General features: G+C 39.2%; 1 pseudogene; it reads left to right on the top strand.

The window, feature by feature from the left end:
• Window positions 1-22,533: 22,533 nt before the first annotated feature.
• Window positions 22,534-65,024, top strand: LOC131912829 (large ribosomal subunit protein eL39-like; annotated as a pseudogene).
• The last annotated feature ends 7,065 nt before the right edge of the window (window positions 65,025-72,089 follow it).

Below are 72,089 nucleotides of genomic sequence, written 5' to 3'. Positions count from 1 at the left end.
GAATAGATCATTTGAGTGCAAAGTAAATGATACGTTTTGAGGGTAAAATAATATCATGAGTGTGTAATTAATTTAATCAAATCTGCAGGATTTAGCTAGTACACAGGCTTACACCTGCAACCTCAACACTCATTTTGAAGCGACAGGATTGCCTTGAGTTTAAGGCCAACCTGAGCTACAGTGTAAGTGCCTTTCTAAACATTAAAAAACAAAACAATCGTAGAATGTTAGTGCTGAGTACTTCCAAAGGTCAGAAGAAACTACAGTTTACATGGCGACTTTTAAAGGCTATACTGCTGAGTATATCCTGAGGTCTCTAATAACTCAGTCAGTACTCCACTGCCTCTAAAAGGTCTAAAAGATAATAGACATTGGACCCAAAAAGGAGTGTTATTCTTGTGAATTAGTTCTTAAGAGCATAAGAATATAATGGTTGTAACCAAACTATTACTTCTGATGTAATCTTATGCCTTATAGAAGATACATAATATTGTTGAGGCATAAATTAAATTTTATACATCTAGTAATGAAAATTTGGTGTATATTGAATATATCATACATAAATATGTATGTGTAGTATTTGTGTCTATTTATATGTATGTATGTATGTGTATAAAATTTTAAGGGACCTTCCATTTTTTAGGAAATCTTATTAAAGATATTCAACTGAAAATTCCATATTTTTATGTTCTGGTCATGCCAGAGGAGTACATGCTGGAATGTTGTAAGAATTAAATGAGTTCATCTATGTTCAGAACTTGGAACTATTTCCTCATGTAACATAATATGCATTCTGAAACTCCTAGAGTTTATTATGATGCTGTTGCCATAATGAATGTTATAATAGAAAAGCATTCAACTCTATTAATATCATCATTATTATTAGAAAGTTGACTAGTCTCTGGAGTAACTATGCACTGGAACATGGTGGACCTCCAAAGGTCCATATCCTTAAAGTAAACTAGGTATCCCTTCCTGAGAAAACATCAGATATCAATACTTCATCAGCTAATGGCAAGGGCTCATGAGACTCTTCCTGCTCCATACTGGAATACTGACTCCCTTGATGCTATGCAGATCTTGTGCGGGCAACTGAAGCTACTATAGGTTTATGAATTCAGTGATTTTTGTCATGTCCAGAAAATTCTGTTTCACTTTGGTCTTCCCCAATTTCACTTTATACAGTCTTTCTGCCTCATCTTCAGCAATGGTCCTTGAGCCTTGGTGGTGGTGGGAGGGAGCTGTGGTGCTTTGAATGAGATGTTCCCCATAAGTCTGTAATATTTGTTTGAATATAAGCACTTGAATACTTGTTCCCTAGTTGGTGTCTATTTTTAAAGGATGAGGAGGTTTGGTTTTGTTGGAGGAGGTGTGTCACTAGGGGCAGGCTTTGAGGTTTCAAAAGACTCGCGCCATTCCCAGTGTGCTCTCTGCTTCCTATTTGTGGATCATGATCAGCTATTGCTCTAGTGCCAGGCCTGCCTGGCTATTCCCATACTTCCCATCATGTATAGTCATAAGTTGCCTTGGTCATGGTATTTTGTCAAGAAAATAGAAAAGTAACTAAGACAGCAAGTAACCATGTCAGTTCTGAAAGGTCAAAGAATAACTGGGGGCTGATGAAGTGACTCACCAGTAAACTTTTTAGTGCTTCAAGATGTGAGCTCTCAGCTGCTGCTCCAGTGCCATGCTTGGCTGACTTCTGCAATTCTCCCTCTACCATAATCATGAGAGCCCAATCACTATGGAATTGTAAGCCCCAAACAAACCCTTCCTAATAATAACTTGCCTTATACATGTTGTTTTACCATAGTAGTGGAAAAAGTTATAATCCAGGGTTTAATATAAATGTTTCATTTGTGACAGAGCACTGCATATGCATATTCTCTGTACTTTGATAAGTTCTAAGTTTCTGCACTGACCATCATGTACTGAGCAAAGAAAGTTCTCTGATTATTGGCGGAAGTATTAAGGCAACTCCACATAGTTAAAAGGGAGGTTTATTTTGTGGGGTAACTTACAAGTAAAGGGATAGGTTACAGGGTCCAGGAAAGGTGAAGTGCAGTCCAGTGGTGCTCTCTGGAGAACTCTGCTCAGTCTACCTCCAGCATCCAGGATCCAGGAACCAAGAGAGCCAGCACATCAGGATCTTGGGACTTAAGGGCTCCTCTCTCAGCCCTGCCACATAGGTGTGACAGTTAGCAGAAGCCTCAATGGGGGTAGTACTTCCAGGACAAAGCTGGAAGAGCTGCCCACTATATCTGATGATACCTGAAAGCTGCACTAATCAGTGGGTGAAGAGCTAGAAATTTAGAGGGCAATTTGAAACTGTATACATTTAGAAAATTAATAGTAGCTAAGTTCACTTTGGGGTCTGTGAGCTCCTCAACCACAGGGTCCTGGCCTTTTCTACAGTATTAGGCATAGGTTTCCACCTATGGAGTGGGCCTTAGCTTCACTTATAAAGCTGGATTACACCCATAAAATTCATGCCACTATTGCACCCTTGAGCATAACTTGCTGTCCTGGCTACTACTATAGCTCACAGATGAGTAAGACTATTTTAACTTTTCCCCTCCCCACAGCCTAAATACCACCTTCTGGTGTTATAAAAGTTTTTCAGAGGAGATGAAGCTTCCTTGTCAGCAGCAATTTGATTTCTCCACGTCATAACATGTGCGGTATCTTCTCCAATAGTGTTTTACCATCATGTTGTGGTGGGAAACCTAGACCAATGACAATCAATAGTCTGTGTTGTTTGAGGAGTTGCCAAGACACCCCTGACGAACAACTTGAAGGCAGATTTTCTACATCATGCATTGGTACTTTTATTTGAAAACATATAGTTTCTGGGATGAGCATAATTCCCACTGTAGGATAACTCTAATTGAACTCTATCATGTGAATATTTAGGATAGCAATTCTTATTTCATTGATGTTCTGTAGCAGAGCATATTCTAGACCTAAAAGGACACGTTAAACTTTCCACAAATGCATGGGATGATTTGAATTTCGAAAACAAATCATGCAAAATCAAATATAAAGGCACTGCATTTAGGATGAAGACACATTTTACCTAGCAGCTAGATAAACAGAAGAACACAGAACTGGAGTGATGAACAAAAGTTGTTTTAAACAATAGAATAAGCACATCAACCAAGATCCTACTATTCAAATCCCTTGAACTATTTCATACAAAGTACTGAGGAGACTGTCTAGAAATGGAACAAAAACAGTATGAGCTCACAGATAACTGTTACCAATGCATACTTTAGAAATATGAATAGAACTTCAAGTTTAAGACATTCTTTATTATTACTCAGGTTATATGTGCATAAAACACAAGGATTATGGAGTGTGTCCTTTGTAGTACATGCCAACATTGTCATTATCTGGCTATTTACTTTACTCTTAGTCACCATAACACTTAAGATAACCGAGCATTATTTGGTATGTTTCATGGGGAGTTTAAGGATATGTTTGCATTTAGGCAAACTTTTCTGTTAAATACTAAACAATAGATATCATAGACTTTGTTAGCCAGGGGTGCCCTATTACAACCATTTAGTTTTTGTAGCATCAGTGGACAAAGCAGCCACATTTGGCATAAAAGCCAATGAGGGTTTTTTTGTTTCATTAAGACTTTACAGGAAATGGAAAGAAAGGAAGCATGAAAGAATGAATGAATAAAGGAAGGAGGGAAGGAAAGGAGTGAATGAGGGTGGAAGGAAGGAAGGAAGGAAGGAAGGAAGGAAGGAAGGGAGGAAGGAAGGATGGAAGGAAGGAAGGAAGGAAGGAAGGAAGGAAGGAAGGAAGGAAGGAAGGAAGGAAGAAAAAAGCACATGATTGGCTGGCTTGAGAAGGCAAGCAGTTGATTGACTGGTTTGAGGAAAGCAAGCAGGTGACTGACTGGTTTTGATTTCTTGGACAAAGTTTGCCAACTTTTGCATTAGATTTGAACTAATTTTCCCTGTGATTGTCACTTCCAATGTTTAAAAGCTACCTGATAGAAACTGCAAAATTGTTTATTCCCTAATGGCTGATAGAACAGGAAAATCCTCACCACAAAGAAAATTCCTAAGTAATTATACATCTTGGATTCAGATTTTGACTCTGTTATGTATAAGCTCTATTATAAAGTTGCTTTTACTCCTCAATAAATTATTTACTGTATCTATCTTCAGTTGAACTGTTAGTTACCTTTCTTGTGGATCTGACAAGAAGCCTGACAAAAGCAACTTAAGTAAGGGTGAGTTTATTTTGACTTATGGTCTAAGGAGTTAGAGTGCATCTTGGTGAGGAGCATGGAGGCAGTTGGTCACATTGTATCCACAACCAGGAAGCAGAGGGTGATTAATTCTGATACTCAGCTCACATATGTTCTTCAAATATTAAATGATTTTTTAATAAAAAATCTCAGGACCAGATATCAGAGTAAAAGCTGAAAGATTAGACAAGCAGAACAGGCAGCTACCAGTTCTTACCTCTACAATTCCTCAGCCTAAAGAGAGTGAGTTCCTGTTTCATCATGCCTTATATACCTTTCTCTGCTCTGCCATATTACTTCCCAGGATTAAAGGCATGTGTGCTTCTCAAGCAAAGCTATGGGATCTCAAGTGCTGAGATTAAAGGTTTGTGCCATCACTGCCTGACCTCTATGTCTAATCTAGTTGCAGGCTCTGTCCTCTGATCCTCAGGCAAGTTTATTAGGAAACACAATATATCACTGCATTTCCCTTTTTGTCTAAAATAATAAAAGGTTATACCTAATATAAGAAAACTATATACAATAAGTACATTAAGTATATACAATATATACAGTCAAGTATTACATTAATAATGTCCAGTCTATTAATATTTGACAGATTCAGAGAAAACACTCCATTATTTATCCTATTTTGGTGAGTCCAAAATGTAGTACCTAATTCACTTTCTATCCTAACTTGTATTACCAACTGAAAACTATCTTTTGGTGTCTTTCAAACTTACACACTTTACACATCTTTAGCAAATTTCTTTTCTGGATTTGTTAATAAGGAAAACTATAGCTATCTAATCTTCAACTCCCTCTGGGACCTGAGAAGGAAACAATATTACCTAAGTAAGCAGAAAGTCCAAACAAGCAACTTCCAAAAAATGTGAGAAATGAGAGAAACAGCTGGCTCCCTAGACAGTCACCCAAGATTTCTCTACAATGTTTGGGCATCCATCTTTGGCCTACAGGCATAGACAGACTCATTTGTGAAGCAGGATTTTCTAAAAGGCCTTCCTCCTTTGTCTTGGCAAGGTTCAGCAGTCCTTTCTTTTGCATCCTGCTGGTCCATTTCAGACAACATACTGTCAGGAGACAAGGCAAAGGTATTTTCTTGCCCAGTGGTGAACCTTTGCCACAAAGAAAGTAAACTTTATATGAAGTTTCTTCAGTGTTCATCATCTGCTCTGGAGTAGATTGGTGCTGCCAGGAGCAGATATGTCTCATTGTAATAATGAAAAAAAAAGAATCTCTGTTACTAAATCATCTTAACTGCCATATTTTGTAGATCTCTGAAATGTTTAAGATGACCTGTTTATCTAAAATATATTTCTGTTGGACCTTGAAAATATACCTAATATGACTACAAGTTCAATTGTAATAGGTGACTAAATACTAACTTATATTTCTTTATATACAATTAGTTCATAATAATAAGTTTCAATGACTAGTAATTTGCATTACATTGTTAAATTAACTGTATAGGTTCAGTATCTTGAACCAGATTAGAAATGTATATACAGAATGTTCTAACAAAACTAATCTCAAATTTGTATCAATATATAAAATTTGTGTGCAATATACAAAACTCCAATTCAATATAGAATATTTAAAACTAGTAGTTACCTTTTAAAAGTAGATTCAATAATCTACCTTTTTTATCTTATTATATCCATATTCTCTTTCTTTTATTCTGAGTAGATTCAATAATCTACCTTTTATCATATATATATATATATATATATATATATATATATATATATATATATCCTCTTTTTTGTCTTTTCCTTTTTTGTTGGTTTTTTTCAAACAAGAATCCTAAATCCAATCTCCTTTGTTTTGTCTTTTTTCCTGACTATTAACAATAACTTATAACCAACCATCCTAAACAATGACAATTATCCATAACTCATTGAATGACCAAAAACCACCCATCCCACCTCTTGAGAATGTGGGCATAATGTTCTTAAAATTACTTCCTACTATCTGGGGGTGAAGGCATCTTTAGGGAATCTTGAAAAGAAAAATATTTTGTTAATCGTCAAGTCCTAGGAGATGTAGCTGTATCATTTGTGCAGTCTCTGCATAATGGGAAAGTGCAGGGCTGTCTCAAGTCCTTGCTTGAGTAGTCTGTGAGGCTAGATCATTTCAGCTAGCCATCTCAAAATTGTCCTGAGCAGTTTGTAGTCCAAAGCTGGTCTTTGGGTGGTGTTTGTCAACTTAGTGGTATTATCCTGATGGAATCTTGATTGTGGGGCTCCATCATCTTTTTGGAGACTTCTAAGTCACTGTTAGGCATGTTCATGGTTCACTGCAGGAAATCTTTTACTTGGGACAAGTTTTCTGGATGATTCATCCTTTTTATTCAGATGTCGCGTTTGTCCATGTTCTTCAAATTCCTTAGCTTTCATTCTCCTGAAAGACAAAAACAAAACCCTTCCCCAGTCCTAACTTTGGGGAGGTTCCCCATCTAATCTTTATCAATTTTGATTTATATTTTCTATTTAAAATTTTGTTTTACTTTCTAAATGTGTTCTATCATTCAGACAAGTATGGTTTCTTACAATGATCATTAGGCTCTTTAATTGCTCTGGGAAGGAGTTTCTTCCACAATGACAGGAAAGGACTGAAGAGAATTTGACTGCAAGAGGTCCCTCAGGGTGTTTCCTGGTGGCAAAGGCAAGGGATTACCTTGTCTGTCCCTTGTTGATCTACATTTGTTAGTCCAAAATTTCTGACTTTGCCACTCCTTCTGCATAATCCAGAAGGAAAGGGTGTTCTATTGCCATTGTTCCTTGGGAAAAAAAATGTCTCTAGGAATGCCCTGTTTACAGTCCCTTTTTAGGTGACCTTGTTTACCACAATTGAAATATCTGACATTACTATCTTTTTTTCCAAACCTCTGGAAATCACCTCTCCTATCCATGTACCACCATGATCATGAGATTCAATATTTATTGTATCTCTGATCTATTCCTCCAAGGGTGCTGATCTTGCATTTAATGGCCTAATTACCCTTATGAATTGTGCATTAGCATTTTCAAAAGCCAGCAATTCAATTATTATCTGTTTAGTTTCTGAATTTGGTATCATTCTATTTAGTACTGAAGACAGCCTTTGTAAGTCATCAGTAAAGGTTTCTTTTGAGCCCTGTATAACTTATGTAAATGATTAAGTTTTCTTTCCTACTTCTCCAGTTCTGTCTCAAGCATTCAAGGCTGCCATTTGTCATAAAGCCAGGGTATGGCCATCATACAGAGATTGCCTTTCTACATTAGCATAATTTCCCTCTCCAAAAAGTTGATCTTGGGAGATTTCCATATCTCTGGCCCTACTTCATTGTTCAATGGTCTTAGCCTCATCCTTCCACCGGGTCCTCCATTGTAATTTGGTAACAGCTTCTAAGACAGCTGTAAACAAAGTTCTCAAGTCTTGAGGGATAATTCTATTACAAGTTGATAATGAATTTAACATCTCCTTCACAAATGGGGAATGCATACCACATGATAATATACCTTCTTTGAATCTCCTCAAGTTTAACATTTGCACAGGAGTCCAGTCAGCTCTTATACAGCCTTGAGAATTTGGTAGTTACTGTAAGGTTATGAGATAGATTAGGGTTGGCTGTTTGAAAGCCTTAGGCTGTTTTTCTATAATCATATAATGCAATGCTGACGTTGCCTTACCTTTAAATTCTTCTGTCTGGGTCTGAATTTCTCTATGATCTGTTTTAACAATTTTTTTCTAAAATTTTCATCTTGGTCCTCACATAAACCAACTTTTTTAATGATAAAACAAAAATGAACAAACAATATTTATAACTGACATTACATAAATCCTATCTACATTAGTGATAATTAATTAATTAATCTTATTTAATTGTTCCATTTTCAGACTGTCAATTATATTATAAAACAGAGACAAAATTTCCTCATTGTAAAAAAGTTTCCCATTTTTTAATGTGGAAAAAAATCTCTTTTAACTAATTTCTTCCTTTAAGAAATCCCAATTCTCTCACCAAATCTGCAGACAGTGATGACTCAGATGTGAGGCTCACTGCTTCTGCATAGGACAGTAGAAGCTTGAGTGGGTTTTCTAGGCAGCTACATAGTGTGGTAACAGCCCAAGATGAGGATCCAGGGACAGGCCACAACTCACCAGGAGAGAAGAAGTCAAAGAGGCAGCCATCTGCCATCTGCATTAGGAAACAGGAGAAAAAGGCTAACTCCTACAGTTTTGGGAGCCCCCAAAACCTACAGAGTTTACTGAAGAGAGGCTGCAACAGAAATTTAGCTAGCAGGTTAAGGACTTCGGCCCCTGTTGGGTGGAGACTCTGGCCGTGTGGAGCTCAGGCCTGAGCTGGGTCCTACAAGGCCACAGGCAAGCAGCTTTTTTTTTAATTCATGCCACACAAGTTGAACACCAGATGTTGTATGAATTTCTAAAGGTCTTTCAATAAAAAAAACCCAGAGCCAGATATCATGGTGAAAGCTGAAAGATCAGAGAAGCAGAAGAGCCAGCCACTAGTGCTTACCTCTACAAAATCCTCAGCCTAAAGAGAGTGAGTTCCTGTTTCCTTGTGCCTTATATACTTTCTCTGCCCTGCCATATTACTTACTGGAATTAAAGGCATGTGTGATTCTCAAGCAGAGGCATGAGATCTCAAGTGTTGAGATTAAAGGTGTGTTCCCCCACTGCCTGACCTCTATGTCTAATCTAGTGGCAGGCTCTGTCCTCTGATCCTCAGGCAAGTTAATTAGGGTACACAATATATCATCACACACATATATCCTTTTTTTCTTTTACACAGTATAGGATCACCAGTCCATAAGAGGGTGATGCTCATATTCAGAGTTAATTTCATCCCCTCACTTAAAATTCTCTGGAAATACCCTCATAGTTATGCCCAGAGATATGTTCTAATGTATTTAAGATTTAAGGTAATTCTAATATATATATATATATATATATATATATATATATATATATATATATATATATATATATATATATATATATAGAGAGAGAGAGAGAGAGAGAGAGAGAGAGAGAGAGAGATATAGATATAGATATTACATGTGATGGTATTTTGGCTGCATGTATGTGTATATACCATGTATGTGCATGGTGCCCTTAATGGCCATAAGAGAATATTGGATCTCCTGGGATTGGAGTTACACATGGTTGTAAGCCATTATGTGAGTGCTAAGAATCATACCTAGGTCTTCTGTCAGAGCAGCAAGTAGTCTTATGCACTGAGCCATCCCTTGTAGCCCTCCCCAGGTGATTCTAAAGCCCTTCAAGTAGAAAATGAAAATTGGTCATCACAATTGACTCCTAGGAGTGATGTGAAGACTTAGTAACAAAGTATGCAGAGATCTCTTGAACTTTGTAGCTTTTGCTGAAGGTGATTTTTCAGTACAAATAAAGAGCTTCCAGAAAGTCAGAAATTAATAAATGGATTTGGGTACATACTTAATGGCTCTCACATTATTAGATAGACTAACAAGATTCCAGCATGAAGAAAGCTAAATGAGCTCCAGCAGTGTAGGCAGGAACACATCTTCTTTCCAAGATAATCTTTTGCAGAATCAGCAACTTTTCTCTGATAGCTTTTTCCTGAAGCCAATATATGAACCAAACATAAACTAGTCATTCTTAGAGGGTATATCATAAAGAGAAGAACCCTAGGCTTGTTTTTGTTTCAATATGAACTTCTGGAGAGGTCCAAACAATACCAAGTTGTCCCAATCATCAGCATATCATTGGATTCATCAAATAAAAATTTATTTTGTGGGATATTCTGGAGTATCCAATCCCTTCTGCAATTCCAAGGAGGCCAAGCTGAAATAAAATAGAGAAAATCTAAGTATAGAGAGGGTATACTCAGTCTCTTATGCTTTCCTGACCATGGGGCATCAGACAGAATACATTTTCATCAGAGAAAATATTTATTTCATTACCAAGTAGTTAGTCAAAGAAAATAACTTTAGTAAATGAGAGACACCAATTGCTTTTAAAGGGAAATTAAGGACAGAACTCAAGTGTTGGAAAATCTTGTCACAAAGGATACTTTATGGATATATTAATAGCTCTAGATTTTGGATCATTTGCATTCTCAACTGCACTGAATTAAACATTTCATATATGCATTAATGGTTGTTGAAATTTGCATGAAAACCATAGATACAGTAAGATAGAAAATACAGGATAGCCTCGAGAGGGCCTGGAACCTATTCCAATGGGCTCTGACTGTCTCTGACCTAGAGTATTTATAGAAACACCAAGGAATGGAGTAAAAGACCTCCCATCAGCACAGCAAAGTGCAGACCATCTCAGACACCTGTGTGGTCCAATCATCCTCTCTATGCGGACCTGCTGGGTAAAGCCACAAGGAACCTGAAAAGGGACTCCCACAGGTCTGTGGATTGAAGCATGGTTACATGCTACACGTTTGTCTTTCTGGGTCTGGGTTACATTGCTCAGACTGATATTTTCTCGTTCCATCCATTTGCCTTCAAATTTTATAATGTTTTTGTTTTTAACAGCTGAGTAATACTCCATTGTGTAAACGTACCACATTTTCTTAATCCATTCTTCAGTTGAAGGTATCTAGGTTGTTTCCAGGTTCTGGCTATTATGAATAACATTACTATGAACAGAGTTGAGCAAGTGTCCTTGTGGTATGATTGAGGACCCTTTGGGTATATGCCCAAAATTGGTATTGCTGGGTATTGCCAATTTTCTGAGAAACCACCATATTGATTTGTGACTCTACAAGTTTGTACTCCCACCAGTAGTGGAAGAATGTTCCTCTTGCTCCACATACTCTCCAGCATAATTTATTGCTGTAGGATGGTCTGTATGTCAAGTGTGTTGCTGATTGGTCAATAAATAAATCACTGATTGGCCAGTGGCCAGGCAGGAAGTGTAGGCAGGATAAAGAGGAGAATAAAGCTGGGAAGTATCAGAGAGACACTGCCAGCTGCCACCAGGACAAGCAGCATGTGAAGATGCCGGTAAGCCACGAGCCACGTGGCAAGGTATAGATTTATAGAAATGGATTAATTTAAGCTGTAAGAACAGTTAGCAAGAAGCCTGCCACAGCCATACAGTTTGTAACCAATATAAGTCTCTGGGTTTACTTGGTTGGGTCTGAGCGGCTGTGGGACTGGCAGGTGAGAGAGATTTGTCCTGACTGTGGGCCAGGCAGGAAAACTCTAGCTACAATTTATCATTAGTGTTTTTTATCTTAGCCATTCTGACAAGTGTAAGATGGAATTTCAGAGTTATTTTGATTTGCAATTCCCTGAGGGCAAAGGATGTTGAACAATTCTTTAAGTATCTTTTGGCCATTTGAGATTCTTCTGTTGAGAATTCTCTGTTTAGATCTGTACCCTATTTTTAATTGGTTTATTTGGGTTTTTGCTGTCTAGTTTCTTGAGTTCTTTGTATATTTTGGAGATCAACCCTCTGTCACATATGAAAATATTTTCTCATTCTGTAGGCTGCCATTTTGTCTTATGGATGGTGTCCTTTGCCTTACAGAAGCTTTTCAGTTTCATGAGGTCCCATTTATTAATTGTCAGTCTCAGTGTCTGTGCTACTGGTGTTCTATTCAGGAAGTTATCTCCTGTGTCAATATGTGTGAGGCTCTTTCCCATTTTCGCTTCTATCTGGTTCAGTGTAACTTGATTTATGATGAGGACTTTGATCCACTTGGACTTGAATTTTGTGTAGGGCAATAGGTATGAATCTATTTGCAATCTTCTACATGTCTCAATCCAGTTATACCAGCACCATTTGTTAAAGATGCTCTTTTTTCCTTTGTATAATTCTGACTTCTTTGTCAAAAATTAGATGTTCTTAGGTATCTGGATTTATGTCAGGGTCTTTGATTCAATTTCATTGATCCACCTATCTGTTTTTATGCCAATACCATACTGTTTTTATTACTGTATCTCTGTAATAGAGCTTGAAATCAGGGGTGGTGATACCTCTGGAAGTTCTTTTATTATACAGGATTGTTTTAACTATCCTGAGTTTTTTGGTTTTCCATATGAAGTTGACTATTGTTATTTTTTTTGTTGTTTTTGGTTTTTGGTTTTTTTTGAGACAGGGTTTCCCTGTGTAGCTTTGCGCCTTTCCTGGAACTCACTTGGTAGACCAGGCTGGCCTCGAACTCACAGAGATCCTCCTGGCTCTGCCTCCCGAGTGCTGGGATTAAAGGCGTGTGCCACCACCGCCCAGCGACTATTGTTATTTTGAGATCTGTAAAGAATTGTCTTGGGGTTTTGATGGGGATTGCAGAGAATCTGTAGATTACTTTTGGTAAGATGGCCATTTTTACTATGTTAATCCTACCAATCCATGAGCATGGGAGATCTTTCCATTTTCTGATATCTTCTCTAATTTCTTTCTTCAAACTCTTAAAGTTCTTATCATACAGGTCTTTCACTTGCTTGGTTAAAGCTACCCCAAGAAACTTTATATTATTTGTGGCTATTGTTAAGGGTAACAGCAAATATTTTAACAGCATTTCTGGAGGCACTGTAGTACAGTAACACCTAGACTATGTCCCTGTACCCATTCTTGGCTACATCATAGAGTGGTGAGTAATTCTGATAGCCAGTAATGTTCAACACAGCATTATGCTGTAGCAGCAATTCCACTAACTTCAGGTCCCTGTGACTGTAGGCTTCATGCAATGGTGTCCATCTAGCATGGTCTTTAACATTTGGGTAATTTTCACTTAGCTCTTGTAGAGTTCAACAGAAGGTATGTCAACCTTTATAGAAGCAATATAAAGCAAAGTCTCTCCTCTGTGATTTCTTTTTTTCCCAATTGTAATACTGGTGTTGGGCCCTGGGCCCTGTTTTTGGGGAGCTGTTGCCTTGCTTGCTGACTTTGATACCTTGATCAGATGTCCTCCCTATGCTAATTCCCTACTGGTTTCCTTCCTCCTAAACAGCTTACCAAAGGTTCCTTGTTTGTGTATCTTGCATATTGGTGTAATGCTAGAATTTAAAACACCTGTAGCTTACTTTTGCCCTCCCAGGTTCTTCCACTGTACTGTGAGTCTGTATTTAAGGCCTCCCCCTTCCTTCAATAAAGGGCATTCTACTGAGATGAATGACCCACTATCTTGTCTCTCTTTTTAATTCTCAGCCCCTCGCTCGGACATGGTGAATGGGTAGTAATGCAGGTGTTCCTACATACTGGGTGACAGCTTCACTATAGAGAGGCTTGACATCATTTGTCTGTGTGTAGAATTACTCAGCAAAGGTGGTAGAATAAAAGTAGAATACTCATAATTCTGTTTCTAATACAGGTATATAAAAGTTACCCAAAGAAAGGGTCTAACTGTAGTGACAGTGAATTATTAGTTGGATTGGGCCAATCATGGCTAAGAGAACTGACAATGATGAGCTGTAAGGAATTATTTTAAGAAGAAAACATCCTTGCAGTGGTGGCACATGCCTTTAATCCCAGCACTCAGGAGGAAGAGCCAGATGGATCTCTTGAGTTCGAGGTCAGCCTGGTCTACAGAGTGAGATCCAGGACAGGCACTAAAATTACACAAAGAAACCTTGTCTTGAAAAAAAAAAAGAAAAGAAAGAAAACATCCTAACATCTTCTCATCCTCACTTCCCTCCCACCCCCTTTGTGTGTGTGTGTGTGTGTGTGTGTGTGTGTGTGTGTGTGTGTGTGTGTTGACCCGTCCCGCAGGCCAGGTTATTTGAGGGTCTCTAGGAGGGTCCACCTGTAAACCAAAGGGGGGAGAGGGAAAGGAGACCAGGCGCATAAAGAAAGACAGAGTCAGTCTGAGTTGCGTCGAGGTCTCGTTTATTGACTGGGTATTGAGGCTTATCAGCAGGGCTTCAGGCAGGGAGGGGAAGCAGGGGAAGCAAGGATAGAAAATTTCTAAGGGAGGGTGAGGTCGCTTTGGTCCCAGGCCCCTGCAGCTGGCTGATTAGCACGTACTCCAGGAAGTTGTATAGCCCGAGGTTAGGCCAGGAACTTCCTGCTTTTGTAAAGTTTGATAAAGCAAGGAAGGTCAACAAAAGTCCAAGACACAGCTGTCCGGAGTCGGTCCCCAACAGTTCCCCCTCTTTTCTCAAAAATGGACCAAGTCCATGTGATCGGGGTGGCTAGGGTCCAAGAGAGCCCCTGTCTTAGGGTATACAGGGGGCTTCCCACGCTCAGCAGCGTGTCATGTTGAGCCAGTCTGGACGATCTCTGTAGGCTGTTGTCTCCGGCGTGGGCCCTATACTATTATTCCCGTCATTGAGTACCCTCTAGCAGGACCGTGGGGATGTTAGGGCCTTAGGACACTGAATCTGAGTCCCTGATGGGGCTCCTGGTCGGCCTCCTTGGAATCTACTCTGTGATAATGAATCGAGACGTGTCGTGGTAAGGCTGAATCAATCTGATTTTTGATAAACTGAGTCAACCGCTGAAAGGCCCAGGGACCAAAGGTAATGAGAAGGAGAAAAACAATTAAGGGGGCTAGAATGGTAGGTAGCAAGGTGGAGAGCCAGGGGGACCCTTGCAGCCAATTTTAAAACCACCCATGCTGATCTTCAAACTCCCTTTTTCTTTGAGCCAGCCTTTCCCTTAATTTTTCCATCGATTCCCTGACAATACCAGTATGGTCAGCATAAAAGCAGCATTCTTCCTTCAAGGTGGCACATAGGCCCCCTTCCCTCAGGAACAACAGATCCAGGCCTCTTCTATTTTGCAGCACTACTTCTGATAGTGAGGTAAGTGACTTCTCAAGAGCGGAAATAGATCTTCCTATTGCCTCCAGATCGGTGGTCATGGCCATCTGTAACTGCATCAAGTGATTATTTTGTACAAGGGCGGTGGTCCCTGTACCAATTCCCGCAGCAATGCCTCCAACACCCAACAAGAAGGCTATGATCAATGACACAGGTTCTCAAGTGTATCTACTCCTTTGCTCGAAGAATTCCATAACCGAGCTTTCTTCATGATAGGTGACACGAGGCCACAACTGAACCAGTACACAGAATTCATGGGAACCATTAAATATCTGAGCAGACACACAGGAAGTTAACCCGGTGTTGCAGGCCCAGTAGGACCCATTGGGTGCCTCAAGATAATATCCTCCTTTATAGGGTGTCGAGGTTTCATTACAGAGATGCCTATGGGTCAGTGGGACTTTGCCCAAACAGGAACCTTGTCCAGAAACCTCAGAGAGTGTCAGTCTATGAGGCTTAGTCTGACACCTACTGCTTGGGGAAGTGAGGTTGCTGGCAGCAGACTGGAAGGCGATTCCCTCATAGTAAGGAGGGCTGGAGGTAAGGCAAAGCCAGCAGTCCAAGGTCTTATCTGGGCTTGTGGCATTTAGGGCCATATAAGCTCCCTGTACTAAACTGAATAACCTGTTACCTGTACTTTGCAGAATGACGGGGGAAGTACTATGCAGGGAGGGGGTGGAAGCGCTACCAGGTGTGGGTCCTGGTGTGATTGCTCATTTGGCTAGGGCCAGGATTTTGCTTTGAGAATCAGGGAGGACCGGATTGGGTCCAATGGAGACAGCATTAACGGGTTCGATTTTCAGTAGTATCTTAAAGCTGACTCCTTTATCCTTGCCATCAAGATGCCATCTAAGTCCCCATGTCTTTCCCGAAGTCCAGCCTGTATTGGACTTGCCCTGTGCGGTAAAGGTGATAGTGAGGGGCAGCGACAACCCAGGGGCCTGGGGCTTCCACATCGCTGAAGAATAGCAGGGGTGGCCAGAGGGCTTTAAGTCGCCCCTGGTGACTGTAATGAGGTCCCAGGAGGAGGACGGGTGCCAGTAAGCTGCACTGGTAGTCTCACAGCCCCATTGAGCGCAAAAGAATTCCTCATAACCCCGCATCTGGCCGCTACGGCCCGACTTCTACCGTCTTTGGGGCAAACATAAAAATCGGATTGGGCCAACCTGCACCGAGCGGTGGGGCTAACACACCTGGGGGCGGTCATGGTGGCAGGATTTGTACCATGGAAAGTTCCACAAGGGCTCGTCCAAGTAACGGGGCCCCTGTTGGATCCAGGGAAGGTTTTGCAGTTAGAATAATTATTTATCTTGGTCCCATTTAGGGCACTCAACTCTATGGTGGGGATATCCCAAGAGTTGAGCCCTGCAGCCAGCTGGCAGAAATCGGGGGTAAGAGATGGCCACCATGAAAAGGGGGCATGATTGGCAGCTGTCTGCCAGACCGTTTCCCCAGTTTGTGAGATGACTTGCCAAGTGAGTTTCTTAATAGCGTGGGGACTGGCCCGGGCCATAGAGATGGCAGGCAAAATTAAAAGAAAAGGAATAGCATAGAGACGGGTTTTCCAGATACCGGGACGCCCTGGAAGAGTGATTAGGGCACTCATGGTTCTTTTCCTTCCTCAGGCCACGGGGGCACCTGCAAAAGAAAGAATCCATGTCTCAGGGCTAATCCCTGGACCCAAAATTATTATTTACTGCTGTGGGGCATTTCCTGCAGAGTAGGGTTTAATTAACCTTGCTGGTAACCAGCGGGCCCCATTTTCCTTGGAGTCATAGATGCATGAGGACCCTTTTCCCCAGATTAATACTGGGTCCAGGCCGCCCCATTTTCCAGTGATGGGATCTTTCCAAAGGACCTGGGCATGTCCCTGGCTGGTCTCTGGGTGCCAGTGCCGTTCGGCTGCAGATTTTCCTGAGCCATCCAAAGTTAAGAAGTTTAACACAAAGAGGGCATGGGCAAGCAACATCTTTTGGTTTCCCTTGATAGGGAACAAGGTTTCCTGTGAGCTGAGTTTGTTAATGGTATTTTTTAGGGTTTGGTGAGCCCGTTCCACAATGCCTTGTCCCTGCGGATTATAGGGTATTCCAGTGACATGCTTTATCCCTAATTGCAAGCAGAATTGTTTAAACCTATTGCTGATGTACCCCGGGCCGTTATCAGTTTTTATGCATTTTGGCTGTCCCAGCACAGTGAAGACATGTAGCATATGATTGATGACATCCTTAGCGGCCTCCCCGCTGTGAGCGGAGGCGCTGATAAACCCGCTGAAGGTATCGATGGTGACATGTACATATTTTAATTTTCCAAAGGAAGTGACATGGGTGACATCCATCTGCCAAATCTGTCCTGGAACAAGCCCCCTAGGATTTACCCCATAATGGGGCTCGGGCAAAAATATCAGGCAATTTTTACAGCTTTTGACAATTTCCCTCGCCTGTTCTCTAGTGAGTGAGTACCTTTGTCTCAAGGTCTGGGCATTAAGGTGGTGTAATCGGTGGGCCTTGCGGACGGCCGCGATCTGATCTTGTTCTAGAAGCAAAATCAGGGGAGCCTGTGTAGCGGCGTCCGCAAGTTCATTCCCCAGTGCTAGGGGTCCAGGCAGGACAGTGTGGGCACGAATGTGGCCAATAAAAAAGGGGAGCGACCTCTGACGGATCAGCTTTTGTATCTTTGAAAACATTTTGAAGGTTGGAGTGTGGGGCTGGATCACCGGCACCATTTCTAAAACTTGCAAAGTCCCACCACATATCGGCTGCCGAATATAAGTTAAGGGGACGTGCCTCAAATGCTTCAAACACTGCCAGGGCGGCGTAAAGCTCCACCAATTGGGCCGAGTTAAAGGGTGTTTTCATGACTCTTTTTTGCTGGTTATAGACATAAGCAGCCTGGCCATTCTTTGACCCATCTATAAACACCGTGCGGGCATTGGAGATTGGCTTTAGCTTCGTATTTTTAAGAAAAAGAAAAGGGGTAAAGGAAAAATACTGTAATAACTTATCACTAGGCATCTGGGTATCGAATTTTCCTGCATAGGAACAAGCAAGCGTAGCCCATTCCGGGTGATGGGTGGACAGCCATTCCAGGTTTTCTTTATCATATGGGATAATGGTAACATCAGGCTCCCTCCCAAAATATCTAGTGGAGGTTCTTATCCCCAGCATCACCAATTGGCACACTAACAGGGGATATAAAGGAAGGACTTTCCTTTTAGCAACCTGGAGGTGTACCCAAAGCAAGGGTACAGACTCTTGCCACAACAGGCCAGTAGGGGCAAACTCGGTGGAGAAGATCACTAAATGCAGGGGTAAGGCAGGAGAGAAAAACCCAATGTGTTGCCGGGTGATGGCTAATTCTACTTTATCAAGTACCCTTTCTGCCTCTGCGGTGAGGTGTCGGGGAGAGAGGGGGTCGGGATCTCCTTTAAGGATATATTCGAGAGGACGTATGTCCCCTTTTGTCATTTTGAGGTAAGGCCGTAGCCATTGGATGTCCCCCAAAAGCTTTTGAAAATCATTGAGGCAGAGAGGGTATATCTTCTGATCTGAATCTTTTGAGAATAGAGGAGCTCAGGGTGAAGTTCAAACCCCAGGAACAGAAAAGGAAATTGCGTTTGAATTTTTTCCGGGGCGATATGAAACCCTATATCTTGTAAGGCCCGTACCAAGTTTTGCGCTACTAGATGTGTCCTTTCCACTGTCTCAGCAGCAATCAACAAATCATCCATGTAGTGGATAATATAGGCCTCAGGAAACTGCATTCTAATTGGGTCAATGGACTGGGCCACATATTTCTGACAAAGAGTGGGTGAATTGGCCATTCCTTGGGGCAGAACCTTCCACTGGAAGCGTGGATTTGGTCCAATCTGATTAGTAATAGGAATAGAAAAGGCAAATCTTTTACAATCAGTAGTGTGAAGGGGAATAGAAAAAAAGCAATCTTTAATATCAATAACTATTTTGGTGTACCCTCTGGGGATGGCTACAGGTGAGGGTAGCCCTGGTTGCAGTGCCCCCATGGGCATAATGGTTTTGTTAACTTCTCTAAGATCCTGTAATAATCTCCATTTGCCAGTCCTTTTTTTAATGACAAAGATAGGAGTATTCCATGGGGAGGTGGAGGGTTCGAGGTGCCCTTGGTCTAACTGTTCCTGCACTAACTGAAGGGCAGCCTGGACCTTCTCTTGAGGCAAGGACCACTGGTCTATCCACACCGGGTCATCTGACTTCCATGTTATTTTGTCGGCGTGGCGTGCAGGGAGAGCAGTGGTCTTTAGGAAAAAAGGTCCATAGACCCGGCGCCTAGTCCTCTCCTATCCAATTTTGGCTTGGCCATAATAGGTTGTGTGGGTCCTTGCTCGCGCCTCCCCAGACCTTTTCCTGGTAAGAAGCCTGTTTTTAACATCATTTGGGTCACTTTGTCATTGGGACTCATCATGATGACCCCCATCTGAGTCATAATGTCACGGCCCCACAGATTGACTGGCAGTCCCTCAACTACAAAAGGTTTCACGGTCCCTGAATTCCCCTCAGGATCCTTCCATTGTAATATTTTTGAACTTTGAAGGGTATTTTGTGTCTGTCCTATCCCTTTCAAATGGGTGGCTGTGGGCTCCAAAGGTCACACGGCGGGCCAGTGTCCTCTCGAGATAACAGTAGCATCAGCACCACTATCCAGAAGGCCAAGGAAGGGTTTCCCATCTAACAAAAGTTTTATAGTGGGTCGGCTTTCAGTCAGTCAGTTGCTGCACCCAGAATACATCAGAGGAGCCAGGATGGGAGGAGCCACGGGAGTAATTTTTATATTGAAATTTCCCGGTTAATGGGAGTGGTAGGGCCTGAGCTATTCGTTGACCCATGGGGATAGTGACTGGGCCTCGAGAGGCTGAAGCCAGGAATTTTATTTCTCCATGGTAGTCACCATCGACTATGGATGGGGTGATTGTGAGCCCCTGTATCGAACTGGAAGCTCGGCCGATAACAAGGAAGAACATGCCGGGTGGGGGAGGACCAAAAACCCGGTTTCTATCACTACTGTTCCTTCCTCTGGAGTTACAATCCGGGTGGTGGAGGAACAGAGGTCCAGTCCTGCACTGCCTGGGGTGGCTCTAGATAGGCTTGAGCAAGGTGAGCTAGACTGCCCTGGGGGCGTGTAGTCCCCTGTTGCTGATGGCTGGTAAACGAGTTGTTGGTCCTTGACTGGAGCGGGGATGACTGCTGCGGAGGAGGGCCCCGGACTGGGGCCCTCAGCCCATTTCCTGGGACCGCAGTCAAAGGTTGGCCAGCACTATCATATCTGGAGCGACAGTCTCTTGCCCAGTGTTGTCCCCGCTTGCACCGGGGGCATAATCCTGGGACTGGATCGTGGGGATCAGGGCTGGGGGAAGGAGTCCCAGGATTGGAGCCAGTGGGACAATTACGAGCGAAGTGCCCTGGAGCTCCACATCTAAAACAATTTCTAGCTCCCCCTGATCTACCAGCCATGGGCTGAAGAACTGTACCTATGGCAAGACTAATGGACTTTGAAATCTTGTGCTCAAAGGAGTCTACTTCACTGCACAGCTTGATCATACCATTAAGATCCATTGTTTTAGTTTTGCCTCTTAAGGTGGCCCTGCAGGCTGCATTGGCATTTTCCAAGGCCAGTTGTTTGACCATAATGTTTTTGGCACCGTCCTCCCCCAAGATCCGCTCAGCGGCCTCTAGTAATCTAGCCACAAATTGAGCGTAAGGCTCATTGGCTCCCTGTATTATCTTTGACAGTGAAGTGCTGGCCGACCCCATGGAGGGGATGGCCCGCCAGGCCGCTAGAGCTGCCTGGGAAGTTTGTGCCAAGAGTCCCGCTGGCAAACCCCTTTGTTTATTTTCTGCGGCAAAATTGCCTCCCCCTGTCAATTTATCTATGGACCAGGAAGCCATCTGCGGGCTTCGTTTGTTTAAAACAGCCTGTGTTTCCGCTCTGTTTATGAATTCAGCCTTCCAGGTCAAAAACTGACTGCGAGTCAAGACTGATTGGACAATTTTATTCCATCCATGGGGGAGGAGACTGCCTCCTTGCCCAAGTCCTTCCAGGACAGAAATTGTAAACGGGGCATTAATACCGTAATTTTTAACAGCTGAATGTAGGTCCTTCAAATGTTTAAGCTTTAATTTTTTAAAAATATGAGAGCCCTGAGTGCCGCGGCCATTGCGTTCCCCTGGTTTGTTCCCTGGTTCCTCCCCACCACCGGCTGGTTCGTCCAGGGGGCCCTCGGCTTCCTCCTCAGAACCTGAGGCCACATCCTCTTCCATGTCCCCACCCCCATGGTCTTGGGACGAGTCTGGCTGCCCCTCTGCTTCCTCTGTTCCTTCTGTCTGTTCTATCTCCCCTGTTTCCCGAGGCCCATTAGCCAAGCGGGTCATCACAGGGAAGGAGAGGGACACTGCGGGCGCCCGCCTTTGTATGCTCTGTTTCTTTGTGCCTATCTTAGGGGTTAAGGATATTTCAGTGAGATCAGCCTGCAAGGTTTGGATCTGCTGAGTGAGTTCCTTAAGTTCTTTTTTTAATGAGAGGACCTCCTTCAGGCTATCGATTTGGCCTAAGAGGGATTCCTTAGTGGCAAGCAAATCCTGGAGCCTGGGTAATAGGGAAGGGGAGCCTAACGGGGCAGAAGGTGCAAATTCTGGTGGGGAAAGAGCATAGGGGGGTGGGAAGTACCATCGTAAAACATTTGGTCTCCCGGCAGCCGGGAGGCGCCTTGCAAGGGTTGTTGGAGCCTGAGACCTAGGTGGATCATATTTCTCCCTGTCATAGCGGGCTGCCTCCTCCTTTAAGCTGGCCTCCGAGGCGGGGTCCAGCCAATCATCACCCCTATGTCTGTGGATAACAGGATACAGAGACCTAACTGGGGGAGGAGGTCTGATTAAAGGGGGTCCAAGTCCTTTTCTAACACGGGCTCATCTATTAAAGAAGGAGTATGGGAGCCAGCCTCCCCTGTTGCCTCGTTGACGAGAACACTTTCACTTTTGCCATCGGTTCTGCCCTGTCTGTCCGTGTTGGCTACCGCGCTAATTTCCTTATTCTCTTGACCTGCCTTATTTGAAGCTATTTCACCCTTTTTTTCTTCTGGATAGGACACATCATTTAATAGATCCTCTGCGAGTGCCAGTAAATGTGACACCCTGTCATCCTTTTCTGAATCTTTTAGGATATCTCTTATTACTCCATAGAAACTAAAAAATGCGTTGGGGATGTTTTCCCCATCTTTAAGCATGCTATTGATGTCCTTTCCAACTTTGTTCCATGTCAGGGGGTGAATGCCCAGGCCATTGATGACCAACCAAGGACATTTCTCCTCCACAAAACAAAAAAATTCTATTAAGTCTTTCTTTTTTACTCTTATTCCCCTCTCCCTAAGATTGTCCTTCATTTCCTTTATGAAGAGAGCTTCTTTAGAGAGAAACTTGCCCATGGTTATGGGACGACAAGTCTTAACTCAAGGTCGCCCGCGGTGCACAAGTGATGCTGTCCGAGCGCCTCTACCCGAATTTTGTCCGGACCTCTATCTTGGCTGTTGTCCGGTGGGTCACCTTGCCTCGAGCCCCACGTGTGGGCGCCACTTGACCCGTCCTGCAGGCCAGGTTATTCGAGAGTCTCTAGGAGGGTCCACCTGTAAACCAAAGGGGGGAGAGGGAAAGGAGACCAGGCGCATAAAGAAAGACAGAGTCAGTCTGAGTCAAGTGGAGGTCTCGTTTATTGACTGGGTATTGAGGCTTATAAGCAGGGCTTCAGGCAGGGAGGGGAAGCAGGGGAAGCAAGGATGGAAAATTCCTAAGGGAGGGTGAGGTGGCTTTGGTCCCAGGCCCCTGCAGCTAGCTGATTAGCACGTACTCCAGGAAGTTGTACAGCCCGAGGTTAGGCCAGGAACTTCCTGCTTTTGTAAGGTTTGATAAAGCAAGGAAGGTCACACAAAAGTTCAAGACACAGCTGTCTGGAGTCAGTCCCCAACAGTGTGTGTGTGTGTGTGTGTGTGTGTGTGTGTGTGTGTGTGTGTGTTGTCAAATTATGGAACCCAAGACCTTGCTCATGCCTGGCAAATTCTCTACCACTGAACTATGCTCATATCGTCAGTCATATACTCCTCCAATGTTGAATACCATATATTCACTATGACTAACTTCTCATTAATTTGTTATAAAATATTAAGAGTTTGTCATGTGACAGACAGTATATTCAGCATACTAGAGAATCCAGCAATGAAAACCCAAGATACAGCCTCTGCCCCTATAGAACTTTTAGTCATCTGGTAACTTCTTTATTTTCCATGGTCTCTTGGGCTTTCTAGCTTGCTTACCAACTTTTACTTACATAACATGTTGTATACTCTGCATTTGTGTGCTCAAATATTGTAGTTCTTTTCAAAGTAAAATTTAAATGCTTGGAGACACAGTGAATTTTCCCTGTGCTTGAAGTCCTTTTAGTTTAGTCTCTGCTCTCAGATTAAATTATTTGCTTTTCTAATGGTATTGGTATAGTATTCCTTGCATTATTATTGAAATATCCCATCTGACTAGACTCCAGACTCTTTAAGTAAAAGGAACTTGTCTTACTAACCCTTTTATAGACTGCAGTATTCAGAAAAAGTGTCTGTATCATAGGAAGCAGGCATTTATTAATTAAATGACTACACAAATGTGTCATTGTAGTATTGGTAAAATTATTCTCTATGTTTTAATATTTTTTACCAAACAATTCACTAGACTATTTGCTTCTAATAGCAGACTTTGAGCCAGCTAAAGCCTTCCACATCTAATTCTAGCTTGTGGCCTCTATGGTAATCTTTGCTCACAAACCTTATATTCAAGCTTATTAAAGACCACATATTAAATAAAAGCAGTTAGGCTGTTAGGGAGAGTGTAATGCCTGTTCACATGGGAAAACATAGCTGGAAAGTTTGAGATTTAAATATTATTGCTCAGAAGATTTAATCCACAGTTTCCAGAAATCTAACTTCCATAAAAACTGGGTATTGTATTCTAGGAAAAAAAAAATCAAACTTTCTTCAGATAATGGCCACAATACCAAATATATGTCCTCTCTGATGAATGAGTTTTGGTGTTCAGAACTCAGAAGCAGACAGCTGTCACAGTGCCACTAAAGAGTCCTATCATTTGGAGCAGATGGCACTACTTATTTGACCATCAGATGCTGTTCTGAAGTATCAGTTGGCCAACTGCTTCGAAGAGGTATGAAAATAGAAGATTTATTTAGGGCCTGAGGATTCAAGCACAAATGTTTGTTGACACAGAGTTTAAACTGATATGGAAAAATTACAATCAACCAATATCCAGGGCAGTTCCAGTAGAGGGTGTGGTGTAAAGCCCTATTCTGCATATGAAGGCATAGCTGGAAAGCATTTCGGTGGCCAGCTGGCTTATAATCTCTTCTATGTAAGCTTCCCCTGAGATATGTAGTAGCCACAGGCATACTCACACATTCACACACCCCAGCAAATGCATTCCTACAAGTACAGTTGCTAATTAGTCTGAAATTTAAATAGAATATCACTTAGAAAACAGCTGGGTCAACTGTGGCAGGTCTGTGAAAATATTCACAGCATGTGTTGGTGGTCTACATCAGAAATAACAGCCTTTTCTGGCTCATCTTTAAGATAGCAGCTGCAGTTCTGTGTACCTTTTACCAATACACAACAATCTGGGCCTGCTGCACAGTTACATGGAGTATAATGGTCAGATCACAGTTATGACTCAATCCTCATTAGAATTAAATCTAATTAATTAACACTCTGCTCACCACTGCTCATAATACAATTTTAAGTACTTTCATAATAATGATATATCGTTAAGTACATATAGAATTTAAAGACAGTTCATACTGCTTATTCAGCAGAATGCTAGGGCATTGTAAGCTCTTTGTGTAAAATAAACAGGTTCCCTTTGTGTTCACACTAAATGTATACAGGAGAACAATGAATCAAATTCTTTAACTGAGCATCACATTCTATTCCATATCTCTAGAGTAGTGCCAGCATAGAATCCCCTAATGAATCTGCAAGCATTTAATAAACTATATTGAATGTACTAATGGCAACTGTGATGAGTAATATGCTCTAAGCACTGGAAGATAATCTGAATTTTAAAAAATGTGTATTCTTAGGGTGTTTGGCCATCCCATCATCAGAGTAGGTCAGTTCGGGCTGTATCTCGACCATTGCCAGCAGTCTGTTGTGGGAGTATCTTTGTGGATTTCTGTGGGCCTCTCTAGCACTTTGCTTCTTCCTATTCTCATGTGGTCTTCATTTACCATGGTCTCCTATTCCTTGTTCTCCCTCTCTGTTGTTGATCCAGCTGGGATCTCCCACTCCCCCAAGCTCTCTTTCCCTCGACTCTCGCCCTTCACTACCCCCACTCATGTCCAGGCTGTTCATGTAGATCTCATTCCATTTCTCTGTTATTGGGCGATCCCCGTGTCTTTCTTGGGGTCCTGTTTTCCAGGTAGCCTCCCTGGTGATGTGAGTAGCAGTCCAGTTATCCTTGTTCCACATCTAGTATCCTCCTATGAGTGAGTACATACCATGTTTGTCTTTCTGAGTCTGGGTTACCTCACTCAGGATGATTTTTTCTAGATCCATCCATTTGTCTGCAAACCTCATGATGTCATTGTTTTTCTCTGCTGAGTAGTATTCCATTGTGTATATGTACCACATTTTGTTTACCCATTCTTCAGTTGAAGGGCATCTAGGTTGTTTCCATGTTCTGGCTATTAGAAACCTCATCCAACTACTGAGGGATCTGGATGCAGAGATCCATGGCTAGGCCCCGGGTGGATCTCTGGGAGTCCAATTAGTGAGAATGAGGAGGGTTTATATGAGCAAGAATTGTTGAGACTAAGGATGGATAAAGCACAGGGACAAATAGCCAAATGAATGGAAACACATGAAGTATGAACCAATGGCTGAGGGGTCACCAACTGGATCAGGCCCTCTGAATGGGTGAGACAGTTGATTGGTTTGATCTGTTTGGGAGGCATCCAGGCAGTGAGACCAGGTCCTGTGCTCACTGCATGAGTTGGCTGTTTGAAACCTGGGGCCTATGCAGGATCACTTGGCTCAGCCTGGGAGGAGGGGACTGGACCTACCTGGACTGAGTCTACCAGGTTGATCTCAGTCCGTGGGGAAGGCTTTGCCCTGGAGGAGGTGGGAATGGGGGGTGAGCTGGGGGGAAGGTGAGGGGGGTGGGAGGGGGAGAACAAGGGAATCCGTGGCTGATATGTAGAACTGAATTGTATTGCAAAATAAAAATAAAAAAATTAAATAAAAAATGTATATTCTTTAATTTAATCCTATAACAATTCTATAGGTATACAATGACCTCATTTTATTAATGTGGAAACTGGGGGGCGTGGTGGTTAATGTATTTGCTAAAATATTAACATACTTACTATTGCTTAAAACAAATGAAAGAAGGCAGAGCTAATATTGGAATTTTGGCAGCTTAGGGTCAAAACCTATTTGTCATTATCATTTATTATATCTTCTTGATAATTGAAAAAATCATGGGGAATCAATCTTGATTGTATTAGAAAAACATGTAATTTACCACTACAAATTATAATTTTTAGGAACGACAGTGGGCTATTAACATTATCATGCTCCTAAGAGCTCATGAAAAAATAGACTTTAGGAGGGCTAAGTAGCACACATTGTCAGGCTCTAGCTCCCTTCTCTAGACTGAACAGAACTAGAGAACTACTAACAGCAGAATCTCAGAAAGCTTCAAAAAGGTAAAAGGCATTGACATCATTGCCCATATTTCTGGCATTGTTCTTTAATTTCACTTTCATCTGACAATGTGAGGTAAGAAAGTGTCCTCAGAGATGTCAGGGCTTTCTAGAGAGCATAGGGAAATCTGGGGAGACAGATGTGTTGTGTTACCATAGTGGAGAGCTATCCTTTATCCAGGAGGGAGAGTCCATTGAGGCACTGTTAGAACTTATATAAGGGGACTATAGAGGAAATTTTGATAATTTTTAAAAAGTTAACCATTAATTAACATTTTATTATACTACACAAAGACTGTGAGACAATTTGATATCTTATGGTTTTTTTTTTTTAAATTAGAGACAGAGTCTCTTTAAGTAGACTATGATGGTTTGGAACTCTCTATGTAGCCTAAGCTAGCCTTAAATACAAGACCCCTTTGTCAGCCTTCTAAGTTCTGGGATTATAGACTTACACTCCCATGTCCAGTTTGCCAATTCCAATTTTGTACAGTAAAGGGCAATGCTACAGATATTGAAGTTTCACAAGTGTAGTTTGAAACAAATAAGTAAATATTTTGCACAGTAGTTGGAACTTGTTTTATTTTTCATGTTAAAAGTACATTTCATTGTTTTAGAATATTATTTTAAAATGTGTTACATTTGTTTGTGCTCTGAAATATTTGTTTAATGATGTAAAGATGTATTGCAATCTTTTATGTTGCATTTGTTTACCTCTGTGAAGCTATGTTACTGTGCCTGTCTAAAACACCTGATGGTCTAATAAAGAGCAGAATGGCCAATAGTGAGACAGGAGAAAGGATAGCTGGGGCTGGCAGGCAGACAGAATAAATAGAAGGAGAAATCTGGGGAAAGGAGGAAGAAGTGTAAGAAGGATTAAGGAGGTGCATCTCAGGGGCCAGCCATACAGCCACACAACTAGCCACAGAGTAAGAGTGAAAGTAAGATACACAGAAGTAAGAGCAGGAAAAATCCCAGAGGCAAAAGGTAGGTGGGATAATGAAAGTTAAGAAAAGCTGGCATGTAACAAGCCAAGCTAAAGTCTGCTCATTTATAATTAAGAATAGCCTCCATGTGTGATTTATTTGGGAGGTGGGTGAAAGGCCTCACAAAAGAGTAAAGAGTGAAAAGAGCAAAACAACTGACAACATTTCTTCTTTCTAAATAATATCTGTTTGTACCCACAGACCTAAGATGTTTTCAACATTAGTCAGAGAGACTTCTTTTTTCAATGGAAACAGTCAATGGAGAGATGCATAATTAGTCAAAAGGTTGACAGTAAGAGATGAGTGCTCAGCCTTGAATGGAACATCTACATTAACCCCCTACACTATCAAGGTTCAAGAAACCCTGGGGAAGTAGAAGTGGAAACAATATAAGAACCAGAAGGTGGGGAGAAGTGCTATAAAGTACTGTCTCTTGAACATGACATGGCTATTGCATTCATGCATTCACCACAACTGTGGTTACCTACACAAGACCTGAACAAGGTCAAGCCAACAAAAATTCCTACATAGATGGAGGAGGTGCTTTTCAGGCCTCATCCCTTACATTAGGAGCTTTTGGCAGTGGATACCTACTGGGAGAGGAAGAATAAATCATTTTTGAGAGTGTAGCCACTGGTAGATTTTCCATGTTCCAGTGGGTGGCCACAGACTCATGCACAAATGAATAGCACTAATTCAACTTGGATTATGAAAAGAGAAAGATAGAGAGAGAGGAAAGAAGGAAGGAAGAAAGAAAGGAAGGAAGGAAGGAAGGAAGGAAGGAAGGAAGGAAGGAAGGAAGGAAAGAGTCACATAGAATATAAAAAGTTAAGATGTATAGATGGGGGCTCTAGGGGAATTGGAGGATTGATATAATCAGATTTCATTGGATATTATCAAGAATAAAGAAAAATGTTGTGGAATATTAATTGATAAAATAAAATTAATCTGGGGTCATGAGGCTGAGTCAGCAACTAGATGGCAAGAAGTGGTAGGAAAGAACCATATGTAGATAGGACTTTTAAGTGGGGGCTGAGCAGAAGGACATTCTGTTTTGGGGGGGGGAGATGCAAATTAGGAGAGAAGGTTAGCTACTAGCTATTCAGCCTCTCTGAGCAAACAGAATTTCACCTCAATCTTTGAATCTTGCATTCTATAGAGGAATAGAGATTTAAGTAAAGCTCTTTTTAGCAGCTGTGATAGAGCCAGTGCCTGAGGGAACAGAATTCTCACCTGGCTGTGACCAGTGTTGCCTAACCACTGCTGAGAGCTGTGGAGGTGCAATTGCCAATTAGGACAGCAGTTGTTTAAGGGGTAGCTACTGAATTTAATGAAAAACAACATTTGCCACCCTACATTGGGTGCCAAAATGTAGTTGGTTGTTTTTTACTCTTTTCAGGGCAGGGTGGTGTTGAGATCTTTTCTTATAAATTTCCTGGCTTAGCTTGGCTTATTTCTAGCCAGCTTTTCTTAACTTGTATTATCCCACCTACTTTTTGCCTCTGTGCTTTTTCCTTTTCTTACTTCTGTATATCTCACTTTCCCTCTTACTCCATGGCTGGCTGTGTAGCTTGGTGGCTGGCCCCTTCTTTTCTCACTCCTTGATCTTTTTTACTTAACCATCCCTCTTTTTTCACTCTATTTATTCTCTCTGCCTACCAGCCACTCCTATCTTTTCTCCTGCTTTGCTATTGGTCATTAGGCACTTTATTAGACTGATCAGGTGTTTTAGACAGGCAAAGTAACACAGCTTCACAGAGTGAAACAAATGCAACATTAAAGGGTGCAACACATCTTTACATCATTAAAACACGTGCTCCAGAGCATAAACAAATATAACATATTTTAAAGTAATATTCCACGAAAAAAAAAAACATTTTAAAGGCCTTTGCAGATATGCCCTGTAATTATTCCAGGTAGTCATTGCATCAGAACATTTCTAGGATTCTAGTGGACAAAGTTGTTTGAGAAGGAAGAAATGTGAAATGCAGAGGATGTTCAAAGCTGATCATAGATGGTGTCTTTGTCAGAGTTCTATTATTGTGCAGTGACATCATGACCAAGGCAACTCTTATAAAAGAAACTATTTAATTGAGCTTTACTGCAGTTTCAGAGATTTGGTCTATTATCGTGATGAGGATCATGGGAGCATACAGACAGACATGCTGGAGAAGCAGCTGGGAGTTCTACATCTGGATCCAAAGGCAGCAGCAAAAGAGAATACCACTGGGCATGGCTTGGGCTTTTGAAACCTCAAAGCCCACCCCTAGTGACATACTTCCTATAACAAGGCAACACCTCCTCAACAAATAGTTCTGCTTCCTAAGCATTCAAATATATGAGCCTATGAAGACCATTCTTATTCAAACTAGCACATTTCACTCACCGGCCCCCAAAGGCTTGTTGTCTATAACAGTCTCAACATCGATTAAAAGTCCAATGTCCAAGTCTTGAAACTCAAGGTATTCTCTTAACTGTAACCCTCTACAAAATTGAAACCAAAAAGCAGATCATATACTTCAAATGTACAGCATTACAGAATATACATTACCATTCTAAAAAAGAGTGGAGCATAGTGACAAAATACTGAACCAAAGAAAGACCAAAAACCAACTGAACAAACTCCAAACACTGCATCTCCATGTCTGATGTCAAAGCAATCTTTAAATTTCCAATTCCTTTCAGCTTTGTTGACTGCAACACTTTTTCTCTCTTGGAATGGTTATACGCTCTGTTAGCAGCTCACTTTGGTATGTATTCCAGGACACTGGCATCTCCAACATCTCTGATCCAGATCATCCAGAATTTCAAAAATGCAGACATTAAAAAGCTAATCCATTGCACTGTAATTTTCCAAGCTGAATTTAATAGGTATATGTTTATCCTATATATGAATTCTTTACTTCCTTGCTTGTGAATGATGTTAATAAGATCACACAAGTAAAAATAATCCATAATTAAATAAGTTTGAAAAAACATGCCATCTCTATTCTATGCCAAAACTCTAACATACCTAGAAATTAGATGTTACAATCTATAATAAATATGCATCATTAAATTCAATATTGTGTTCTAAAATCAGTTATGCCATTGAAGAATGACCTTTCAGCACCTTTGTATCCTTTACAAATGTTAGAGAATAATCTAACTAACAGCTAGTTTATGGTCATATTTTTTACATAATATCCTTAGTGTAATGTTAGTTGATTACTGTTCCTCATATTGTCCTCACTGTGTTGGAAGAAGTCTCCTCATTTCTCACTTAGAAAGCTACTCCTCTTCACATACAACTGTGGATTTTGAGCAAGCCCATTAAAATTACTCAGGGAATTTAACCTATGTCCCAGACACCATCAATTAAAGACAAGCTCTGGGGATGAGTATAGGAATCTGTAGGACTGGAATGTTTCCCAGGTAATTCTAATATGCACCCAGGCCTAAGAATCAGAGACACAGGGCAATGATTCTCAAACTTTCTTGAATGTAGCATGACTCCCATGGATACAGACATTTGTAGAGCTGATGAGTTGTTCTTTAAACAAATCAGAACACCACATGATCTTGGTGTAGTTCCTCCATGACTGTCCTTCAACATGTCACGACATAGGCTAGACCTAGCACTCAACAGCAGGACAGTCAAGTAAGAATCCCATCTTCCAGAAATGGGGTGTGTGTGGATATTGAAACCTTCCCTATTTCATTTCCATCTCCATACAAAAGGACTTTGAGATAATTCTACAATTCTGGCAGCAAGATCTTGATCCATTTTGAATGTCTCCGGTAGCCAGTAGATGGGGTACGCATATATTCTCTGGCTATTAGCTTCAGCTGGAAGAAGAAAAACTTGCTACTATAGCAGTGTTCTTCCTTGGCAGTTCACAAATCTGACTTCTCATCACAGTTGCTCTACATGTAGCATTCAGGAAAGTCTGATATGAAAACTCATGAACATAATTCAGTCAACATGGCCAAGCATCTGTATTTGATAAGAATTGAGAAGATCCATCAGATCAAGCTCCCTTAAATAACAACTACAAATTTGGGACAAAACATGAGAAAGAGCTACCAAAGTCACTAAAAGAAAACAAAATGTTAGAGCACTAGGTAGTAGTCATCACATATAATTAAAAACTAGTATGAACAAAGTTTAGCACTCAAGGTGGCTTTTAGCAAAATGGCTTCCCATTGTTGGCATGCAAACAGGCTTAAGTCAGAAGGCATTCCTAAGTCATGAAGGAACCAGGTGAAACAATACAAAGCATACTCACCCCCACCCATTGCAGTCCCAGTTGCAGGCCAGCAGGCAGGACTCCTACAGGCAGGCTGGACTATCCCCATCCCCCACCAGACCCTGTAACCTACAAGCCCTACCCATTCCCCAAACCCATCCATCCTCCAAGATCACAGCAGCTCCCTGAGACATAGACTCCACCAGCTTCAAGTGGACAAAGAGGTGAGTCTTTGTTCTCCTAGCTTATCACCCCAGCCTCGCGGGCACAACCTGCACCCCCATATTCTCACCCATTATAGTCCCACTTGCAGGCCAGCAAGCAGGACTCCTGTAGGCAGGCTGGACTACCACCATCTCCCACCAGACCCTGTAATCTACAAGCCCCACCCTCCTGTCCAAACTGACCCATCCTCTGAGATCACAGCTGCTCACTGAGACAGAGACTCCACCATCTCCGAGTGGACCAAGAGTCCTAGTTGCAGGCCAGCAAGCAAGACTCATGCAGGCAGGACTCCTGTAGGCAGGACTCCTGCAGGCAGGTATAACTACCACCAACCTCCACCAGACCCTGTAACCTACAAGCCCCACCTCACCCTCCAAACCTACTCATCCTCCAAGATCAGAGCTGCTCCCTGAGACACAGACTGCACTGGCTCCAGTAGGACCAAGAGCTCCCATTGGAACAAGAGTGCTAATTGGACCAAAAGAAGCTCTCTCAGACACAGACACATTTACAACAATTGTATGAAGAGATGGGTAGAAGCCAGTGCAAAAACACATTCAACAACATAAAAAGCAATATGGTACTGAAAGGTTTACAACAAGCCCCCACTGGTGGGCGTGTTCGCATATGCCTGGCAGACACTTCCGCCTAGCCAGTTCCAGGTCAGGATAGCCATTTCCGGGTCAGGGCATCTCGTGTGACTTAGATCAGTGATGTTCCATTGGCCACGTAGGTGCACAGCATGGCCATGTGATCTATGCGCTTGCATGTAGTAGTGACGCTGATCTGTCTACGCCCAGCCTTTAAAATCTGGCGCCATGTTCTCCACACATGTGCTTCCCGCAGGCCTGTTCACTCTCTGTCCCTTTACCTTTAATAAAACTCTTGTTAGCAGATTCTGACGTGTTTCGTGGCATTTCCTTGCAGGGTAAGAACACAACGCAGCCGAAAAACTAACAGGTACCACCAGAACCTACTCTTTCTACATCAGCAAGACCTGAAAATCCCAACACAGAAAAAGCAGAAGAAATCAATCTTGAAAATGACTTGAAGAAAATAATAGAAATCTGGGTAGTGGTGGTGCATGCCTTTAATCCCAGCACTCAGGAGGCAGAGGCAGGCAGATCTCTGTGAGTTCAAGGCCAACATGGTCTACAAAGCAAGTTCCAGGACAGGCTCCAAAGGCATACAGAGAAACCCTGTCTTGAAAAAATAGAAGAAGAAGAAAAAGAAGAAGAAGAAGAAGAAGAAGAAGAAGAAGAAGAAGAAGAAGACGAAGAAGAAGAAGAAGATAGAGGCCTGTAAAAAGGAAATGAAAAATTCCCTTAAAGAAGTTGAGGAAAACCCAAGCAAGAAATTGGAAGAAATCAGTAAATCCCTAAAAGAAAACCAAGAAAAGCAAGAAAAAGCAATCAAATAGGTGAAGGAAACAGTCCAACACTTGAAAACTGAAATAGAGGTGATAAAGACACAAATTGAGGGAATGATGGAAATGGAAAATCTGAGTAAATGAACAGGAAATACAGATGCAAGAATAACCAACAGATTGCAAGAGATGGAAGAGAGAATCTCTGGCATTGAAGATATGATAGAGGGAATAAATTAATGAGTCAAAGAAAACACCAAAGCCAAAAAAGTCATAACATAAAACTTAAAGGAATCTGGGACATAATGAAACACTAAACCCAAGAATAATAGGATAGAAGAAGGAGAAGAATATCAGCTCAAAGGCACAGAGAATAAATTCAATAAAATCAGAGAAGAAAACTTTCCTAACCTAAAGAAGGAAATGCCTATGAAGATACAAGAAGCTTACAGATCATTAAATAGACTAGAATCCCAAAAATATCCCCTCACCACATAATAATCAAACAAGTAAACAAACAGAATAAAGAAAAAAATATTAAGAGTTAAAAGGAAAAAGACCAAGTAACATGTAAAGGCAGACCTATCAGAATAATACCTGACTTCTATATGGGGACTATGAAAGCTGGAAAATCCTGGACAGATACTATACAGACATTAATTGTCCATGGATGCCAAACCAGACTATTATATCCAGCTAAACTCTCAATCACCATAGATGAGTAAACAAAATATTCCATGATAAAATGAGATTTAAACAATACCTATCCATAAATCCAGCCCTACAGAAAGCACTAGAAGGAAAAATCCAACCAAAGAAAGTAAGATGCACCCATGAAAACACAGGCAATAGATAATCTCACACCAACAAATACCAAAGAAGGGAAAAATACAACACTACCACCAAAAAATAACAGAAATTAACAATCACTGGTCATTAATATTCCTTAATATCAATGGACTCAATTTGCCTATAAAAAGACACAGGGTAACAGAATGGATACAAAACAGAATCCATACTTCTGCTACATGTAAGAAACACACCTCAACTTCAAAGACAGGCACTACCTCAGAATAAAGGGCTGGGAAAAGATGTTCCAATTAAACGGACTTAAGAAGAAAGCTGGTGTAACTATCCTAATATTTAACAAAATAGACTTTAAGCTAAAATCAATCAAAAGATATCAGGAAGGACATTACATTCATTACAGGAAAAATCAACCAAAATGAAGTCTCAGTTCTAAACATTTATGCCCTGAATACAAGGGCACCCATATTTGTAAAAGAAACATTACTAAAGCTTAAAAAACATATCAAACCCCACACACTAGTGGTGGGAGACTTCAACACCCAATCTCACCAATGGACAGGTCTGCCAGACAGAAACAACAGAATAATTAGGGAACTAAAAGATATTATGAACCAATTGGACTTAATAGATATTAACAGAACATTCCACCCTAACACAAAATAACATACCTTCTTCTCAGCATACCATGGAACCTTCTCTAAAAATCAACCACATACTAGGTCACAAAGCAAATCTCAACAGATATAAAAAAAACTTGAATAACCTCCTGTATTTTATTGGACCACCATCTAAAGTAAGATTTAACAACAAAATTTACAGAAAGCCTACAATTTCATGGAAACTGAATAATGTTCAACTGAATCACCAATAGGTCAAGGAAGAAATAAAGAAAAAAATTAAAGACTTCCTAGAATTCAATGAAAATGAATGTACAACATACCCAAACTTATGAGACACTATGAAAGCAGTGTTAAGAGGAAAATTCATAACACTAAATGCTGACATGAAGAAGTTGGAGAAATCTCACACTAGTGACTAAACAGCACACCTGAAAGTTCTAGAACAAAAAGAAACAAAATCACCAAGGGGAATAGATGCCAAGAAATAATCAAATTGAGGGCTGAAATCAATAAAATAGAAACAGAGAACAATACAAAGAATCAATGAAACAAAGAGTTGGTTATTTGAGAAAATCAACAAGATAGACAAGTCTTTATCCAAATTAACCAAAAGGCAGAGAGAGAACATTCAAATTAACAAAATCAGAAATGAAAAGGGAGATGTAACAACAAAGGAAATCCAGAGAATCATCCGGTCATACTTCAAACACCTGTACTCCACAAAATTGGAAAATCTAAAAGAAATGGACAATTTTCTGGATAGGTATAACGTACCAAAGTTAAATCAAGACCAGATAAACAATTTAAATGGACCAATAAAATCCTAAGGAAATAGAAACAGTCATTAATAGTCTCCCAAGCAAAAAAAGCCAAGGACCAGATGGTTTTAGCACAGAATCCTACCAGATTTTCAAAGTAAAGATAATACCAATATTCTTAAAATTGTTTCACACAATAGAAACAGAAGGAACATTACCAAACTCCTTTTATGAGGCCACAATTACCCTGATACCCAAATCACACAAAGATACAACAAAGAAAGATAATTACAGACCAATCTCTCTCATAAACATTGATGCAAAAATACTCAATATAATTGGCAAACTGACTCCAAGAACACATCAAAAACTTGTATACTATGACCAAGTAGGCTTCATCCCAGAGACACAAGGATGGTTCAACCTATGAAAATCTGTCAATGTAATATACCATATAAACACACAGAAGGTAAAAATAAACACATGATCATCTCATTAAATGCTGAAAAAGCCTTTGACAAAATCGAATACCTTTTTATGATAAATGTCTTGGAGAGATCAGGAATACAAGGAACATACCTAAACAAAATAAAAGCAATTTACAGTAAGCTGACAGTCAACCTCAAATGAAATTAAGAGAAACCCAAAGCAATTACACTAAAATCAGGAACAAGACAAGGTTGTCCACTCTCCCCATATTTATTCAATATATTACTTGAACTTCTAGCTAGAGCAATAATACAACAAAAAAGAGATCAAAAGGATAGAAATTGGAAAAGAAGAAGTCAAACTTTCACTATTTGCAGATGATATGATAGTATACATAAGTGACCACAAAAATTCTACCAATGAAATCCTACAGCTGAAAAAAAAAAAACAAAAACTCACTAATGTGGCAAGATATGAGATTTGTAAGCCCCCCGCCCCCCGTTTTGGGTAGCTGTTGCCTTGCTTGCTGACCTTGACCAGATGTCCTCCCTATGCTGATTCCCTGCCAGTTTCCATCCTCCTGAACGCTCACTGGAGGTTTTTTGTTTGTGTATCCTACATTTGGTGTAAACAGCTTAGATGCAAGAATGTAGACTATCAGGAGTGAACTTCTGCCCTCCGGGGTTCTCCCATTGTGCTGTAAGCCTGTATTTAAGGTTTCCTCCCTCCTTCAATAAATGGCATTTGGCATTCTGCTGAGATGAATGACCCACTGTTTCTTATCTCTGTTTTTTGATCCATAGCTCCTGCTCAGACAAGGTGAATGGGTGGTGTTAGTGAAGGTGTTACCTTTACAAGATTAACTCAAAAAAATAGTTAGTCATCCTATATACAAATGATAAATGGGCTGAGAAAGAGATCAGAGAAAGGAGTGACTGTGGTATTGACTCCGAGCCCTCCTGAAGCTTTCCTGAGTCTCTGTCTTTTTCTTCGTCTACATCTCTATTTTTCATATCTATTATTTCTCAATCCACACTTCCCTATACCAAGGACCATCTGAAGGTCCATCGGGCTGGATTCGGCAACTGAGGAGACACTGAACTGACCAAAGTGCTGTGAATAAGTGACTATTGAATGCTCAGCCATAAGTGAGACATCTGCACCATCCCTCCAATGTTCAAGGAGCATTTTAGAAGAAGCAGAAACAATGTAAAAGAAGGCAGAAGGAGTGTGGAATACTGATTTCTGGGCATGATATGGATAATGTACTCTTGAACACAAAGCAATTATGATTAGGTGCTCAAAATCTGCACAAGATAAACATCCTGGCATGGAAGAGAAGGGGGTCTTATGGGACCCTACTCCTCTCTGAAGATTTACAATTAGCTAGTGATCAGTGTAGAGGAAGAGATGTTTTCTTCATTGGTGTAGCCACTGGTAAGGAGCCCATGCCTCTGTAAGCAGTATTAATGAAATCCACTGGGTTACAAAATTAGACATGAGTGTAGAAAGAGAACTGGATGGAAATAGAAAGGAAGTTGTTGGGGACCAAAAAGAGTGAGAGGGGATATGAATGAAATTGATTATGTACATGTATAAAAATTCCATAGTGAAGCCTATCTTTATATATAAAACTACTATATGCCAATTCAAAACAAAGAAAAATAGATGTGGAGTGTGTAAAAAAAAAAGGAAGGGCTGGAAAGGTGGCTCAGTGGTTAAGAGTACTGTCTGTTCTTCTAGAGGATCTAGGTTTGATTCTCAGTACCTACATGGCAGCTCACAACTGTCTGTTGAACTTAAACAAAGTGTGATTTCCCTCACAAACTGTCTTGTTCTCCCCAACCACACAAACTGTTCTGTTTGTCTAACTGTGTCAGCTCTCCACTGCCAGCTGTGCCTATAGTAACAAAGTATGATTGTTTAGCTCAGGTGTTTTCAAAATATTTATATATTTTTTAAATAATTACTATTTTTATCAGTCAGAAAAGTACAATAAATTTAGACAAATATTTTAGACAAGGATAGTTATTGGACTTTTGTATATCCATGTATTTTTTAGAAATAATATCAATGGCCAAATTATAGGTATGAATAATGGTGTTGGGATGTTTATAGAATGGCATGATGCCATTGCCAAAATCACCCACCACAGTTAATAAAAGGTACAATGTTTCTTATGTGTGATTTTTTAAATATTTTTCCATCAATATTGTCAGAATTATGCTGAAGGAAAAACAGAAAAATATGGAAATGTTCACAAAACTGCCTCTTGGCTAGGGAATAATTTTCCTTTATTTTGTGCAGATTTCATCTACTTCATGGATAATTTCAGATATTTTACTAGAGAAATGAGTATTTCATAGCTTAGATGGAAAAGAAGGAAACGAAGAAAGTTGGAAAAGAAATCATCGTGGCTCATGATGAGCTCAGGGCTGCACAGCTATGGGCTACAGCTGGAAGAACATAGTCTAGAACTGTAAAAATACGTCATGACAGGAATCTGAAGACACTCATGAGTCTAGGATTCATAACTAATAGCAAAACAGTCATGATGCTGGCTGTGTAGAGAAACTGGAAGCTAGCAAGGACATGCAGAAAGGATGTGTGCCAAGGAAAATTAGAAGGATAAATTTAAGAACAAAACAAGACAGGTGATCATATATTCACGTAAAGGGTTAAAAAAATCATGAAGATTAAAAATATCCAGGGAAACAGGCTTTGAGGATAACTTCCCTGGATATCAAGCTTTGATAGTGCACTAAGAAATCAATACACCTGAGGAGCTGTCAACACACAGCCCATAGCAGACAATTGACAAGCTGGCAAACCCAGCGTGAAATGGGTAATAACCAGGTAGAGATTGCTCTAATCCCTCTGTAGTTGTGCTAGAAGAGAGTAGATATCAGCAAAGCAAGCATAGGGAAAGTAAAGAGAAATAAGTGGACTAAATGTGCATGTACCACCAAAATTCATGTTTTGAAATTATGACATATGATGGTATTGGAACATGTGGCCCTGAAGATCCCACATAAATGGAATTAGAGACTAAACAAAAAGAGACACTTCCTTAATGAGGACTTATATAGTGAGAACCTGGGGTTATATGGAGAAGCCTCACCAGACATCTAAACAAACTTCCACCTTGGTATTCCCAGTCTCCAGAAGCAGTCAGAATAAATATTTATAAATGATGTAGTGTATGCTATTTGATTACAGCTGCTCAGTGACAGAAAATTATGACCTTGCATATTTTCTAGGTAAAGAAAACCCACCAGTACGTAGAAATACAAACAGGTAATCTACAAATCAGCTTATACATAAGCATATATCCTTTTATTTGAGACAAATTATATTTACCCATGTTTACATGTATTTAACATTATACAAAGAATTTTCTTTCTTTTTATTCTCTGGAGAACAACAACCTAAAGCCTTTTCCAATATGGAAAGACATAGGTATTTGTTGTATTTTGTATAGTACAATTCATTAAAACACTTTCATTTATTGTCTTGCTGACATCCCATTCTAGAAATATCAGCAGCTAGATTTGCCAACACCCCCTGACCTATTATAAAACTCTGTTATCAGTATATCCTTTGGAAGCTTCACAATTACACAACTGAAAATTTGCAAGCTATGATTGACCTACAGCTAATACGGAGTGAAAGGGAGATTCAGGGGTGTTTTCCCAAGTCTGCACAGCTTTTAACAAATACAAAGGATTACTCAGCCATCAGCACCATGACTATAAATGCCTGTCAGTGTTAATAACAGAATAAAGTTCCTGTGGCAGCTTTGGTCCATTTTAGAGTTTATCTCAGTCAAGTACATTATTGGTTATATTCAGTTCATTTAAAATTAACCACATATCTGTTCTAATGTTGCTGGAATTGACCTTGCATGTCCACAGAGATAATAAGATTAAGCTGAATGAAATAATGAATAGTGTAACACAGCCTAACTATATACCATACCCCCATTCACCTTAATTTGAGAAAGAGTGGAAACTGGATGGAATTCAAAAGGCAGCAGACTGAAATGGATAAAAAGACTCTTTTTATGTAGTACATAAGCAGCTTTCAGAATTCACTGCCGCCAGATATTTCTCAGGCTAACATTTAGTTTAGTTTCCAGGCAGGAATAAGAAAGACATCTGTGGCTACACTAGCTGCATGTAAATTTATAGATACTATCAATCCTCATGCTGGTAGCAATAAAATCATCACCAGCTGGTACTGGGATGGGAAACCTCCCCACTGCATGATTGGCCAGCTGTACAACATGCTGTTGTTGCAGTTCAAAGACAAAAGAATCCAGAAAGCCTTAGATGTTGGCCTTTGCCAAAGCAAAGATGGAGCCCAGGACAGATACTCCTGGTGATCTGTGGACTGCACCCTCACCCATTTCTCCTTCGTGTATCTGTTTGTGATCAGATGTGATTTCTTCCTTCCCGATATAACAGTGATTCACCCTAACCACATTTTGTTTGATGTCACCCCGACTTGGTGTACACTTTATTGTTGAGAAATGCAACTAATCTCTGCTGTAAATAGCAAGACTATCTTTGATTTCCAAGATGGCAAATGCCCAGTGTTCCCTTTTAAAGTGACCACAATGGTCAAGGCAAACATCTGGTCTTTGTGCTAATGGGAAGCAGGGTCAGCCTATTTGTCAGCCTCCTCCCTGACACCTGGGTCCTTTAATTCTATCTGACATATTCAGGTCATGCTCAGATCTTACAAAAGACTTGAGAAAGGGGACTGATCCTTCTGTTATCACTGATGACTTACTGTGTCATTCTTTCAGTGGATTTACACACACACACACATGCACAACATCTACTTCTGAGGTTCCAGCTGCAAGATGACAGAATAATGAGTGATTATTTTCTTGTCTCTCCTAAGCTCTAGAAGCAATGTGTCTGCATATTTAATGCAAATAAATAGTGTATTTTTACATTAAGGTCAAAAAGTTATTAAATACAGTAATAAATATCTGCTTAAAACAGAGACTTACACATACCCAAAGTTTCCAGGGAATTAAAATTGGCAAAGCAACATGCTGCTTATTTTTAGTTTGTTCTACAGTTAAAACCCAAGTTGGAATTTGTCATTTTGGAAAAAGCTAAGAAAACGACAGCATAATAATAAGTAACACACAGAAATGATGCCATAAAAGTGTAGACCTGCTCTCCTCTCCCAGTGTCTAGTTCAGTAAGCATACAGGCTAAACTGCTGAAATCTTGATATCTCTAATATTTTCCTGAGAGACAAAACATTTTCATTTTTGAACAACCTCGCAGAATTGTTTTTCCCTGTCTTTTATTTTATTATGTTATTATTATATTATTTGTTATATATGATATATTATTATAGCAAAAATGGTATAATTATCAGCCTTTTGACACATTTAGAATATAATGTGAATGAATCAGGTCATTGTGCTGTAGTGTAGCTTCAAAATGTGCATTTATGTTCTCAAGCTCTAGGACTGGGAAGCTAAAATAAAGGGCTATAGGAGTAGTCCTGGCTGGGGAAGGGTCCTCTGTGCTTATAGGACCTACTTTCCATGTGTTTATAAGGCAAGAGGGCTCCTGTCCTTCTTTTATTAATAGGGTGATATTCCTACTAGAAGATGGAGTTCCTCATTTCTATGACCTCATTTAACCTTGTTCAGTCCCTTAGAAGCTGCAGCCTCATACAGTCACAATGAGAGGTAGAATCTCCCTATGTAAATTTAGGAATATACAATTCTTTTAAAATTTATCCTCAAATAAGTTTCTGTTTAACTGAAAAACATGAAATTTTCTACTGAGATTAATGACATTTAATATTCACATAAATTATAATGCTCAATAAAACACATATCACAGGTTCCCAAGGCAACTCCAAATGAGGATTTCCAAACATATTTTAGAAAATGTGCCCTTTGTCAGGATAAGTAAATTTCCTCTGAAGATGAACATATTGTTTAGAAATAATGTCTTAAGAATCAACAATTTATTAAAAAAAACCTATATCAATCCAATGCTTCATCATTCTATAGAGAAAATATTGCTGCCTTTTGTGGAACAATTCAATGCCCTTCTGTGGTAGTTTGAATAAGAATGGTCCCCATAGCTCATATATTTGAATGCTGAATCACCTGGGAATGGCACTATTTGAAAGGATTAGAATGATTAGGAAGGTTGTCTTGTGGGAGTAGATGTGGCCTTGTTGGAGGAAGTATGTCACTAGTGTGGGCTTTGAGGTTTCAAAGGCCCATGCCAGCATCCCTGGTTGTCTAGTGGTTAGGATTTGGTGCTCTCTCAAAGGCCCATGCCAGGCCCAATGTCTCTCTGTCTGCTGCCTGTGGGTAAAGGTGTGAAGCTCGCAGATACTACTGCAGCTCCATGTCTGTTTGCCTGTTGCCATGCTTGCTTTGATGATGATAATGGACTAATCTTTTGAAACTGTAAACAAGCCCCCAATTAAATGATTTCTTTTTTTTTTTTCAATACAATTCAGTTCTACATATCATCCACGGATTCCCTTGTTCTCCCCCCTCCCGCCCCCATCACCTTCCCCCCTCCCCACCCCCCATTCCCATCTCCTCCAGGGCAAAGCCTTCTCCGCAGACTGAGATCAACCTGGTAGATTCAGTCCAGGTAGGTCCAGTCCCCTCCTCCCAGGCCGAGCCAAGCGATCCTGCATAGGCCCCAGGTTTCAAACAGCCGACTCATGCAATGAGCACAGGACCTGGTCCCACTGCCTGGATGCCTCCAAAACAGATCAGGCCAATCAACTGTTTCACCCACTCAGAGGGCCTGATCCAGTTGGTGACCCCTCAGCCATTGGTTCATATTTCATGTGTTTCAGTTCGTTTGGCTATTTGTCCCTGTGCTTTATCCAATCTTGGTCTCAACAATTCTTGCCCATATAAACCCTCCTCATTCTCGCTAATTGGACTCCCAGAGATCCACCCGGGGCCTAGTCATGGATCTCTGCATCCAGATCCCTCAGCAGTTGGATGAGGTTTCTAGCACGACAATTAGGGTGTTTGGCCATCCTATCACCAGAATAGGTCAGTTCGGGCTGTCTCTTGACCATTGCCAGCAGTCTGTTGTGGGGGTATCTTTGTGGGTTTCTGTGGGCCTCTCTAGCACCGTGGTCATAGTGTCTCTTTACAGTAATAGAACACAAAATTAGACAGAAGTTGGTACCAGGAATAGTGTATTGCTGTGACAGGCCTGACCATGTTGCTGTTTGGAGGAATATAGAAGACTTTGGAACTTTGGATTAGAAAAATGGTTGGATATTTTAAGCACAATTATATGAGCCATACTCATGGGAGCATGGGAGATAATGCTGAGGGAGATTTAAACAATAGGGCCTAGCTCAAGAAATTTAGAGGAAGAGAATATTAATAAGTGGCCTGGAAACTATTCTTATGATATTTTGACAAAGAATGTGGCTGTCCTCATCCTAAAATTTTCCTGGAGGCCAAATTGAAGAATTTTGGATTAATGGTGTTGGTAGAGGAGATTTCAAGACAGCCCGGTATTGACTATGTCACATGGCTACTAGTGGTTACTCTTATGAACATCTATGATGAAAAGGAGCACATGAGCAAGGAGAAATACAAAGTGTACAGTTTGAGAAGAAAAGGAGTACCAGAAAATATAGTGGAGCTAAGTTCTGTGCTCGACAAGATAAAAAGGTTAAAAAATAACCTGGTTCTGACTGCAGGGCAAAGGGCTAGACTATACTCAGCTAAGATTCCAAGCTCTGAAAAGAAATTAAAGAATAGTTTAAGCAGTGAAGGAAACCATCAATAACAGAAATTTGATGCAAGTGTAATTGAAGGAGGGTATCATGTTCCAGTCCCATCAAGGTGTAGAACTTGGCAATTTGGGCCTTGTTATAGCTTTAGAGTCAAAAATACAAGAAAGGGTTGTGTAATCTCCCTCTATGGCTAATGAAAGCCACTGAGGCCAGGTGTATGGCAGGGAAGCCCCCTCAATGGAGGTCCAGAGAGGCCATTGCATGAAGCTTTGAAAGTGAAACCTGGATTGTATTGGAGACACAAAAATGTTAGAGATGCCAGAGTCATGGAATACCTGCCAAGGACCTGTTAACAGTGTGTGCAACCAATCAAAGAGTATGTCATAGTCAAGAAAGCTGAAAGGAATTAGAGATCTAAAGAGCACTTTCACATCAGACATGGAGATGGAAAGTTTTGACTTTGCCCAATTGGTTTTCAATCTTGCTTTTGTCCAGTATTTTGTCACTATGCTCTGTTTCTTCCTTTGGGAATGGTAATGCATATTCTGTAACATTGTATATTAGAAGTATATAATTTTCCTTTTTATCTTCATTTTATAGTGGGTTATAGTTAAATGATTGCCATGAGTCTCAGAAGAGAGTTTGAACTTTTAAGAAGTGATGAAACTGAAAGATTATGGGGACTTTTGAAGTTGGATTGAATGCATTTTTATATTGCAATAAAACTACAAGCCTTTGGGTGGCAGGGAGTAGAATGTGGTAGTTTGAATAAGAATGGTCTCCATAGGCTCATATGTTTGAACTAGTCATAAGGGAGGGGAATTGTTTGAAAGGATTAAAAGGATTAGGAGGTGTGGCCTTATTAGAGAAAGTGTATCACTGGACAAGCTTAAAGGTTTCAAAAACCCATGTTAGGCCCAGGCTTTTTCTCTGTGCACACAGAACAGGATGTAGCTCTCTACTTCTCCACCACCAAGCCTGCCATGCCTATGTCAAACTCCCCACTATTAAGGTAGTGGAATAAGCCTTTGAAACTGTAAACAAGTCACTAATTCAATGCTTTCTTTTATACGAGTTGCCTTGGTCATGATGTCTCTTCACAGCAATAGAACAGTGGCTAAGACACCTTCTAACAATTGTCCTACTGATGGGGACTAAAAATTCTGAGATAAATGCTAAAAGTATCATTTTGTGGCCTCTGGAGGAGGTATGTAGATTTTAGGGGAAAAAAATTCTCAGAGGAAGCATAGGAAAATTCAACTTGTGTCTTCTGTTCTTATATGTTGTGACCTGCATGGCTTTGGGACTGACATGACTGGAAATGAAGAAATGCTAGACACATGTACAGACAAGATGGGACCAAGTGGAAACTCATCAGTAGTGGCCCAAAAACTCAATGATATTATTATTATACACAGCACAAACAAACCAAGGGATTATCTAATCTCAGTAGGGGTCTCTGTAGGAAGTGTTCTCATCCAGAGTGAGAAAACTGTGGTCAATACTTTCTGTACAGACTGGTAAATTTAGTTAAAAATTAATCTTTAGTCAGCATCTATTCTATGTCCAAGGGAAGGCCTTTACATTCCCCTAAGCATGACTCAGGGAAGGCTCTGTCATTCCCATGGGTCTGTGACAATGTTCTTGGCATGATCATGCTTATGCTAACAGTACACATTCACTTAAGACTTAAACAGTTTTCCCACACTGGTGGACTTAGATCAGTGAGGAGAACCTTAAGTTTTGATATTCTCATAGAAATCTTGCCATCATTCTATCCACAGGAATAAGGGAAGGGAGCTAGCATCAGAGATTTGGGGAGTGAGCAAGAATTATGGGAAGTCGATAGCTAGAGAAGAAGACCCTAAAACATGTATATAACCTCTTCCTCAATATCATGTTCACCCCTACACTGCATTTGGGTGAGACAAATTGTCCTGACTTTCATAGTGTCATTCTAGAGGACAAAATTAAGAATCCACCCTCTATGGATGTAGAGTTCACAATCTGTATCTGTCCATACTCTCATGCAAGAACAAAAACAATCACTATACAATCATTTGAACTCCTTCCTTCTTTTCCTCATGCCTGCAGTTCACCCAGTATATCATTTATACTGTTTCATATATGCATATACAACCTTAGTAGCACACACCTACAATTCTGGCATTAGGGAGGCTGAGGCATAGCATGGCAAATTCTAAACCAGTCTGTTGTACATAGATAATTCCAGGCCAACATAAGAGAACAAACTTCTGTCTTGAACAAATAATAAAACAAAAATTATACTACATACAAAAATATATGAGTCAATTTTAAGGGAGGAAAAATAAAATTATAACAAGGTATACTGAAGTTGAGATAGACAATACAATAATTGTCTAATTATAGATATACATGGGTAAGGGAAACCATGACTGTAATGAAAGAAAAACACAAAAAAATAGTAGCAGAGAAATAGAGTATGCACTTAAAATAGACTTTAGAAGTAAAGTTACAAAATCAGAAAATCAAATTTTACTAGCTGGGTTTAATAACAGAAAGGAGGTATTAGAAAAAAACTCCAGTGGATTTTAATTTTGGTGAACTTCATCATGAGAAATCATGTTGATGAAAACATGTAGAAAATAAATTCAACTTTAAGTTACAAAGACTTGAAGCAGACCATCCAGTTTAATTTACATGTGATGACAAGCTCAGAAACCACCGAAAAGGAGTGAGCCAGACAGCTATCTGGTTAAGTAATGAGTCAGAATCCCACAAACTTGGTGATACATGGATTGCAAAAGCTCAGTAGATCTTATACAAAATAAATAACAAAAAATATTCCAAAGGCACATTTTATCAGACTGGCAGGGACCAAAGATAAAACAAATCTTGAAGTTGGATAACAGAATTTAAAAAGAATAGGTAAATTACCTTCAGAAGCTGTCATGCAAAGAAAGTAAAAAATATCTTTAAGTTATTAAGTAAAAACAGCGAGCCAAAAATCAATAAAAATGTTCTTTTGGAAAGAAAAATCAAGCCTAGGTTTCTATATCCAGAAAAATATCTATCAGTATGAGGGAGAAATAAGCATATTATATATATAAAAGAAAACAAAGAGAACAATCACTGTACTCATACTAGGAAAATTTTAAGACAAAATTGTTTCATCTGGAAGGATATTAAACTAGGGATTAAAAAATAGTGACAAAGAAGAATGCAGAAGTACTGCCTGGCAGGTGGTGACCCTGTAGCCTCGCCTACACAGGATAAGGCAGGAACTTGTAAGTTCAGGAGTTCTGGCCTTGATGGCACTATGCAATTAGGTGCCTACACTAAGTTAAACATAAACCTGGTGACTTCCCAGGACTGAGGATTGCCACACTACCTAGAGAGGAATGAACTTGCCCAGCTTAGAAATGAGAACTATCAGTGAGTCAATGAAAGAAAAATACATGCAGTGGTCTAAAGCAAAATGTAATAAACATTGGGAGTCTGTAAGGAAAATGGTTCCAGCTTGAGGCTTCTTAGGTTACCTGATTGAAAGATTATTCATCTATTTATCATCATGATGTATAAGTTTTCACCCACATTGATTTCTTTTTTATTTGACTGGCTCTGCCTCCCAGTTGCTGGGATCAAACTCCTGTGCCACCATCACTCAGCTTTTGATTTCTTTTCTTAATTGTGCTTACTTCTTCAGCAGACAGAACAGAAATGTGTGGATACAATATGGACTTTTCTACCTTCAGGATGAGGAATACTTGTTTATAAAAGTGAGTCAATAATCATGAGTAGAATGAAAGGATTAATTTGATTCATTAAACAAACATCTACTGAATGTCATAGTAGAATATATTTATATCTATGGATACATTCTAATACACACTTATATGGTGATATTTTATTTGTATTAAAATGTTATTTGTATGTTAATAAATAAAGTTGCCCAGGGGTCAGAGCTATTAGCAAGCCATAGGAAAACAGGGCAGTGGTGGCGTATGCTTGTAATCCCAGCACTTGGTAGGCAGAGCTAGGTAATTCTCTGTGTGTTCAGAGATACAGCCAGTATTGGATACACATGCCTTTAATCTCAATACCAATCATAGAAAACCTGGAGGTCTATACAGACAGGCTGTGATGAGGCAGTCATGTGGTTGGGTTTACAACCAATGAGAAGGCAGAACAGAAACTCTATGTAAAGACTTTAACACAGGAAGTAGCTCTGGTTCAGAGAGGTAAGACCACTGCAGGAGGAAGGGGAAGGTTTTAGCTCTTAGCTCTGAGCTCTTGGCTTTCTTCTTTGCATTGGTTCTGTGTTTCTTATTTAATAAGATGGTTGGTTACGTCTACACATTTAAATGTCAGGTTAATTAAAAGTCCAAAAAGGAGATAAATATGTAGCTAAATTGGTAGAGAGTTCGACTGGTGTCTTCATAAGGGTTTTATTGTTGGAAAGAGACACCATGACCATGGCAACTCTTATAAAGGAAAATATTTAATTGGGGCTGGTTTACAGTTCAGAAGTTTAGTCCATTATCTTCATGGTAGGAAACAAGGTGGCATTCAGGAAGACCTAGTGCTGCCGAGCCAAGAGTTCTAAATATGGATCAGTAACAATAGGAACAGAGAATGAACTGCTAAGCTTGACTTGAGCTTGTGAAGCCTCAAAGCCTATTCCCCAGTGATACATTTCCTCCAACAAGGGCACACCTCCAATAATGCCATTCCCTATGAGTATATAGGGGCCATTTTCATTCAGACTATCACTCCTGCCATACAGGAATCTGGAGTTAAAGTCCCAGAACTTTATCAACCTGGTATGAAGCTTTCTGCAACACCAGAACTTGGAAGGTGGAGATCAGATGATCAAGCATTCATGTCTGTTCTTGACTATATAACAAGTTAATGTCCCAAGAATTCTCTCTCTTTCTCTCTGAAAAACACTCTGGCTAGCTTTCATAATGCCAGAAGGTTTTATGCATGCTGCTCATAACCTATGAGCAGCAATATCAACCTACCCGACATGGTATGACCATTGGTGCAAAAGTGGCATGACTACTATGTGGACAATCACCCACCCTCTGCTAAGATTTGAGGCCTGCTCCATAGGAGGGAATTAATGCCTTGTATTATAAATCTAACCAAAAGCCCATGGCCCTAGATGGAAACATAGTACTGTTGTTTACCTAAGAAGACACAGTGTCAAACTGCCTTCCAGATAGTTATTTATATGCCCATAGACAAATGCTACTCTCTGCTTCTCTTTGCAGTGAACAACAGTGAATACAGAGTCTCAAATCTATTCAAGATTCTGAGAATAAGTGACAGTTGAATGCTTAGCCCTAAACAGAACACTTATTATCTCCTACCTTAGGCTCTGGTAGCATGGTAGGAGATTTGTGCATAAAGAATGTAAGAGCTAGATGATAAGGATAATCCTTTGAAATCTTGTCTTCTGGCATGGCACAGCTATTATAATCCCAAACTCATAACAGCTACAGTTGTCTACACAGGGCCAGCACAAGAATGGGCTTGTCAAGAGCAGTTATAGATAGGAAAGGGACTTAATGACCCAGTCTCTCCCTGCTGGTCTATTGGTTACTGATGAATTCTGGAGGAGGGTGAGTCCTTGACTTCAATTGTGTACTTACTGGTAATCCCACTGCACTCCAGGATATCAGCCAAGCCCATAGTCACAAGGACAGCAGTGGTTAATGGGTCATAAAACAAAACAAATAAACAGGAATGTGAGAAAGGGATTACTAGGGAGGAAAAGGAAGTTAACAAAGATGGAATAGAGATAAGAAAGTGTGATGGTGAGTGTGATCAAAATGCTTTATATACCTGAAAAAAATTATCAAAGAACAAATTTAATAATATAAAATGTGTCCATCACAGTGCTGCATAGATGATGCAAACAGGAAGATTCATAGATCCACAGCCTACAACAAAGAAGTAATCCTCAGAGTATGGCATGGATAGGTTAATGAATGCTATTTAATTCTTCATCTTTGCTTCTTCAGGAGGCACAGGCCTATAATCCAAGCTTCTGAAAAGCCTGAAGTAGGAAGATCATAGATGCGAGGTCTGCCTGGTCAACTTACTGCATATATTTCATGTTTCATTCCTCTATTTTTCTGTTGATCAACATCTAAGCTGATTGCATATTTTGACTATTAAAAAAGCAGTGGAGCAGTTAATACAGATGTGCTTTATTTTAGGAGTATGGAGTATTTTAAAAGCATAGAGGCTTCAAGTGAAACATGGAAATATTTTTTGTTTCTGCTGCAGAGATCTTTGAAGAAAAGATATACATGAAGCACTAAAAGTGAAATAAATTCATAAATAGTGGATGGATAAATAAGCTCTTAAATTAGAATCAATATACCACAGAATATATAAGGGAAAGTCACAACCTGAAGGAATAAAAGAAAAGTTCTGCAAAATCAGAAAGCAATTAAAGGAAAAATAGCTCAAAAGAAAAGTTGTAAGTAAAAAAAGTAATTTCCAAAAGAGAAAACTACAATGATCAGAAAACAGGAGTGCATATGTTGCCCATTAGTTTTAAGTTTCCATCACCATGGCACTTTACCCTGACCAGCTGAGCAAGACCTAAATCCTGGAAACACAGCACATTAGTTACTGAGTAGAGCAACAGAACTCAAACTTTCTGTGGGAAAAATTTGTTAAATCCACTTCAAAGAGAAATTTCATAATGTCAGGATGATTGAAGATTCACTTGTGCTGCCTGCTATAGCTCTACATACGAACTTGGGGGAACGCTGGCACAGGTAACATGAAAACACGTGACAATGTAAAACCATTGCAATATTGTGGTCATAGAAAAAATATAATGAAGGGGATGAATAAATGATTAATCTTTTAGTAGGTAGCAGAGAAACTGCAAAGTGTTATGGGTAAACATAGGTACATCTTAAGGCATAATATTAAAAAAAAACATAGCTTCATTTACTTCAAAATTTAAAACATATTTAGTAAATCTGTAAATTGTCTAAGAGTTCATGTGTTGCCAGAAATTATCAAGAGTTGTACATGAATGTCGTAAATGCTAAACATTAAACTCAGTATGTTGCTTTCTCTTGAAAGGAGACCTGTGAACCCAGGAAAGGCCACATCATGACAAGGAGAAGACATAAAATGTAGATGTAATTCTGAATGGTTTTATTAAATAAGAAACACAGAGTCAAATGCAGAGTTAAAAGCCCCAGAGATCAGAACAGTAGCTACGAGCTGAGAACAAGACCACCTTCTTACCACCCGCTGCTGCTGCCATCTTTCCCCTGAGAAAGAGACCTACTTCCTGTGTGTCTGTCTTTTTATTGACTTTCTATTCTGCCTTCTCATTGGTTGTAAACCCAACCACATGACCTCCTCATCACTGCTTGTCTATACAGACCTCCAGGTCTCTATGGTTGGTATTGAGATTAAAGGCGTGTGTCTCCATGCTGGTGGTATCCTTGAACACACAGAGATCTGCCTGTCATGTGATCAGGATTAAGGGCATGTGCTACCACTGACAGACTTCTGCTAAATGGCTTGTTATTAGCTCTGACCCCTAGGCACTTTTATTTCTTAACATACAAATAAAAACATATTTCAGCACAAATAAAATATCACTATAATAAAATATGACTATAAGTTTGCAGGAGAAGATGGTGAGTTGAGTCAGAAAATTACAGAACTGAACTTTCTATCACAATTTAAAGAAAAATCACCAATTGAGACTAATTCACTGGCTAAGACTATTACACTATGACTGAGATTGTCTCTTCTTGTTACATGAAGCTTCTTCCTTACTAGCAGAGATAGGAAACATGTGTTTTCTCCTGTGTTCCATGACCATTTAACAACACAAACATCTCATCAGCTTTTATAAGAAATACAGATGTTTGTACAGTGTTCACACAGAGGCAAAGTAAGGAATGCATCCACGTAGTAACATTCATAAATGCTTGTGGTTATATTTTTATCTTATAGTTTTGGCAATAATAAATTCACTTCTTTTTAAAATATGTGACAATGGGTCTGGAGAGATGGCTCAGCAGTTAAGAGTCTGTACTGCTCTTAGAGAGGACCTGAATTTGGTTCTAAGCCTCCTGATATAAGTGCCCAGAACCACCTGGAACTCTAGATGCAGGGGTTCAAATGCCCTCTTCTAGAGTCTCCATAGGCATCTGCCCACCTGTGCACATACCTACACACAGACACACAGATATACATACAGGTAAAAATAAAAGCAAATATGAAAACTCTAGCAATGAGAAATGACATTTCATCAGTATCTCCTGTAACTCGGTGTCTGGGCACATTTATCCCTTGAGCCTTTCAATTGAAACAGCCACTTTATATTTGAAGAATTGCCTCTTCACTGTGACTTCTTAACAGTAAATCTCTGCACATATTTCAGTATGATGCCTGTCATCCCAAAGATTCAGAATGCTTCAATTATGTCAACACAACATCTTTCATATTTTGTTAGTAAGCTGGTTTTTGAAAAGTATTCAAAATTCTTTAGACAGCAGCTTGCAAGCCTTTGCTCTTATAATTGTGATGTACAAAAGGAAGTGCCACAGAATTTATTGGCAACAAGCTGAAAAAACATCTTTGCCCACAGAAACCTACTCTGTAAATAAGCCTATTACTAAGACCTAATCTGAATGTTCAAGTGCAAGGTCAGAACTTTATTTATTTTTATTTTTTTTACTTTTTTCCATTGGGAAATTAAATTTACTTAAATATATATGGAACTCCACTAATTAGGTTATTTGAGTATTTCCTTATGATAGAAATGAGACTATGTGGATTTTTAAAAATAGGTTACTAGTTTCACTTTTTATATTCTAGAGTCCTGCCTGATTACCTTAACTAAAATCCAATTCTTTGTTTTCTAATTACATGAAGTTGGTTGTTTAAAGCTTTGTTTTAACTATGATGCACACCAAAACCTGTGAATACATTTCCCAATATCAGAAAAAACTTGAGCTAACTACTGGGACTCGATTATTTTCCTTAATCATTAACCTAAACTATAGTCTATATGGCTCCTCAAGAGAAACTCATAAGTCCTAGCTGCATGAGATTTCCTTGTTCTTATTTTTTATCCTCTGCAGCCCCTGCTTTATCAGGGGATGGGCAACACTATATACTACCTTAACCTATACTAATTTTGCAACTAAAGTAACCTCTATCATACTCCATTGCTTATTTATTAAAAACCCTTGTCAAAACTCTATTTAAACTAACACTATTATTGTATAAAATCATTACTTCAATTAGACAGTACAGATTAAGAAAAAATCATCTTCATAATAGTCCACAGGTAAAAAAGTTAGAACAGGATATTTCCATGAGATAATCCCAATACATTAAAGACTGTGGGGAATCCCCCACACCCATTCACGCTATGCCAGATACCAGAGCAAAATGGCAGTGGCAAACATGTAAGTGTACAGCAGTAGCAAGAGATATTCTGGAGCCAAAGCCCATCAGAGCTCCCTGGTGGACCCAGCTCCTGAAGTCAATTGATGCCTGCTGCTCCTCTGACATGGCCATTGGCATTAAAATCCTCAGGGGAAATCTATGTGAATAGGAGTCCAGGAGAGTGCCACAGAGGCTCCAGGAGCCCCACTCAGCAGAATTAACCACATTAACTCCTCCTAGCAGCATCTATGTGTTAAGGATGATGATTCTAGCCACAAGAGTACATTCAAGAATCAGTATTAATGGTGGGGCTTAGACCTCTGGAGAAGTCACCCATGGCCAGTGACGAGAAAATATCTTACCCTAAGGGTCTTACTCAGCCTAGATGTCAGCAACAGCTAATTATCTTATCATTCTATTCTTATTCTGTTCACCACTCACTGTCAAATCCTTTGATATTCCAATGCCCTGACTCAGATCGTGAATCCTTTCACCTCCTGTTAAACTTTTTCTATTTAAATCACTCTGTGGTTTCTGGGATCTGATGGGATGGTGTGCTGATCAAGTCTAAATCTCATACCTGAGACAAACTTCTGGAGAAGAGCATGGAAACTGTCTTCAAGATGTGAATTAAAATTAGCAACCAACAGCAAGTTCTATGCCTATTAAATTATACTTTGAGAATAATTAAAGTATCTCTGACACTAAAAACACCAAAATTGTTTTAACAGTAGATGTTCATTGAAAGCCTACTAACAGACTTAACATCTGTAAAGTGGGAAATAATCCCAATGGGAAGAGCTAGGGAAAAGTTACAATAAACAGAGAAGCAAGCACACATATGTTATAAGCATAAAGTAGACTTCTCTTTATCCTTGTAATAAACATGCTTGTGTTTGTCCTTCTGTATGTTATTGCACAAAGATACAGAAATGGGTTGAAAAATAAATTAGATAATCTAATTCTGAAAGTCATTTAGAAATGTAAGCAACAAACATAGTTTAAACAATATTGAAAATCAGGAAACATGTTGAATAGCTAGCAAGTTGTATCCTCTCACATTAATCCATTAAGAAAGAAAATGCCCCTACATACTCGGCTACAATCAATTTGATGGGGACACTTTCTCCACGAGATTCCTCTTCCAAGATAATTCTAGATTATGTTTAGCTGCTAAAAATCCAACTAGGACATCACCCTGATTTCAGGATTTATTGTCCATCTGCAGTAATCAATGTTGCATGGCAATCACAGACCCATAGATACAGAACAAAGAAAAGTCACACAAACATTCCTAGTGGACTTCTGGAAAATATACTTGTCTCCTCCAATTCAAAAGATGAAAGATAGCATTTTCAACTATGATATACCACTGACTCTTAGTCATAGGTTAAACAAAGAAGAAGTTTAAAAAAAAAACCCTCAAACCATATACAAATACATTGTGGATTTAAATGTAAAACAAAGAAAAACATAAAAGGCATTTTTGGCTGGAGAGTTCTAATAATTGACAACAAAGAAATGATCTATAACAAAGAAAAACAGATAAATTGAACATTGACAGTATTAAACTTTTCATTCCATCTAACAGGATGTAAGTAAAGTCAGATGACATGACATAATGGGAGAAAATATTAACACCACAGAAGATTCATATTCAGAATGTATAAGGAACTAAGAAAACCCAATTGTAAAAGTGCTAACAGTTCAAATAGTTAAGGAGACATATTCTATTGGAAATGCTTAGCTTATAGTGAAGCATTTAAAAAATGTTCTGGGCTGAGAAAATGCCTAAGTGTATGAAGTGTATGAGAGCCTTTGCTGTCCAAGTATAGGGACCTGATCCCAAGTAGCCTGATAAAAAATTGGGTGTGATTGGACATTCCTGTAACCCCAGTACTGAGGGCTTAGAGGTAAGAGGTTCAGTGAAAGGTCCCATCTCAAAGGAATAATTTGAACTCTAACAGAGAAAACCACTCAGTGCTTCTGGTCCCTGTACATTTACACCATGTACACCTGTTCATACCTGCACACACATGTAAAAACACACACATACACACCCTATGTCCCATTACAGAAATACAAATTAAAACCACAGTGAGACACCACTATAAACCCAGCCCAGCATCTGAAGTGTCAAGTGCAGATTATGTTAAATACTGTCTGCTTGGAAACTGAGTCACTTATACAGAGATCCTAGGGATATAAGTTGGAAACCATTCTGAAGACTGTTTTGAGAGTTTCTTATAAATCTAAACATGCAACTACAATGAGCCCCAGCAAATGGGTTCCTGGGTTCTTATGTCTCAGAGAAAAGAAGAATTATAGTCACATAAAACATATGCATACATTTTTATGGCAGATTCATTCATCAAGGCTCCAAAGCTAGGTGAGATTTCCTGTAAGGATGAAGGAATAAATGGCAGCATTACATCCACCATACCATAAAAGGACCCACAGATACACATGCATACCGAGAGTGAGCTTTAGGGAGTTAGACAACACACAGTGAAATAATGTCCAAAGTTACATATCATACAGTTCATCCATATAATAGTCCTGAAATAGACAAAAGAAAAAAAACTGAAGAACCAGTTAATGGTAATCAAGAAGTCCACATGGCCAAGACAAGTCAGTGTGAAAGATTCTCATGATGATGGAGCTTTTCAAGCCTGGCTGAATAGTGTATCTAGTTGTCCCATGGATTACCATAAAAGGAAATTGTGCAAGGGATATTTCGATCTGCTTTAGTCTTTCCTAAAATTGAATACAAACCTATAGTTACTATGATAAAAGTCAAATCAGCGGCTGGAGAGATGGCTCAGACATGAAGAGTACATGTTGCTCTTATAGAGGACCTGAGTTTGGTACCCACATTGATAATGTTGACTCATAACTACTTGCAACTTGAATCCTAGGGGATATTATGCCCTCTTCCAGACTTTGCAAGTATCTACATCATGTGGCATATACACACAGAGAGATGAATGTGTGCACCTACACATAAATTAAAAGTAAGATAAAAATTTTAAGGCATTTTGTAAAATATAAGGCAAAACAAAGTTGCAAAAACATACTGCATGAATACTGTCATTTACAATTGGAAAAGACATTTTCTCTCAATGTAAATTGGTAGCACTATGCATCTATTAAACCTCCAACATGAAGGAGACTGAGCTATCTAATGTAGGTGAGAACTTAAAGTTGGGAAAAATGAAAGAATAAGAAATATTGGGGATTCAAAATACAATGACTCAGTAAAACAGTTGGCAGTTACAATTTGGAAATACAAGTGCCATGGGATCCAACAATCTGTTCTAGACACTTATGACAGATCAGAAAGAGTCAAAGCACAAGATATCACAGCCATCCAGTTGTCACGTGAAAACAGTAGTGCAAATGCTCGTAGTTCTTTGAAAAGCCTTTTGTGGTACCCAGGAACATTGTCAATATGCTTACTTGGTGAATTAACAATTCTGCTTCAAAGTTGCATGTGTTAGAGAAACACTCACAAAGACTACAAAAACACCTGTACTTAGATGTTCACTGTAATATTATAATCAAGGGGAAATACAAGAAAAAAGGTATAAATAAGAATACCAAAAGAGCTAGGGAGATTGCTCAATCAACAAAGAGCTTGCTGCTAGTATAAGGAGCTGAGTTTGAATCAAGAAGGCATATAAAGCTGAATGTGTATGTTTAAAGACAGCCTGTGTATGCAATTGTAGTGCCTCTGTAAGAAGATGGAAGGTAGACAGGATAATCCATGTAGGCATATACAGCAGAGAATAACAAAGACGCCATGGCTCAAACATAGTGAAAGGCAAGGACAGACATCCAAATTAACCCCTGACCTCCATATGTGGCATAAGCATGCCTGAATTCAGATACACAGAGGTACACACACATACATGAACACATCATACACAATCAAAAGAACATCAAAAAATTAGTGGAGTGCTTTTGCCATAGATTAGTAATGAATAAATTAAATAATTGGTGAAATTATTGGTGTAATAAAAATTGTATGAGCAAGTTGCAAAACAAGACCTCTACATAGTGCATTGATATAAACAACACTAAATGTATTGACAAAAGGCTGCAGTTAGTTATGGACATATATGTATATTTTTAAAAGTATACATATTTAAAAATGTAACTGTAAACTTGTCTCTGTGAAAGAAAGGATGCACTGAGGATAGTATTTGAAGGAGCAGAAGTTTGATCTCTATCAGCAGTTCTCATCCTGCTGGTCATGACACCTGCTGGTCGTGAAGAGTTGAATGACCTCTTCACAGGGTTCACATATCAGTTTTCCTTCATATCATATATTTACATTTGATTCATAATAGTAGCAAAATTACAGCTATGAAGTTACAATGAAGTAATTTTATAGTTGGGGTTAACTGCAACATGAGGAACTGTATTAAAGGATCATAGCATTAGGAGGATTGAGAACCACTATCTATATGTATTAAAATTACATGTAAGTATGTATATTGTATCATACATTTTTAAATCCTGATGTTAACAATTTAAAATCACTACCAGAATTTGCCTTTATAATATTCTATTTAAAAATATAATCATATGCAGGATAATGCTTGTATTATATGTGGTTAGGCTCTGGGCAAGGTGTTTCCTGGTTCTTCATTTTTTTTAATAAAAAATTGAAATAAAGGCTCACATAAATTGCAATGTAGCAAGGAAACTATTCAAAATAGAGTAATAGTAAAGATCAGAAAGAAATGCATCATCAAGCATGACAACGGACCACATGAATGGGAATAGTCAAGGCCATGATTATTGCTTGGGGCTGCTTTTTTATGAGGTTCAAGAGGAGGAGTTTGATTGCTAATGTTGTGGTACAGGCCTTCTCTCTTTTGATTGGCAGGCTTGGATTATGTGTGGTTTTGCTCTTCACATAGTTACTTTCCCATGATACATCGAGTTTCAGTTATATATTATATATATACCAAATTATGCATAGGCATGAGATGGTAAAAAGGAGATTTCCCCTAAAAATTCATTTGATAGACACAATTTGCCTTATTGCACAGGCACAGAAAAACTCCTACCTTCATACCTGGAAATAGAGTAAAACCAAATAGAATATCTTTTAACTTTGACAGTTGTTGAAGGGAGGAGAAACATTATTGATTATTCAGAGAATAATAATGATGCTGATGATAATAATAATGCAGTTTGATGTAGGCGCAGATCCTAGGTTGCTATTAGTGCTAAATGCATTTTTTGGGAAAATGTGTGTGTCCAATACAAGCAGATAGTGGTTTGAGATTGCCAAGTGCATTATTAGAGTAGGGGGCATGTGCATGTCCGAAGCCTGGTGGAACCCTGGGTTGCTGAGCTATGTTTGTGTTTGTCTGTCTCACTAGCAAGCTTTGCTGTAAGCTTCCAATACGTACCTATAGACATCAGCATCATGACTTCATTCATGGTCTTTGTTGTCAGTGGAACTTGGATTCTATCAGTGGTCCACCATTGAGATGCTACACAACTTTGGAATGCTTACTCAGTTTCAATCTGGGCTTCTGTGTCCTCATCTTGTGCATAGGTTATGTTTAAGAACTCCATGAGGAGATAAATAATGTATTGAGTTACCTGGCAACTAGTCATGTATAGCTATTTTGGTGGTGCCTAACAATTCATCTTTTCACATAGAAAAGAAGTAGGTACAGGCATGACTTGTTTTTAAAGGAACATTTATTTCCATGTTATATTTGCCTAAATTTTCATTTTTGTGAATGCTCTTCATAGCTTAGGATATAATGAAACAGTAGCAATTTGTTCAAACATACTCTAGGATGTACCAACTTAAATTGTATCCCTTCAAATAATGTACTTTCCTGCTTATTTAGAACAGAAACTAAAAGTCCCTCTTTAAAGGAACAGAACATTCCAGAAAAGATACCCAGTATAAAGTCTTGTTTATGGGACAATTTCTTTGATTTTTCTTTTTAAAACATTAACTGCACTTGTTTCTTATTGATGCTTTGCTTTCAATAAACAAATAGATGTCATTTCATTCCATGTATGTGACCAGATTGCTTTCATAGAAGCCTGCAAACTGGAAAAGTCTTGATCTGGGTCATGGTAAGCAGCTAAGATTTACTGTCTCATCTCTGTCTCTCTGGACTTTGGAATAAATGTCCAACAGTCACAACCAAGAAATCAGAAGTTTTATACAGTCTCCCAAAGTTGCAGGCAGCCACATTTTGACTTATTCTACAAAGAAAATTATAATATCAACTCACACATCCTTGGAGATATTTTGGCAAGAAAGCCAGAAACAAAATGTCACATGCCTAAACCACATGTGTAAGATTAGAATGTAAATAGGAAATGTGGGAGAATTTTTGCAGCTCCTCAAACTATAGTAGATAAGCAATATCTTTGTAATGTGAAGAGAGCCATTTCCATTATTAAAGGGCTTTGACAAGTAACTTCCCACGCAGCTTATCAAGCTGAATGCCAGGAACATAGCCAGAATACTGATTCTGTTCCTGCTTTTGTTGTGTGGGAAGAGGCGTTTCCTGCATTTAATTCAATGACGGGACTGACAAACTAATAGGTCCCTAGAGTCACTGTTGATTTACAGAGAGAGGGAAGGAGTAGGGAAAAAAGCAACAGAGAACTTTACCTTTTTTTCCCCTGTTTTTTATAAATCCCTATTTTCACCATGATGGGAATTATTGTCAGCTGTTTGTCCCTTGTCGTGGTTTTATGTCTCTTTCTCCTCTTTTATAACCCAAACATTGCTTCCAAGCCAATTTATCTTACAAAAGACAACTTGAAAAATCTTATGACTGCTCAAAATAGAGAGCTCTGTGGACCTTTGCTCCTAAATATCAATTTTAAACTTGGAATAGAGCAGAAATATGAGCTGTGACAAGGTCATTTGAAAAGTGCATTCCTGTGCAGTGTTCTCTCTTCCCCATATGACTGATTGGTATTGACTTTCCAATTCAGTTGATAAGAGAATTGATGGAGGAGAACTGTGCAATAAGAGGACATAATCTCCAGCCCAGTGACTTCTGCCTTTCAGCCTGTTTCTATGCTTATTTACTTTTAATTGGCAATGCTAACTGTATGCCTTATTGATTAGAATGTGATGTTTTGATCAACCTGTACATCAGGTTAATCCCTGAATTCTTAGCATTACTCCTGTGGTACACATTTTGGTTTTAGCAGGGAAAACCAGGATCGCCAAAGAGACAGCTATGCCATATTGTGTCACAAGGACAGTTTTCCCAAATCTAATATTCTCTGTGTATTCCTTTCTAACCAGCCCAGCTCCATTTCTTCCTTTATACTTCAGTCTTCTTTTCTACCATAATATCCAACTATATAATCTCTGGTATGCTAGAGACCCTGGGTGAACAAAAGTTAATTGAAAGAAGAAATGGAGGGCTAATCTAGATGCACACTGAGTAGCTTATATATTCGGATTCTCTTAAAAAACTAAACAACTTTTATTTGGTGTGTGTGTGTGTGGGAGTACACATGCATGTGCTGTAACCTCTGTGAAGGTTAGAGGACAACTTCCAAGAGTTGATTCTCTCCTTCCATTATTGAAACCTGGACATTAAACACAAGTCATGAGCCTTGGCAGTAAGTGATGTTACCCAATGAGCCACCTGGGAAAAGTGAAAGTAGAGGAAAGAACGTGATCGAAACAAATTACAAGAAAAATGCTAATAAAATAAAAAATGAATGAATAAACACATTTTTTAAAACTTTAAGGAATTTCTGCATCTTGGTTAGCAACCTCACCTTTCTGCACCCAGCTGTGAACATGAACTATGGCTGTGTAGAACACACACCCCTCTGCACCAAATGACAACCAGTTTGTACTACTTATTGGTGTGTATGCCATTTCCCTTCATAGAGCCTTTCAGTCACATAGTGCTTCCACCCTATGATTCTAGAAGGCAAAACTGAATCCTTTATTTTTAGCTACTTGTTTCCAAAACCCTTTCAGCCTGGAGTAGCTGTTTCCAATTGTAGGAACAGTCCAATTAACTCAAATGACATTAATTTTTGATGTGTCAATAGCTTAAAATATTAATTTCATTAGCAAGTAAAACCAGTGAGCAGTTGATTTCTGGTATATCTCCAAAACAGACAAAATATTGGCTATAAAGTAGGTAGTTCATTTGACATTGCCTCCCCTCCCCCAGTTTTTTTAAATTCTATTTTTAGAGATTGCAAAATCCAATGATCTCTTTTCCTGTTTGATTTTCTGGCTTCATAGTTCAGAAGGGACTGCAATGTTTTTCTCCTCACTGCTCAGAAAGTAATCAAATGCTAGTTGTGTGTGTGTGTGTGTATGTGTGTGTGTGTGTGTGTGTGTGTGTGTGTGTGAGAGAGAGAGAGAGAGAGAGAGAGAGAGAGAGAGAGAGAGAGAGAGGGAGAATGGGAAATTACTCTATTTTATTCATGAAGAAAGAGTGAGAAGTAACTCCCCAGGCTCTTTGGAGCAAAATGATTCAAAGCAAGGTGCTGGGCACCATGGTTATTCACAGAGGGATGCTGGGCATACGGTGATTCATGCAGTAAGACATTTTCTACTATCAGTGGATATAGACCAGGAATAATAGTATATAAAATTAGAAACAAAAATAGTTCACTGATACCTTGGAGGGGAAGAAAGGAATACTAATTATGTTTTACTTTGGGAAAATTATAATCCAAACTCCAAAACACCATCAAATTACTTACTTGCATTCAGAAACAATATCATTCTCTATGAGTTTATGAGTACAAAGATTTGCCAAAAGTCATATTAAATAAGAAGTCAATACTTACTAAGCAGCTAATACAGTAACTAATAGATAATAAGTGTAATGCAATACATAGGCACACACTGAAAAATCTACTTTAAGCATTGTAGAGCAGTAATTATTTAATTGGATGAGAATCTAGCCCAGTGATAGAGCACTTGTCTAGTACTTACATGCCCCTGATTCAATCCCTAGTACCTCAATACTACTACTACTACTACTACTACTACTACTGCTGCTGCTGCTGCTGCTGCTACTACTTGCTGAGGACCATGGGAGTATGCAGCAGGTGGCAACTAGTATTCAACAGGTTGACCTACCAGACAAATAACTCTGATGGGAAGCTCCACTAGACAAAGTCTGTGGGGTCACGGGCTGTGGAAATCAGTTGATTTTTGTCTGTAACTTCCTCATGTGCCACCACAATACCTCTCTATAAAGAACAGCTGTGGGCTTCCTTCCACAGCCCATTGGTAGTGTGTTTTACATCTTTTGATCGCACATGTAGCTGTGGATGGTCAGGAAGATGATTTCTGCTTATACTGTATAATTTTGATAATACTGGAATATTTTTCAGAACTGACACAGGAAAGTAACAATATTCTCAGTCACAAAGACACCTAATTTTAGACTTCAGAACAAATTCAAACAAACTATCTGCCCCTGCAGAAAATACTCAAGGACAAATTCCCAAGTCTGATAAATCAAAGTCATGGTGACATCGTTAAGACATAACCCTCTGCAATAATGGACTTTTTGCAAGTACTCCCAACCCCAAGTTTCAGCCAACTAATTGTTCATTGTTAAGTCCTGAATTTCAATGTCATTTTCTGTCTGAGAACCCTGGTCAACTTAGAACTATATGCACTGCCAAATGTTACTCACTGGCCAGTCAGCATACCTTACTGGCCTGAAAGAAACTGTGAGACTTATCATGTGTTATGAGAATGGTTGGACCCTGAAAATGTAACATATAATTGTCCATAGTTTGGCTCTGAGGGGAGCAGAGGAGTACTGAGTGTGTGAGTTTATGTGTGTGCTGAGTGAGGGGTGTAGCTGAATAGGCAGAGAAAAAAGTGTGAGAGATGAAGAAGAAGAAGAAGAAGAGAAGTGTGAAAGAAAATTGGAACTAAAGAGAACTGGAACTAGAGAGAATTGGAACCAAAGATTTAGAATAGAGAGAATTGGAACTAAAGAATTAGAACTATAGAATTAGAACAAAAGAAGTAGAGCTAGAGAATTAGAGACAATTAAACGAATTAGAGCTGAAGAAGAATAAATGAGAATGACTCAGATCATGTGTGAATTACTATAGGTAAGAAATCTTTCTATCCCTGCTCTTTTTTTTTTTTTTTTTTTTTTTTTTTTTTTTGGTTTTTCGAGACAGAGTTTCTCTGTGTAGTTTTTGCGCCTTTCCTGGAACTCTTTGTAGACCAGAATGGCCTTGAACTCAAAGAGATCTGCCTGCCTTTGCCTCCCTAGTGCTGGGATTAAAGGCGTGTGCCACCACCACCCGGCTCTATCCCCGCTCTTAAGAAGTCTTTCTCTGAGTAACCCTGGGTAGCATTTCTGAGAGCTGTACTCCTGAAATGCTAAAACTACTACTACTGCTACTACTACTACTACTACTACTAATACTTTATTTTGTTTCAACTCTATATAATTAGATTTAGTTTAGGTTTTTGAGATAGTGTCTCACTGCATAGTCCTGGCTGGCTTACAATTCACTACATGGATCACTTTGGCATCTCTGGCATAGAGATCCACCAACTTCTCCCTCTGGGGTGAGGGGATTAATGAATTGTGCTACCATACCCAGTTCATATAATAATTATAATAACAATAAGAAGCACACTACCCAGTGCCCCACTCTGTGTTGTGCCCATTACAAGTATTTTCTTTCAGTACACGCTTGCCAATTCTGGAAAGTAGGAAGTAGTTGTCCTACATTATTGATGAAAGAAAAAAAATTGGAGACTGAAGTATTCCATACATACTCATTTGAGTTGTAAATATCATTACTTGGCTTTGAATCCAGGTTGTTCTGAGCTAATTTAAAATAGATGATCCCTGCCCTGTACCGGGTCTGCTCTCCACAGAGGAAGTGATGGTGCAATGCAGTTCCTGATGATGAGATGATAGAGAAGTGGTTAGATGTCTTAAAGCAGGTCCATCCATGGGTTTTATTACCATCTAAATGGTTAAAATTTATTTAAATTAAGTTTATGGAGACTTGGCTACTTGCCATATTCCATGTTAAAAAATGGTTGTGTGCACACATTTTCTGACTTGATTAAGATACTATATTAATTAGCTGGATGACAATACTCATTAAATATATTTTCAATAGCTGGGTGACATTTGGCTAGTCTATTATGCAATAAACATCCAACTAAATTTAAATTGATTTTTGCATACCAAATCTAAATCATAATTTGTCAAATGAAATAGGAAAACTTAAATTGTCACAGGCCAACATGAAAATGACTTGATAATAGAAAACATTATGGGAGACACCTGACTTGGCTTCTCACTATATCTTACCACAAGACTTTCAGAATCAAGCGATTCCTGGCCAAGAAACAAAAGCAAAATCGTCCTACTCCTTAGTGGATTTGGATGAAAACTGGTAACAATTTTCAATCAGATACAATTCCAGGAGGAGACACTGGAGGAGAACAAAGCTGGGTCTGTAAGGAGTCACACAATGGCAAGACTGAGCGTTTATACTGAATTGTGGGTCGTCGATCATGAACTACCACACAGAGTTCAACATTTTTAACCTGGAGACTTGGTCATATATAAATTGGGAGAGTGGTTTGTCCTGTAATAAAATGTAGAACCTTTCATTAAAAAAAAAAAAAGAGAGAAGAAAACATTATGGAAAGTTCAAGAATTGAGAGACTTTGCCTGATTTCATTGGTTAATAAATAAGTATGTCCAGGTAGTCATATGTGATTAGTATTTTATATCCAGAAAGGTTAACAACTTTGAAAGTAAATGATTTCTCAAAGTTACAATTAGGGACAGAGGACTATTTGGTGTATAAACCATCTCCCGTACCTTCTCAATATGTCCTGTACTGAACTATAGTCATGTACAGAAATGACAGCACCCAGATAATGTATTCTTGGGATATTACAATATCATTGCCAGTCTTAAGTTGTGTGCCTTGCTATAATAAATCACTATGGAGAGGGTAGTTTATAAATAGCAGAAGTGCATTTATCATCATTGTGGAATCTAGGAAGTCCACAATCAAAGGCATCTAAATATTACATGGCTGATGATTAGGCTTCTTCACTTAAAAACTTATTCATTTATTTTTATTTTGTATGAATTTGATGAGTTTTATGAGTTTGTATAGATATATGAAGACCACATGAGTGCTTGGTGCCCAGAAAGTCATGATGATGGTGCCAGATCCCCTGGAAACAGAGTTTTAGATGTTTGTAAGTCACCATGTGGGTGTTAGGAATTGAATCAGATTCTCTGCAGAGCACAGATGCTCTTAACTACTGAGCCACTGCCCCAGTTCTTTCACTTTACTATTTAGTAGGCCACTTGTTTTCATGTGATTGAAAGGTCAAGTATCCTCAAGTACTAAAAAGTCCTCTCTCTCTCTCTCTCTCTCTCTCTCTCTCTCTCTCTCTCTCTCTCTCTCTCTCTCTCTCTCTCTCTCACACACACACACACACACACACACACACATGTATGTGTGTTTGTAGATGTGTGTGTGTGTGTGTGTGTGTGTGTGTATGCACACATGTGTGTAGGTGTCTTTGGTGGCCAGAAGAGAGCATGAGATCCCTTGGAGCTGGAGTCACTGGTGATTGTGAGCCATCTGACTTAGCTGCTGGAAAAAAAAACTCTAGTCCTCCACAGGAACATGAAGTTGTCTTAACCTCTGATCCATCTTTCCACCTGTGCAATGTTACTTCCTAGTGCTTCTTTCCATAGAACTAATTTTACCTGGTTTTCTTTAAGTGAACATCCTAACATAAAACATTTGGACTGAAGGCTGAGAGGCTGTATTTCTAACAAGTACCAGGAACTGAAGCTACAGATCTGAGAACAAGAACAAAGAGCAAGGCCTCACTACTTACCTTTTGCTTTTCTTGCATGCCAGCCATGCTGACTTCTTACATTCCCTAAGAATCTTCCTTTTTCCATATGACCTCAAACTTGAATACCTTCTATTTAGACTTCCATCCAATCATCTTTCTACATGCCTGAATATCTAGTGCCATTTGTGCATTGATTTAATCTTTTTTGTTATGTTCTGATGCTACTAACCTCTCATATTGATAGCTCACTCATTTTTGAAAACGACGCTTAGACAAGTTGCCTAACTACTCATCCACTTTTCTACAGACAGTATAAGCTAAATCTCAAGTTAGTCAATGGTTATCAACACTGGTTGCACATTAGAGCTCTTTTCAGTACAGGATTAATCCTATACAGGCTTACTTAACAGGCCTGAGGTGAGACATGGATATCTTAAACTCTGATTTATTTGAATGTGAAGCCTATGGTGGGTAGAATGGTTATTCTATGTTGTCATATTGGGTTGGTTGAGATCTCAGTCTTGGTGGTTAGAAAAATGTTATCTTAATAAGTGTTATTCCATGGCATGAATAGTAACCGCCATGCTCTACGAGCATTAGAATAGTCTCTGAATCATTTAATACATTAAGGCACATGACTAGAAACACTTGAAGAGCTTAGATTGATTAGGTTTTGTGAATGGTCAGTGTTTTTCAAAAATTGTCAATAAAATTTTATTTGAAAGAAATACAGGAGAAAGGAATAATCTTACAGCAGATAATCTGGCAAATGAGTTCAAGAGTCAGTCAATTATAACACCATGGTGGTCTTTGACTCAACAATGACTGCTAAACTCTAGCAAAGCATCATAAATCCAATTCATGAGTCAAGCCTGTCATGGAATTTTTGATAGAAAATAAAACATGGATCATAGTTATCATGAGTCTTCATGAACTTGTACATGAAATAGTTTTGAAAGAAATCTTCTAATGCTACAGAAAAAAAAATGGGGACTAAACCGTAAATGCAAAGATCCACAAGGTTAGAGTTCACTGAGAGGAAGGAACATTGGGCTTCAATTCTTGACCTTGAAAGGCCTATGAACAAAATGTGTGTGTGTGTGTGTGTGTGTGTGTGTGGACATAGAAAAGTTCTTTGACATCACACAGGCCAAGATCTAAGATGAAATAATATTCTGTTTCTAACGCACCAGCATCATTTAGTCCATTTTTTCCTGGTTGGTTTCAAAGTTACCACAGGTAAAACTTCCATTTGGGGCTATTATAGTCCTATTCCACATGACTTTTTAAAAAGTAATTACTTTGGTATCGTATTTCTATCATTACAATGCAAAGATCAAAAATAGGCACATGTTTTCCTCATTTTGGATGCAGTGGGGTGGCTAGTGTACTTTGCCTTTTGTAACTGATGTAGATTAGACATTATCATGCACTTCTATAAACACTGTGTCACTATAATGCTTTAGGTTGGATGTCTGTGGTTCTCCTTCCTAGTCCTTTTTTCCTGTGCATGCTATTTTTATACAAAATGGAGTTCTCCCTTCTTAAGCGAGAGACTTCAAATTATGATTATGCTTTGTCTTTGACCTTTTAGCTGATTTCTCTCCCACATGTATGATATTTAGATTTTCAATATGTTTTCATTGGTGAAAGTGTGACACTGTAGTATTATTGCTGGGTTAATAAAGGTAAGATTATTGGATCATGATAAAAACTCACAATGCTTATTGAGTTGGAATAAATACAACTTTGTAAAACCAAATGAATAGAATTGAATTAAGCTGCATTAAATGAAATCAAATATTTCTATGTCTTATATTAACATATGCTTCACTAAAATTCATTGAATAAAATTTGTAGGGAAAGTAAAGAAAATTATAGTAGCTGTTGAAAAGGAATTTCCCATAATTAGTACAATTCCTTCTATGCTTGTGCTAACTGCTGCTATGTTAATAATAAGACTATTGTTTCATTCTTAAGTTTCTTCTCTAATAATCAAAAAAACATTGAATGGAGAAAATTCTTCAAAACAGTCTACAAGAGCAGAATCACACTGATACCCCAATTAGACAAAGACACAAGGTGGGAAGACTGTAGAACACTATCTATAATAAACATAGATGTCAAAAACTCAGCAAAATATTAGTAAATCAAATCCAACAGTATATCAAAATTTTATTCATCATGATCAAATTAATGCCAGAAATTCAAGGCTAGTTCAACATACACAATCAATAATATAATATATCAGTCAACACAATGAAAGACAAAAGTTGTAGTATTATTTTGAAAAAAGTACTTTTAATTCAATAACTTTTTATGATAAAAAGTATGAACAAATTGGGGATAAAATGAGCATAGATCAATATAGTACAGTCTACACAGTGGATGGAGAAAAGCTGCAAGATTTGAAATAATTTCCCTTCTAATGTCTGAAAGAAGAAAAGGATTTCCACTATTATACCTTGAATCTAAAATAGTACTAGAAGCCCTAGCCAGACAATTAAAAAAGTTAAAGAACTAAAACAAATGGGAATAGGTCAAATTTTTGTTATTTGCAAATGTAAGATATATAGAAAAGTCCAAAGATGGTAGTAAAACATTATTGGAACTGAGTTCAGTAAATTTTGAGTGTACATGATTGACATATAAAAATCAACAGTATTGAGGAGATGGGAATGGGGGGTGGGCTGGGGGGCTGGGGAGGGGGGAGGGAGGGGGGAGAACAAGGGAATCCGTGGCTGATATGTAGAATTAAATTATATTGTAAAATAAAATTAAATTAAATAAAAAAAATCAACAGTATTGTTTTTGTCCACTGAGGATCTGGTTTAGTAGTGGAGAATTTGCCTTGCTTATGAAAGGTGCAGCATTTGATCACCACCACCACTACCCACAGCAACAAAACCTTCAAAAATCCATAATATTTGTAAACCAACAATAATTGTCCTTGCTAGGTTTCTCTGTTGCTGTGATGAGATACTGACCAAAGCAGCTTGAAGAGGAAAAACGTCATTCAGTTTACAAGTAATTGTACATCATCAAGAAATACCAAAGCAGGAATTGAAGGCAGAAATCTGGAGTCAGGAAATGAAGCAGAGGCCATATAGGAATGTTGTTTACTGGCTTGCTTTCCATGGCTTGCTCAGTCTGTCTATATCACCCAAGACCACCTTCCTAGGGGTGTTGCTGCCCAGGGTGCACTGGGCCTTCCTACAACAATTATTAGTCATGAAAATGCCCTACAGACAATCTGATGGATGCAATTCCTTAGTTGATGTTACCTCTTTTGAGGCGACTCTAGTTTGCATGTAGTTGAAAAACACTAATCAACACAGTGATATTATTGAAAAGAGAATTTTAAAAGGAATATCATTGATAGTAACAACAAAAACTAAAATTTATAGCCTAGAGATAAATTGAATCAAAGAAGTGAAGTACCTCTCACACTAAAGTTGCAGAAGCTGATCAAGCTCTTACGAAAGGTGGAAATCACCAGTGATTGACAGGAATTGGTGTATGAAACAGTCCATGCAAGTCCATATTAAATAGTGACTGCAATTAAAAATGACCATATTTATGTTTTTTCTCATAATTTTGTGACTCTTTCACTTTACAGTTTGTATATCAGTTATCTGTGAGCTTAGTTTAAGCATTCAGAGTCTTAGCACCGATTCCTAGTTTGGTGTCCAGTATTATAATGTGATAGTGAGATAAAATATTTGAAATGAAAATACTATGATTTAATAACAATGAACTCAAAATTATGAATGATTATATCATTATCTTAAAATTCAAATCTCAGTTATGCCTTAAGTAATCCTTGTATTACATCCATTTCAGCTTCAGGAAGAACTGGAAGCTTCTAACTAGATGGACATCGTGTTCTTTCTGAATGAAGATAGTCCTTGAAAAGCATTTTATTTATTTGTTTGTTTATTTTTTAGGTTGTTGTTAGGAGAAGTATCTTCTCCTCAGAATGAGACTCTGGATGAGGGTCAATAGATCAACCCCAACCATACGCAATTTCCATTTATCTTCTCTAATATTCTCAGATTCAAAGCTATCCAAGAGAGATAGTTAGACTGATTTACAGAAATTCTCTCCAGGAAGAGACTGTATGGTTTTTACCATTCTCTCAGAAAATAAGTCAAATTTATTATCTCTCTGTCCTACCGGTAGCAACTGTCTAAAATATTCATCTTTTTAAAAATTTTTTAATCCCTTTGTGCTGTTTGAGTGAAATAAGGAACAAAAATGGATGCTGTCCAACAGTGCCTTGTAATATTCTACTGTAAAACCTGCCTTTAAGCAAAATGCACACCACAAAGAGCTATGGAACAGACCCTGGTTAAGATTATGTGTTCTGAACTTCAGCATTGCTTCTGTACTCTTGGGAGGCAGAAGTAATTCAAATAGAGATATGTTCTTTGATGCTGTTTGGTTTCTGTCAGTACATTATGCACTGTACAGGCAATGAAAATAATAGTGTTACCTAGAAATTAGTCATTTTTGGAAAAGGAGTGCCAATTCTGAATTATGTGACCATTTTGTGGATATCTGATTGATGCATGCTCTGCACAAAATGGAAGGGGATGGTCTCACTAGTTAATTGAAATAGTATATGAGAGACATCACAATTTTTATCTATTTTAAGGTACAGTATGGAGAGATACCAGGACTAATTAATCCAAACCACAGTTTATACAATGCAGAGGCCAAGATTCCTTTGATTCTTATTAATAATCTGTTCAATTTTTAGTATCATTACAAGGTAAGTTCTGACAAGCCCACTACATCTTAGAGAATGACTCAGGAAAGCTTGTCCCTGTTGCTGTCATCCATAACACTTTGGTGTTATTTTGATGCATTTGCATCCACCTCTAGTTCAGTTGCCCACTCTCTCAGATGAGCCTCCAGATTTGACCCTGTCTTCTTTGTACTGCAGAAGCAATATGTAACCAAGTGGGGAACAATAGGAATCCTGGGACCTCAGAAGATGCCAGTTCACCAATAACAAGCCACTGCATTTATATACTCTCTGGTTGTTCAGTAGGTCAGCTGAGAATGTAACAGCTGCCAGAAGGATTGTCTAAGGTTAAACAAGATTATATATGAAGAAGTGCATGGAGCTTAAGAATATTAAACAAATGATTTATAGTCATAAGACACCTGCATTCAATTCCCTGCTCTGGCACTGAATAGTCATAAAAGAATGGGATAGTGACTACCACTCTGGGTCTCGACTACGTAATTTACAAAATATTGATGGTGAGCTGTCTTTTGCAAAACCACACAGAAAAAGAATCACTGATGTACTAAGATGTCTAGCATCATGTGAACTCAAAGGAGCAATTCAGAGTCATGAGCTATTTTCCATGTTTAAACCTAGGGATGACTTTGACATAGGACTTAGTACTGAGGCCTCAATGGGCCAAAGATTTGAACATTGGAAACACTAACCAGAGAGAGGCCATTGAGCATCATCATACCTGCTTCCTTGACTCTACTGTTTACAACCTCATAGGGATACCAAACTTAGCACATACTAAACTGAACTCCTTCTACCCAATACAACTCTGCTCAAGTATTTTAAGCCCTTATTTGGGGATTTGACACCATTATTCACCCAACTGAGAAAGCTAGGAACTTTCAGAATCATTCTTTTCCTCTCCACATTTTATGCCTTTCAAGTGCAGTGCAACACCAGTAGCATCCACTTCCTCTATGTTGAGTGAAATTCACAAGTGGCTACCTTTGTTCACTAACTTCTCTTTCACTGTTCAGA

Source organism: Peromyscus eremicus, chromosome 6 (genome assembly GCF_949786415.1).
Source record: "Peromyscus eremicus chromosome 6, PerEre_H2_v1, whole genome shotgun sequence".
NCBI classification, from domain to species: Eukaryota; Metazoa; Chordata; class Mammalia; order Rodentia; family Cricetidae; genus Peromyscus; species Peromyscus eremicus.
This window is presented reverse-complemented; position numbering and strand designations above follow the sequence as displayed.